Source organism: Vigna angularis, chromosome 2, assembly GCF_016808095.1.
Source record: "Vigna angularis cultivar LongXiaoDou No.4 chromosome 2, ASM1680809v1, whole genome shotgun sequence".
In the NCBI taxonomy this organism is placed as follows: domain Eukaryota; kingdom Viridiplantae; phylum Streptophyta; class Magnoliopsida; order Fabales; family Fabaceae; genus Vigna; species Vigna angularis.
In genome coordinates, this window is record NC_068971.1 from 34,777,375 (window position 1) to 34,848,554 (window position 71,180).

Consider the following 71,180-nt stretch of genomic DNA (forward strand, 5'->3'; position numbering starts at 1 on the left):
ATTGACTATCTTTGTAACAAGCTTGGAACATATGATTTATATGCTCCAGCTTGAGGGGGAGTGTTAGATGTTAAGTTGTGTGTTTCTGTTAATTGGGCTTAGCCCATTCTGTATTTAGGATTTAACCCTTATCTTACATTATAAATAAACACCCTATGTATATGCTAAACACATAAGGGAGATTTCTCCTAATCTTCTTCATTATATTTAACAGTAACAATTAAAAAGAAACGAAAAATTGGATGAGTAATTAGCCACAAAACCAATCAACACATGCAGTTCTATCATCCTTAAAAGAGCAATGTAGACACCAACTTGATATGATATGATTGATAAATAACCTTATTTCTTAAGCATGTAACCAGGTCCTTAGTCTATCCACATAGAAAAGTTTACCATGAGAGTTAAACCCATAAATAGATTTTAGTACCTTAAGGAATTGGTCCTTAATTTCTAGTTGATTGCATGATGTTAGTTATCTTGCCCACAGTTTTACACAATGAATATTTTGATTATTTGAACATGTTGCATTAAATACACCCTAAAATAAGTATTACTTTAATTTAATAAATTCTAACATATAATAAAAAGCTTAGAAAAAACTGATAAAACGAAATACATTGTTGTAACGTCTCTCACTTTCTAGAAGGGAAAAACAAAAAACAAAAGAATATTCCCTTTCCAACTCTTATAAATAAATATTTACAATAAATTTCAGTCTTGCATTCAGAAACTGAGCATGGCTAATGAGGCAGAAGCCAGTGTTGAAAAGCACAAAAGCAAGGTCTCAAAGTGTGTGAGATCACGAGCATCATCTCCTCCATGCGCAGCATGCAAGAAAATGAGAAAAAAATGCAGCAGTGACTGCATCTTTGCACCTTATTTTGGTTCTAGCCAGGGCTCAACGCTGTTTGCAGCAGTGCACAAGGTGTTTGGTGCAAACAATTTGTCAAAACTATTGCTAGAAGTTGAAGAGATTCATCGTAATGAGGCCATAAATTCTTTGTGCTACGAAGCTCAAACAAGGCTAGCCAATCCTGTTCATGGTTGTGTCTCCACCATTTCTGCTTTGCAACGACAGGTTTGTCTTATTATTACAATGTTTAAACTCTTGTTTGTTTATATTTTTACTATGAACTTTGATATTTTATTTATGTTTATAGCTAAAAAAAAGTTATTTTTATTATTTTAGTGTTTTTCTTTATTATTATTTTTGTCGCAATCCCTTTCCTATCCTTTTTAGCTAATTAGGACTATAAATATTTATAACTTAAAAAAATATTTAAAATATTCTTTGAGTTTTCATTCATTGGTTGTCATTTAAAATTATTTTACATGTCATTCTATTTATCATGATTTCTTCAAATTCATCCACCATGATTTTGTAACTAATGGGTATCGAGAAAAAAAAATGATATGTTAATAACTTTTTTAACAATTTTTTGATAATAAACTATGTGTCATTATTTTATTAGTCTGTATATTTGAAACGGATCAACAATAAACTATTACATAAATCGTTGTAAAAATGTTATAAAACAAATTGTTAAAAAAACATTTTCCGATCTTGAAATATTTCAAATTGAGATCTAATTTTCAATTAATGAGACATGTTAGTTCCCAGAGAAAGAAAAAGAGTTGTTAACCACAAACATGGAGGAGGGTTTATGAGGCACACCATCTTGGTTCTAAGAACTTAGTCTTGACAAATTACATTTATGTCTTTATTAAATATAAATAAATAAATCAATTGATCTATACAATAATTCCAAATGACAGGCAATAAATGGAAACAGAGATTTAAATCATGTTTTAAAGAAGGAACACATAAGCAATCACCGTTATTGTTTTATTTTATAATATTGCATTCTATATCTTGGCTCATGTTTTTTCCTTGATAGTATTGATTCTATTTTGTTGATCTAATCCACAAAATCTATTAGGTCCCCAATTTTTAAAAACCAGCAAATAAAACTCTTTCTTTCGTAATTAAAATCTTGGATATGCTTTCAAAACATCTCAACTCCTTTCCCTCGTGGTCTAAAGAAAGGTTGATCATGAATAACTCCAATAAAGGTTTAAAATTATATATTTTAAATTCTTCCACTCTAGTTGTATTTTTTTTTATACATTCTTTTGCTTTCACAATAGACAAATTGAATATGAGATTTATGTTTCTTGAAAATCTCATCATCATCTCTTTATATATTATAAATTAAGTTTATATATAGTTGGTTTGAGATCTTTAATTTATTTGTTGCATATGTGTATTTATAAGGTTTTAGTCTTCTTTTTTTCTTCCAAATTTATTAAACCAACCTTATATATCTCAAATATCAGTTAGACGGAGATTGAATTCATAATCTCTCTTCCAACTATAGTGAGTTAACCTTATATCTTCTAACATTTTAGTCATTGGTCTATAGACATACATAAAACCAAAAGGGATATCAACTTCTTTAATGACAATGTGTTGAAGTGTGATGACACAAAAACACATTCAACTCTTTGTACATTGTTTTTTAGTTTTAAAAAATTGAGGATTAGGTTTATGGATTGTACGACGAGTCTTACATTTAACAATTAACATATAAATCTAATAAATATTTGTAATTCCTTACCAAAACAAGTTATTTAGATAAAACATTGAAAGAGTTGTTTATTTTTATCCCGTTTCACTTGAATTTTTTTCCTATATATCTTCATTTCTATCATCACATTATTTGTCAAGTAATCACTTCTCTCTCTTCCTTTAACTTTTATCTCTTGTCACTTTCTTCCATCAATTATCTTTATATAAAATATTTGTCTTATTAGACTAGTAGCATAATAAAGGTTTGTCTTAAAAAAACATATGAAAAATTCTTATTTTAATTGGAGAACATTGCCAAAAACTTATAAAACAATGTATTTATTTATATTTTTTAATAATATTGAATGAAATGGGATTAATTAATGCATGTATTTTTAATTTTAGTTATTTTTATTAATGTATAAACAAACCGATACACATACAATGCATGTTAAAAAAAACTTGTTTAGAACTATTAATACGAAATGTTGATTAAATGTTGAGTTCTTTAAAAAGATATTGTTAATAATATTATTCGTAAATAAGAAGGTACTGATTTGAAGTTATTCAGGTGGCATCATTGCAAGGAGAGCTTGCTATGGTTCAAAATCAATTGATTAATACACAAAATTTATATGAAAGTCTTCTTGGGAGGACATATCAGCAACAACAGGCAAACATCAACGTAGTTGTGCAACCTTCTGCAAATAATGTGATGAACATGAGCTACTTCAACCCAGGTTTTGATCACCTTTCAATGCAGACAGCACCTTCAACAGACAACATGCAGCCTCTTCCATTTTCTGGGCTTCCCCATTTCAACAATGACATACCGCATTTCTTTCCATAACTTTTACTTTTCAAAATTTATAGTACTATTGTTTCATATCAAATCTTTATATCTACTATGTAATAGGACCTATAATTAATATGTATGTCATCAGAATGTTTTTCTGGCTACATCACTTTGTTATAATACTACTCGGAAAATCTTTCTTTTTGTAATGACAAATTTGGACAACAATCAATTCTATACAAACCGTGACAAATTGTTATGTAATTTTAGTATTTGTGACAAGCGTCGATTAATGCATAATTGTGATAAATTTTGTAGTGATAATAGTATTATGTATCACTATTAAAACGCTATCAGAAAAGTCTTTTATTGAAATTATTTCGCCAAAAACAAAATCAAACCATGATAATTTTGTTTGCGAAATTTTAATTGTTTGCGTAATTTTAATGTTTGTGACAAGTGTAAATTAATACATAATTGTGACAAATTTTTTGATGATGGTATATCGTTGTTAATACTACTCCACCATATACAAAAAGAATTTTAACTATGTCAGTAGTGACAAAAAAATTGTGATGAATACGATATCTTGAACAATATTAGTCACAAAATGTTTTACAAATTATATGAAAACAATCAATTACAATTTTTGTGACAATAGCCACAACTGTAAAAAAAAAATTCTATAAAAAGAATAAGTCACTTAAGTCTCTAAATTTTTGCTTCGAGTGAGCAAGTAAAAATGTTATATGCACTGGTAAAAAAGAAAACAATGATAAGCATTACAAGAAAAAAGTTTATTATCTATAACAAAAATCCATAGGAAAGACAAAAAATTCATAAGCAACACAATGTTATCTATCTACTACCTACGAAAAAAAATTCAAAAATAAAATAATTATAGATAACGTTATCTATAAGGTTTTTCATAAATAATTATCTAAAAAAATTCATAAATAATTACACACAAAAAATCCGTAAATAGTTACATATGAATCATATGTAATTACATACGAATAAATTGTATGTAATTACTTACGAAAATCTGTATATAATTACCTATAGATAAATTTGAATGTAATTATTTACAAATAAATTTGTATGTAATGTGCTTGTCAGCTTTGATGAAACTTGTTTTTTAAAAATTATACAATCATGAACATTGATTAAAGTATACATACTACAACAAAGAATTTATATATGATATTTAAGAAATAGTCATTAAACAAAAATTATCAACATACAATAATATTCATACATAAAAAGTTTATAATCCAAACATTATAAAATACAAATACCTAGTAATGTAGTATGAGTGAAAGATTTTCAAAGGGAGTAATAAATAAAACCTAGAGTTCCCTAATACTAATAGTGCTCCAATGTGTTAGCTCGTTTTTTAACAAGTTACTACATGTTGTTTTGGTTGAGTTTGGGCTGATTTTTCCTTTTCAACACGAGCAGTAACAAATCACAAGATTTGGGATGTCTAATTTTTTGGTTATGTTAAAAACCACTTGAAGAACAAAACAAATCACAAGACTTGAGAAAATTTGTATGTAAATTTCTTCTCATTACCTACTGAATTTTTTATGTAACTCAATTTTTCAATATTCATATATTAAATTTGTATAGAATAGGTCCCTTACTTACGGATCAAGATCCGTGTGTAATAATCTGAATGTAAATCACATTTTTCATGTAGTGGACTTAGTATGACAATTATAACCTACTTGTCATTAATAAGTGGTATGATGAAATTTTTGTAATAAACTTCAACTTTATTATGTCAATTGTAGTTATAACCATCATAATAAGTATGTCTTATGTTTGTTTAATATAGATAAGTCTTAATAAGCTAGACTTAGAAGACAAAGAGGTTAAGGCTAATAGGTAAAGGTCGACATGTTAAGATTAAGAAGTTGCAGTCAACATGTAGATGTTAAGAGGTTGAGGTCGAGATGTTGAGATAGCGAGGTTGAGGTTGATGTGGCAAGGATGAGAACCCAAGGCCTAAATGGTAAGGATGAGAACTTCGAGGATGAAATGGTAAGGATGAGAATTAAAGGTCAAGATAGCAAGGAAGTCCTTTTGCATTGCCATTAGCATGGCCATCTCACTAGAGGGATTTCCAACTTTTCTTGTACTTGTCATCTGACTTCTCGTAAACACCATAAATGTTTCTCTTCATAAAATTTAAGTTGATCTCATGGTAGGTGTTAATTGTTCTTACAAGGCTTAATACACCCTATAAAGACCCTTTGAACTCCTTTTAAAAAAGAAATATTACTCTTACTGTAAAGTTTCAAGACTTGAATGTAGCTTCAAACATAGAAGGGATGTGCTTCCAACTTCATACCCCTGAGATGTTTTAGATCCACATCTCTTCAAGACCAAGAGAAAGTATATTTGCAGTAGATCCTCTCATGTCCAAGTTAGCCAAATCCTTATATAGTAGTCAATGCTATAATAATAAGCGTGATTAATTTACCTTGTATATTATGTTATTTCTACCATGTTTGTGAACTTTTTTACCTGGATTGACTTGATCCATGTAGTCAATCACCTTGACTAGTCTTTAGTTAACCAATTATATTAATGATATCTTAATCTTGATGCTAATATGATCAACACAGTCAACATTTGTCATGTAGATTGCCTTAGTTAATATGTAGTTAATCAAGACATCATGGTATGCCCTTATAAGGACCGAGTATATATGAACACAGATGACTCATATGTACTCAAATACATGTTATACATTTCAAATTATTACTAGTTTATGTAAAATTTGAAATTTTTTAACTTTGAATAATTCAATTTTCAAATTTCAATTTATTTTTTAAATTTCTTATCCAAATAACATATTTTGATATAAAACATTTAAAATTTTATAAAAAAAAACGAATTGCACTATTAAAATTTTCCATCCAAACACAACCTATCTTTTATAGGAGAATTTTTTTCCTACACACAGTCAATTTCAAAAAGCCTGTTCTAGTTTTTTTTTTTCTCAAAGTATTCAATTTAAGAACTTTTAAAATTGTGCAATTTAAATTTAGAACTTGAAGAAATATTCTAGATTACAATCTAAAATATTATGATATTAGAATTAGCCTCTGAATTACATGATCTAGAAATCAATTTTTAACATAAATTAGTATTTAAAATTATATAATTCGAAGTCCAAATCATATTATGAAATACACAGTTCAGAAGTCAACTTTTAGCACCAAATTAGTATTTCTAACTGTAATTTGGAAACAATCCAGAAGTTGCTTTAAATATAAAGAAAACGAAGAAGGAATCAGAGGTCATGGTTCTGCCACTATCAACCAGAGGAATCCTCATTGTGCATCCTATACCTCTTGCGCCAGAGCAGTTGGGCCTCGTTGTCACATTAAGGGGTATTTTTGCAATTTTCTACACTTTATTGATGGAGGTGCAAGACGAAATGTGGGGTGCAGGAGGAAGAAAGACCCTTTTCAAGAGTTCACTCACTACCTTATAGGTTATGTAACATTCTAGCCATTTTATCGATCCATTGTCAGAAACTTCTTCCTGCAGTTCCATAATTTATTCCTGCATCTCCATACACTTAAAATTTTAATTTTACTCTCTTTTTATAATACAAAATCTAGAGACATTGCGGAACACTTAATCCGGAATGCAAATATTGTATTCTAAATTGTATATTTCATAATATAAAGATTGCATTTGTCCAATCTAAAACATAAATTTTAAATTCTGGGTTACACAATTTGGAATGCAAAAAGAAAAAAAATCATCTCAAATTTATATAATCTATAATACAAATTTTGCACTCTAGATTATGCATTCTGAAATGTGTTTGTTATTTTGCCTTTCGAATTGCACAATCCAAAATATCTTTTTGAAGAAAAAGGTGGAGAATGGAAGGAGAGACCAGTGGAGGAAGGTGATGGTGGAGAGCACCGATGGAGGTTGAGGAAAAGGCTTTGGTGGAGGTGAAGACAGAAGAAGCAAAGCCAATGAAAGCGGACGAAGAGTCTCTGGTGGAGTGGACGAAGAAGAAAATAAAAGTGTTCGTTGAAGTGGACGACGAAGAAAGGATGCCAATGGAGGTGGTGGAAGAAGGGAGAGAGATGTGCGCCTGTGGAGGAAAAAGAAGATGAAAGAAGATAAAGGCAAAAATGTTTTTCCACCTCATGCGGAAATGCGGTGAAAAATGTATGGAGGTGCATGAAGAAGTTGCTTCCAGCATCAAGTGGCACTCTTTGGCATTTTCTTTTTTCTATATTGAATTCTTACCGTGATAACTCTAGAAATTTGTATCATTTCCAAAGTTTTAAATTGTCAATAAAGTTTTAAACATAAAAGTATGAAAACACAATTAAAATTAGAGTTTATGATCGTCAGAAAAACACAATAAAATTTCATATTGATTAGAGATAAAATCAATTTAGATTATATATATGGATGCAAACCTCACATTACAAACTAGTTTTGTGGGATTAAGTTAAACTTAAAGTCTACTTCCTAACATGTTATCAGAGCCCTGAGTTTGAGTCTATCCTAATGAAATTCAATGTTTGTTGGGTTTATTGTTCCATTTGCTATCGGACTACTATCAGATCATCCATTAGTGTGTAATCCTACGCTCGAGATATACCTCAACATGAGGAGAATGAGTTGTATATACTTCAATGGAAGGAGAATGTGTTGGAAATCTCATATCAACTAGAGATAAAACCAATTTAGAGTATATACAAGACAAATCTCACTTACAAACTAGTTTTGTGAAGTTGAGTTAGACTTAAATTCATTTCTTAACCATTAACATTTACTTTTGACTATTGTGGACTCAATTTAATCGTGCTACTTATATTTAGCATTTTTATTTTTTAAATAACATTATGTGACAACCATCCACAGTAATATTAATCAAATTTTAATTTGGTTACCTTTAACAGTCTTCAAATAAAATATGCTCAATAATTGAAGTGGCAGGAGAATACTTGTAAATAAATGGGTAGCATGGAACTGATGCATAGCAGTAAAAGCTTTGGCATTCAGAAACACTTTAATCACAGACTAAATATTTATAAATTACAAAATGTCTTATGGCACATCAAATTTCTTATCCAAATAGTATAGCAGATCATTTCTTTATTAAGGAAAAAAATCATGATATGTTAATGGAAACCTGTGCAGGGAAAGATGGACTCCAAAAATCTACCAAGAGCATATACCAGTTTATGCAGATCAGATCAGAAGATAAGTTTGTGACTTCTTGTTTATTATATGTTGCCTTAGAGATATGATATCAGTGCACCGGAAATTACCTACCTAATAGTTATAACTCATTACTACAACAGCTTTGGGGTAAATGTGAAGTTTTCACAACCAAAATCCACTATAACAGAAACAAAAGTCCCGTCAGATGCAAGACTTCATCATTGTAAAAAGATGTGTACAAAAACCTTTTACAGCACTCAAAGATATGTAAAAGATCATACCATATTAATGATAATCACCGAAACTCATTGGGGTTTTCTTTGCTTTGGATGAGAGGAACACCATCTTCCCTCCAAACAACACGCTCTTCACATAAAGCCTCCACCACCTCAACATATAATTGGTGCTCCTAAATTGAAAAAAAAAAAAATAAGTAAACAGTAATCAATTGGTCCAACTTGACCGACAGGAAGCAAATAACTAAACTACTCTACAATCTAGCATTTAAAGCTATAAATAAGATACACATAAACATCGATATTTCTCATTCCTTTTGTAGGTGAGAGGAAGACACTTGTATAACCAAAGAGACACCAACAACTAAACGATGACCCTACAAGTGCATCACCTCATTTTAAGGAATTAAAATATAAATTAAATATTATTTCTAACATTCTAAGACCATCTTATAAAATCTATGAGCCATTTAATTTTCCTTCTTTTGGGCCTTTTACGCCCATCCTATCATTGGCAGTCTGCTAAGTTTCTAGTCTGTCGATTGCATAAATGTCGATGTTCATGAATATTTTAATCTCTTGAAGCAAAAAGAAAAAGAACATAACAGAATTCCTAACAAAGAACAGTACAAAGACACAACAAGAGAGAAAAAGAAGTGTATAACCTTTGCATTGACTATCAGCAAGACTCTTTCAAGAACAAAGGTATACAAATTAGACGCCCAAAAGATGTATCTTCCTTTTAAAAATGGAAAACTAGTATGACAAAAACACTCTGAAAAAAAAAATCCCCCCGACAAGGAAAAAGTCCATGTATAAAAGACTTCCAACAGACTTAACAGAAATAAGAAAAAACTTGACCCAGTCATCTATTATTTATAATTTGGTCCTTTCCTCTATTTTTCTTTCTTCAATAAACCGGTAGAGGTTTTGCTCTAGTTTATATGCTCCGTAGATTCATTCCTTGGCTCCATTTCATTCATCGAGCAGTTCTTCTAGAACTGACCTTGTTTAGAGTTCAATAGTCTATGCAAAAACTCTAACTTCCATCCTTTTTTTAACTGAAATGACAAGGCTAGAATATGGGATATTGCTCTGCATAACGATTCCTGATCCAAAATTCAAGCTATTTCTGTCTTGATTTCATTTCTAAGTAAATGAAGATATCTACAAGGTTTCACATTTACTGGATCTATCCCAACCTTAATTGGAATACGATGATCAACTTCTCTTGCTAGTGGCAACCCTTTTCGTTCACAAAAGGTTTGGAAAATTCTGTTCGTACCTTCTACACTTGCTTTTCTTTGTCACTTGTCAATTCTTTCCTGGTTACATGATCTTTCTCAACCACCCATAGCATAGACAAACTAGGACCTCCTTGGATGACAATGTTTTGATCTTGATGGATAAATGGCATTCTCAATTTCTATCAAAAACACTCTGAAAAAAATCCCCCGAATAGGAAAAAGTCTCGTTTAAAAGACTTCCAACGGACTTAACAGAAATAACTAACAACTTGACCTAGTCAACTATTATTTACAATTTGACCCTTTCCCATATTTTTCTTTCTATGACAATCCTATAGAGTTTTTTCCATTTTAGATGTTCCCTAAATTCATCCCTAACAAATATATTTGTTGAACTCCATTCAGGATTAAAACTGTTCAATAGTTTAAAATACATAGTCTGCCATTACCTCATTGAGAACCCTTGCAGCCAACTCTTCTGCAGTATCATTAGCCAGCACAGGGACCACACGCTGTGCAAGGATACGCCCTGTGTCATAGTGTTCGTCAACAAAATGAATGGTAGGACCTGAAAACCTGACCAACACAGAAAAATGAGCAGAGACATGGTATCAAGAACCAAGTACAATAATGTTTCACTAAGTGTTTGAGATATTTCATGAGAATTATACCTTGCTCCAGAAGCAATTACTGCTTTATGAACCTTCATGCCATAGTAGCCCTTGCCTCCAAAAGCTGGAAGAAGTGATGGATGAATGTTGAATATAGATCTTTCATAAGCTCGGATCAATTCCACAGGTATCAATTTGAGGTATCCAGCTAAAAGAACAAAATCCACCTCAAATTTCCTGATTAAAAATGTATTATATGTTAATAATGTAACCACTCCATGAAGCAGAGTGAAAATCATCCTTTGTCCGTTTTCACGGATTTTCCCATATTTGAGTTATACTGGTTTTCTTATTTGCCTTTCAGCTTTGCAAAGAATCAACACCTCAGATTCATGAAAAGAATAAAGACCCCGAAGTGTAAAGTTAAAAACAATTGCAGGAAATCAATTAAAGAAGTATCAGACCTTAGTGTATCAACAAGGTCACTAGGAGATAATCCTTCGGGTTCATCCTTTGCTATAGGGAACAATATAACTGGGATACCATTATTTCTTGCATACTGTGCACCTCCACACTCTGGTATTACATGAAACAAAAAACAAATTTTAGTAGACCACGGCTCAAAATAAAAGGGAGATAAAAGAATAGTCCAAACAAACATCCCATGCAACACAAGGAAGTTTAGCAGGCATGTAATCCTAATCCAGTTATCCAGTGACTATTATAAGCTAAGATTGAAGGAGATGGATACACTTCTATGATGACACAAAAGGGCAAAAATGAAAGTAAAGGGATATTAAGATAGAGAATTACCTCTTTTATTTGTGACCAATACAGTAACATCTCCATGAAGCGATCCCCTTTTAGAGGCCTCGTGAATTGATCTGAAGTTGGATCCTCCGCCAGACACGAAAACTGCTAGCTTTTTCCTTCTCACTGTAACCTGAGCCCTCAACTTACGGTCCTCCTCTGGTTCTGCGGTACTACTACTACTCTTGCTACACCATATTCTCCAAGAACTAGAATAAACTTCTTTATCCACAACGCTGATAGCATGTAAAGCTCCAGTAGGGGCTCCAAGATTCTGAGACTGGAGAAAAGGGTATGACGATAAAGAGTGTAGATGAGGGAAATTTAAAGAGAAGGGTTGCTTCACCATTGGAATTGATGGAGCTAGTGATGATTTTGGGCAAAATCTGGAAATAATCTGTTGAGCTTCCATGGAAAAATTAATGTAAACAGAAATCTATTATAGTATTTGATGCTGTTGACGAGGTTGAAAAGTTTAAGGTAAGGGATAGGTAAAGCTTATTGAAGGGGCCAAATGAAACAACACAATTACGATCTTCAAGACAGCGCTCTGTGTCAAGAACTTTGTCTAAACTTCCATTGCATAACAAAGAAAGTCACATCAATTAGTAACTATTGGCAATAAGAAAGCCAAGAAAAAACAAAAAGTTATCGTGTGAAAGAACACAAGTAAACCAGACCCAAAATAAGAATCCTTTTTAGAGCAACTCCAATGGGTTTGTTTATACAAACAAGTTCTTCGGAATATATAAAAGATAACAAAGACGAGGAAACCCAGATAACAAAAGCACAATTTTTCAATTGTGGGAAACGAAAATCAGAAGCTTAGTCACAAAATCAATAGCAACATTTGCAGAAAATCAATATCAGAAGCACAAACCCAAAAAATATAAACAGAATCTAAAATCATAAGCACAGTTCCAAATATCAAATGCACCATGCAAAATCAGCAGCAACAACTATGGGCAATCAAAATACCTTTTGGGTCTGTAGAGGAGTGACGCTTGTGCACGCGTTATTAAGCAGGTGACGAAGAAGGAACAGCGATAAAAAGATTCGACAAGGACGAGGTTACGACCCAAAGTTGGTCATTGGTGAGAGCGAAGAAACACTGGCGGCAACTGAATCCTGTCTTATGTTGAAATGTTGAAGTATTTTAAATTGAAATTGTTTTTAACAAAAGTAATCCTAAATAATAATAAACAAATTAATAATAATATTCTAAAGAATTATTATTGTCTTTTATATTAAACTAGGTTTAAACATGTGGCTATGATTACCTAGGTCAGTTTGTTTGTCTGGTTTCTTATGTTGGTGATTAAAAGAGATTTAAAAGACGAGAAAATAAATAATAAATATTTTTAAGTTTATAATTAAGTATTAAATAGAATTATATTCTAAAAAGTTATTTATAAGTTTAGCAAGTTAATATGTATTTAGAAGTATAAAACAATAAACTTTATAAGAAATATAAATGATACATGTGAAAAATATAGTGTAAATTCTTTAAAAGTATAAAGAATAAATTATACATAGGTAAACTCATTAAAAATACAAATTAGGGACAAATTAGTCTGATGTGTATGGTTAGATTCGTCTAGTTGGTGCATCGAAAACTCATCTAATATGTGTTGTTAGATTCGTCTAATTAGTATATAGGCACAATTGTGTAATGTGTATTATTAGACTCGTCTAATCAATGTTTGAACAAACTCGTCTAATATGAATTGCAAGACTTGTATAATTAGATAATGGATACAGTTGTCTGTATATTAATAGACTCGTCTAATAATGTGTATGAACAAACTTATTTAATGTATATTGTTAGACTTATTTAGTCAGTGTATTAACAAACTCATCTAATGCGTGTTGCAAGATTCATTTAGTTAGTCTATGGACAAACTCGTCTAATGTGTATTCTTAGATCATCTAATTAGTATATGGAATGACGTGTCTAATGTTTTTTGGTAAACTTTTCTAATCTGTGTATAGACAAACTTGTATAATATGTGTTGAAAGACTCGTCTAATCAGTAAGTAGACAAACTCATCTAATGTATATTAATATACTCGTCTAATTTATGTATGGATAGACTTGTCTAATGTATATTGCTAGACTCATATAATCAATGTATATAGACTCATTTAGTATTTGTTGTTAAACTCGTTTAATAAGTATATATGTGTTAGTAGACTTGTCCAATATGTGTATGAACATGTATATGGTTATACCCATCTCATCAGAACATGGATAAACTTGTATAGTATTTGTTGCTAGATTCGTTTAATCAGTATATGAATATATTCGTCTAATCAATCTATGAAGTGATCCATGTAATATTTTTTGTTATGCTCTTCTAATGAGTATATGAATAGACTCTTCTAATGTATATTGATAGACTTATTTAATGGTTTTTTTTTTGCTATAATCAGCTAATCAATGTATTCCTAGACTCATCTACTCAGTGTATTTCTAGACTCGTTTAATCAATTTATGAAAAGACTATTCTAATATTTTTTTATATACTCATCTAATTATTGTGTGGAAAGACTCATTTAATTTATATTGTTGAACTAGTATAATTTGTGTTATATTCTTTTAATCAGTGTAGGGACAAACTAGTCTAATGTGTATGCAAGACCCATTTAATGACTTTTGCTATACTCTTGTTAGACTCATATGATCAATTGATGTCCAATGCATATTCCTAAAAGTCATCCAATGAGAATATAAATACATTAGGGTGATATATTTTAAGACAATTAATTAGTTAATTTTTACATTCTATTTTACTAATAAGTTTTTACGAAGTAAAAACTAAGTTCAAAGAATATAAAACAAATCGTATTATATTATGAAATGTTGTTTATTCTTTTGTTACAAACATATATTTAAAATAGTTGAAACGAACTATTAAATAGAGTCTTCTACTTTATTTTGTTATAAATATAATTATTAAAAACCTTATATGGAGTTTTATGCGCGTATGATTATTTTTAATTTTTATTTTATATTATTATAAATATAATTATTAAAAACCTTATATGGAGTTTTATGTACATATGATTATTTTTAATTTTTATTAATTATTATCAATTTAATTTTTATATACTAAAAATATAAAAAATATTTATGTTATAATTTAATATTAAAGTTATAATGTAACTTTTTATTGACAAATTTTTGTAATACAAAAACTATAACGTGTTTTTTTACATGGCAATGTAAACAATTTATATTATCAATAAATATATATTATTCTCCTAATATAATAATATTTTAAAAAATAAAAATAGAATATACTTTTGTAAACAATTAAATGAGTGAATGATTAGAACTCATAAAAGATAGAATTAAAAATAAAAAATGATATAGAAAAAAATAATATTTTATATAAGTCATTGTTTGACATAATAAATATGTTCAAAATAAGTTAAAAATAAACTTTTAATGATGATTAAATTGTGTCTAAACACACACATTAAAAAACTAACTATTTATATATTTTCAAAATTAACTAACTTTTAAATATTTTTTTACGAATGCATATCAAGATTAAAGTATATGTTTTAAAAAAATTGGTGTAAGTGTAATACCCCAAATTTTTTGTTTACTACTACAATCTATAACTAATACAAATTACAAAATCTATAATAAACTTTATTCTTATTTTATTAAAAATCTCAATAAACAAATTGTATATTATTTTACAAACAAACTTTATTCAAAGGGAAAAAAACTTAAGACTAAAAACTCTCACAAAACTATAAAAATTTTAACCTTTTGTTCTTTAATAATAAACAAATATCAGGTTTCCAGCTGCCACCCACGTAACAAACTAATCATTCACTCACCATTAGAGCTAGAACTATTCACTACTCCTAGAGTTTTACGGACAAAGTTCACTTTTCACTGTTATTTCGAAAGACTTACTATCAAAGTTCATCATTTATACCAACATACAAAATTTATCATTCATTCGCTCCTTCGAAGCTAAAATTTCTCTTGCTCATCAAAAGTCTTATAAAGAGAGTTCACTCCTCCTTTCTCTTTCTCTTTCTCTTGAGACGAAATCCTTCTTAAGTTTCACTTCCCGTTACTTTCTCAAAAAAATTCTTAGAATCAAAATCTCCCTACCTTTTATTGAGCCACACACCTTTCCCACTTTTCCAATCAACTCGTTACATTGAAAGAACGTGTAAAGAGGAAAACTATATATATATTACATATCTCACATGTGATATACCCACAAATACACATATAGAAATTGCATTTTTAACAACTAATTTAACCATATCATTTTACTCATAACTACTTTCTCTATCCTCAAAAGCACTGTACGTAATATCCTTGTCATAGATAAATCTTCCATGTTTTCGTACGTATTAGTTATACATCTCAGCTTTATACCATATATGCACATTCACTTAATAAATTATGCTCACTTCAGCTTTATATCATTACGGGGTTGGATGAGCAGTATTTCATGAGGATTTTTTCCAATGGCTTATGGGAAGATATCAGACCAGAACTGAGGTTGTACAAAACTAACAATCTCTCGGAGATCATGAACAAATTTATCACTATTGAAGGGAAGAATATAGCTATAGTAAAGGCAGTAGGGGATTTTGGAGACATAGGAGGGGGTAGGAGTTTTCTTATTCAAAAAGGAAAAAAAGGAATGGAGAACAGCACCTCCAAGATCAATGGTACCAGTGAATTTAGCACATGGACAAAAACCAAATTCTTTTTTCTCAATCAACTAGCATTCAAATATTCTTTTAACAAAGTCACTTCTAATCTAATCAAAATATTCTTTTAACAAGTCACTTAATCTAATCAAATATACCTTTTACAAACCATTTATAATTTAACTGGACATTTTTTTCAACAAATCACTTTTAATTTAACCAAATATTCTTTCTATAAATCATTCTTGATTTAACCAATTATTCTTTCAACCAATATTCTTCCAACAAATATTTATAACTTAATAAATATTCTTTTCCAAATATCTACCATTGGCTAAGATAAATTGATTATATAAATATTGATCAACATGTCACATAAATCCTCGGTAGAGGAAAATATTATCTTTTTGCTTCTAGTTTGCTAAATGAACACTGTCAACATATAAATCTTTTATCCACTCTCTTCTACTTTGCTAAATGAAATCGAACACTTCTACTTTGCTAAATGAAAACGAACAATATTCTTTATAAAGAATATAAGGCTGCATAAAGTTTGGGAACGTTTTTGTACAATGCAACCTAGTCTTTTTTTTCTTTTTTTCAACACTAAGCCAATATATTAATTATTTCATGCATGTCACCTACCATACTAAGCCAACATATGGTCATGTAAAATACTAAAGTTTGATAAGCTTTTGAGGAAGGCTGCTTGAGGTAGATGGTTTACAATGTTAAGCATGGGAAAGTAGTCTCAGATGGAAACTTAGATTTCAAGAAAATATTAAGCATTTATTTTGCCCCTCTTGCAATATAAAACGACCTTGTGCAAAATACAGTTTCCCCCAACAAGCTCATGATAATTTTCAATCTTCTTTTCGAAGAAAAGGTTAATAAAAATGGATTTTCACATTTTTCTATCAAGATTTTTTTTTTGTTTTTAGTCGATAATTTTTGCCCAACAAAGTGAAGGTTTTCTTAGGGGTCGTATATAAACTAGAACTGAATTGAACTTGGCTTTGGTAAATATATATTACCTATATATTTTCACTACTCTTTTAATTAAAAATGGCCTTAGTGTAGCCTAAGCATCAAAATGCAGTTACAAGACCTATACCGAGTTCTTCTGCAAGCTCATCTCCAACAGGAACAAGAGTCAAGACAACAAGAAAAATAGCAACTGCTACAAGTGCCTTTCTCCATGTTCCAGCTTCTGTCACATCATTCAAGCATGGTTTCTCCGGTGCCCTCTGAAAAAAAATTACAAATAAGTAAAAATCAGATATAATTGCAAAAAACAATTAACTACAGTTTCATCATTCCCTTTCATATTCAAGACAAGTATTTGCATACCTGACATAACAAAACATAAAGCCCCCAAGGAAGTGAAAGAGGTCCACCAAGCTGTTAAAGGAGTAAAAGAAAACAAAAGTGCAATTTAACTTTTAATAATGGAAAAAAATTCCTATAATAAATCAAGAAAAATGAGGAACTAAGGACACCGACTGTTTTTAGAGCACATTTGTCCTGTTTCCTTTTGGGGAGTAAGTAAACTAGAAAATGCGGAAAAGGCTGGTAACTACGTGTGCAATCATGTAATTGTTGAACTTTTAACAATTTTATTGAACAGTCATACGTTTGATTTGTTTAGTCTAAAAGAAAGATCAGACTCACCACTCCTAGTCCAAGCAATGTATAAGTGGTTAAACCAAAGCCAACTAGCGCATTTTTTCCAAAGGCACCCTGCAAAAACATGCAGCAGAATTAGCATATGCTTCTTACGATACTAAGAACCTAAATTATAATGCTCACCCCATCACATTAGATGGTTCAGAAAAACTAGAAAATAAAATGTTTTTCATGTGCAAGAAATATTAAGATACCTAATCATATGAATGAGAGGATACTCATGTGTGAATTCACATCTTCCAATAAATATATATATATTTCCATGTTCTAGGTTGTAAATTTTGTCCCTATCCTCAATATAATATATCAAATTTTAACATCAGATCACTATCATAAGTAATCAATATATTTGAAATATAAACTAAAGCTGGTTTGAATTTTGAAGTTACGTGACCCCTGGGAGGACACATATGAGGCAAACCAACAAGTACAAATTCATATCATATCATCAATAAAAGTTATACATGTCCATGTCATGGGTTTTAAAGTTTATACCCAAGGTTAATACATTATCACCTTTTTAACATCAGAGAACTATCATAGGTCATTAAAAATACATACAAATATGAATTTTGAATTTATGCTACCCCTGGGAACAGAGAAGGTAAACCGTCATCAATCATCACTAATAACCAAGGAGCCATGAATCTAACATAGAGTTCAATTTTCCAAAGACTTTACCCTACACCAAAGTACGATAATAATGTTATAAAAGGGTCCGTGGATCCTAGCAAAAAGTATTTGACTAATTATTATGTCATTCTAGTTCCTCACTTCAAATCACTCCTGTTACAGGTATCTCCCCACTTTACTCATTTCCAAAAAAATGGGGAAAGTCATGTCATAACAGTGTCATCCCTTTTAATTCTCAGCATTTTGCCCTAGAAAAATTCCTTATTTCCGACAAATTCCCCACTGTCGGTTACTTACAAAAAAATTAGCTCACCCTAACCCTCAGTACCAAAATGGCCAACAAAAGTTGTGGTTATCATGATGTATATAACTAAAATATTCACTGCATTCCAACCTGTTCCTAAAAGGCCATGACATCAAGAGGCACCGAGAATATGTTGAAGCCTAACTTTGGTTTTTCCTGCCAGTGTCAGAAAAAATGGTCCATCCTCTTATTTTCTGACTCCAGATTTCACTTCCCAGACAAGTTATTCAACGAGCTTCTTCTCCTTAATTCCATCCACCCAACTTAGCAAACTAAGTTGAGTCTCTTAACCCATTGACTGCATTGATAACAGTCAGAAAGTATACAAATTGATAATTAATATTAGAATTAGGATCTGTAATGATATAAAACAAATTATAACTCACGGCAAAATGTCCCTAGTCCCAATTTAAAACAAACAAATCTAGCAAACAAGGTTCTTAGCTAAATAATTATGTGATAGTGTGTTTGATCATATTTCTATTAATTGCTAACAAGAAAGGACGATTCAATGAGCATTAAGCATGGCATCTACTACAAAATTTTAAAATGCTCTCAAAGCAGTACCCTCAATTGAAGCTTAAGGCCCTACATGACCATTGGATTTGTGTTGCTTTACCTATTATCTTAATTGGAATTGATGCTGTGGAGAATATTCTTCATTTTAGTTCAAAACTGAAAATAATCACACAGCATCTTCCCTTACTCAAATATTGTCCCAAATTACTTTTAAAAATTACAGAATGAGCAAGGTATTTTTCACCAGCTAAAGCTTGAAAGGTGAACAAGATACCTGTATTGCTCTTCCACCATCAAGGCACCCCACTGGAAGCATGTTAAAAGCTTGTATGGTTAAGCCACACCTGAAAAATCGTAATAAATAAATAAGCAAGTGTGTTACGGAAAATTAATGATTAAGAGTATGTCTGGAAGCACAAATTTCTCAAATAAATTTCATTTATCAATGAAAGTAAATTAGATTACAGGAGGAAAAGTTGAATACCAGCCAGCAATAACAAGAGGATGAATCGGAACTGTTGCAGCATGCATCGCTCTGCACGTTGACGTTAACAAATAGCAATGTATCACGTTAACTGAGGCCAAAATAAAAAAAATTACCTACATAAGCGTCAATACCAATCTAGATACTAAGATAATGCTTGGCCCAAGTTATGTTGGATTCTCTCTTTAAAAGGAAAAGTTGGGCCAATTTTTAAGAAAAAGTAGCTTCTTTTAATATAGAAAAGTTTGAAAAGAAAAAGAGCTCTCTAAAAAGCTAGTTTTGGAAGATTTTGACTTTTAATCTCATTGGGCCTTTTTGGTTAAAACTCAAGATCCAAGAAGACATACCGAACAAATTTGAACTTAACCTTGTGTTTTAATAGGAAATTAAAATATATTAAATTTAAATTGCTTTCAATCCATTTTTAAATGCTTTGTTTAGATAAAACAATTCAAATTTATTGAATTTCAATTTTATTATTTGGATAGAGTATTTCACTATTATAAAATTTCATTTTATTATTTAAAAATATTTAATTATTAAAAAAATTCGGTCGGTAGTATTAAACAGCTTTTAAGCTCTAAAAAAACCGGCCAAACACTACTTAAAACCATAGGTTGCAATCAAGCCATACACTTAGAAACAACTTAATTTGGAAAATGCCCTGCATGTAACTATCTGTTTTATCCATCCAAATAGTGTATATTAACTAAATTAATGACAAAAAATCACAAGCATTGGACCTATGTTTAGCTAATTATATTCTTAATCCATTAAAAATCATGGAAGGAAGGGGACATACGCATAACCAAGCGTTGCTCTACTGATCAATCCAAGAAGCAAGGAACCTTGAAACAACAAGCTAGGAACTTGCACTAAATCTCCTGTTGTATCTGGGTTTGATGAGAGAAGAAGGCCAACAGCAAACATTGAAAACGACAATACAGCACCAGCAAAGGGACCCGCAAGTGATATGTCTACTTTTGTACTTCTATCAGGAAGGATGGATTTAAACTACAATGGAGTGTAAACAACCATGGATCAGCATTTAAGTGCATATTAAAACTATGAACTTCGGTCTAACTAAAATGTTATATCATGTCATAAAGTTGCAATAGAATAGTTAGAGAGTTAAAAGATGATACAGATGACTATTTGGATGGTCAATAGATGCTTGGTATTATAAAAGTTTAGCCAATGGTCCTAAATTCAATGCAAAAGTGAGTTGGAAGAAAAATTAGATGGTCTCACCTGAGTAATAGCACCAAAGCTGCCAAGTGTGATATTTGGAATGAAAAAAGGAATGCTTAATTTTACTTGTTTAGGAAATGCTGCTAGAAAGTGCCCAACCTCCTGCACATACCCATATCTATCAGGAATACAGAGAACCAAAAAGCAATAAGGGTAATTTAAGCAATTTAGTAACAATATGTAGAAACAAAATTAAACAAAGAAGATAGGAAGTAAGGGTTGGGCCATTGGACATAAGAAATAAATACGATAGAAAGTGACCTTCAACACAGCGCACATGGCAGGTATTCCTATTTATACAATATTTGGCAATAAAAACTATATGTAATAAAGTGGATTATCTGAATCTGCAAACTAACTCAAACATCTGACTGCTGTCATACATTGCCAATAGTGAGCAAATCAATATATTGGCAACAATACTAGATTAGTTGATAGATTTTTATGACAGATTGCAAAACAGTATTGTGGAAATTATAGAGTTAGGTAAAGGAGGAGAAAAGGAGATACTAAGAACTATAGGATGTGTTAGGAAGCTAAAAGTATATAAGAGGAGGAAAGTAAAGGTCGAACGGTATATATATTAATACCGAACGGTGGCTGCAAGAGAGGAGGAAAGTAAGGGCCGAATGGTATATACATTAATACCGAAAGGTGGCTGCAAGGGAGGAGGGAGTGAAAGACTGAACGGTATAAAGTGCTAATACCGAAAGGTAGAGAGTTAATATTAATAGCGGGAAAGTTTGTTAGTTTGTTGGGGGGAGAGAGAGAGAGTATAAATAAAAGCTGAATTGGCTGAGGAGGGGATCAGATAATTTGTTTAGGGTTTAGACTGGACCTCTTGGCCAGTGGAGGAAGGGAGGCTTCCTTGGGGAACATTTACTTGTATTTTCTTCTTTCTTCACACTACAGATTGAATAAAATACTTATACATAAAGTATATGTTGAGTGTGTGAGTGGGAAGAGAGGCTATTGTTTAGGTTTCCTGAATAAAGGAACCTAACAATATGATTTCTTTATAATTCATTATTATAGGCACCATCTTCATCACAGCACCTTGGTCACGTGCATCAAAATAAAGTTTACTTGTTGAAGACAGTAGTCTAAAAAGTACTAAGGTTATTTAGGTCATTCAGATCCCACATTTCTATAATAGAAACTAGGTCTGATAAAAGCAAAAAGACCAATCCCAGACCATAATCTGAATAAAACTCATACCAATTGTATTAAAAAAGATAACTGAAGAGATTTCAATTTTCTTGAAATTGTATTAAAAAAGACCAAAACAAAAATATTAAATGCTTACATGAAAGAGAAGAACCCCCAAGACACCATATGCTAAAGGTAAAGCTGAGTCAACAAATGGAAATAGCAGTTCCATATCTGGAGCTTCAACCACATCTGGATCTGTAAAATATTTCACAACTTCTGGGGGAAGTCTGTTGATCTGGTCCAAAAAGCATGGCATCAACATAGTATCGTGAAGACATCAATGAAACTAATGACATCTCGAGAGAAAGGCTATTGAAACATGGTGTTCACAAAGATTTACCAATCATCACCTGATGTTCAAATATTATCAATAACTAGCCTACCTGAGATGCAATACCTAGCTCCACTGAGGAACCAATAGTTAGGAGAAACAACAACAATGCAATGACATATTGCCAAAGCGTTGTCGGCCCTGGATCAGAAACCTCCTTCCTCAACAAACCAAAGCTAACACGGGGCCCACCACGTGGATCAGGACTCTCTGAATTGGGTTCCTCCACCATAAAAAGGTTGTATTTTTCACCTGTGACCTCAACTAGCTGATTCTGGAGTTTGGCAAAAACATCTTCTCTATTCCCCCTTAAATTCCCAAGGAAAAGAATGCCTTCTCCCAATTCTCCGAAAGGTTCCTCTTTCGTCACCCAAAAAGTTGAATACCCAAAAAGCTTATCCTTAATCAGCTTTACATCAGCAGGATCAACCTTCTCAGGCCCAAGGAGCTCAATAAGTTTGAAAGAATCAACTTGAAAAGTGTTGTATGCTGGTCCAAGCGACGACAAAGATGACTAAACAAGTAAATGATGCAAACAAGAGAATTAGCAATCACAACAGATAATTCACGTGCACTTAATGCAACAGAATATATGTTACTGAAAAAAAAAAAATTAGCACTAAAATTTCTCCATCAACAGGATATATGTTCTCCAATCAGAATTGAAGTTTTACCTCAATAATCTAGGTTAACCTTTAACACAAGCCTTTACTACATGAATTACAAAAGTAAAACTCCATGTTAACCTTTAACACAAACCTTTTTTAAATGGATTACAGAAGTAAAATTCCAATTTAGATTGGAGAAGAAAACCACAAACACCTAAGGAACTACATCTCTAAGTTTAGTCCTCCAACAACTCCACTGAGGTCTTCAATGAAGGACTAATGTTAAGTCTAATTTGAGAACTAAAGTGCCTACTTCTTATTACAAATTTATCTGGGTTTTATCCACATATATATTAGCAAATATCAATCGTTAAACAAACTTTAGGTGTTACACAACACGATTCGACACTAAACTAAATAACTTAAATTGAAGCTACCTAAACACAACATCTTAACAGCTAACTTCAACTAATCTTCGCAACGAATTCATAAATCAAATTATTTGCAAATGAAGGCGCACCCTATGAGAAGTAGAAGGAGGCGTTGATTTCTCTGAACTGAATCCTCTCTCTTCTTCAGGCATCGTCGTTGTAACGTTGGATTTGGATTCATCGCCACCACTCTCTTCTACAGCACCAACGTTGTCCTTGTCACTGTCGCTGTCATTAGTACCAAAACACATACGGATGCCCGAATTGGCGTGCTTCAACTTGCCCCATTTGGGTATTCGCGCGCGTGAGAAGAAGCAAGAGGTGCCCCTCAGGCGCGTGAGTTTGTGGCACTGAATCCTCTCCCTGAAGGCACGGCGAACCGGGTTGGAGCGGAACTCCGAGTTCAGAGGCATGAAACTGCAACTCGTTAGAGTCCCCATTTTGGAACGGAACAACGAAACGAGGGTCGTTTGAAGAAAGAAGCGTTTCAGAATGGCATGGAAAGTATGAGACGCATGAGTGAGCGAGGCTTCCGATGAACACTGTAGTGTTGTTCAAGGATTTTGATTTGGATGTGGTTGCGGGATGCTGCAGCCTTTGAATAAAAATAATATTAATATAAATATCTTTAACATAAAAATTGAGAAAATATATTTTCACTTGTGTTTTTTTTTGCGTAATGAAAATATCTTCCTTTTTCTTTCTTCTTTTATCACACCCATCCATAAACCAACTCTAGCTTTCCCTTACCAATTGCTTCTACTTAAGTACAAAGATATTGTACTACAATATGATGTTGCTTAATCAAGTTTTGAAATCGAAAGTCCGGCCACCAAACGTGGTTGAGCTCTTCAACATTAAGCCTATGTTTTCGATCTTTTACTAGTGCCGAAGACGTATGAAAATTGTTTGTGTCGTGTCACATGTATTGCAAAATTCATACGTATAGTTAAGTATATTTTTTCTTTCAATTATAATTTGTCCTTTGTTCCAAACTTTATTTTTGTATGGTTTTCTAATTTTAGAAATAATTAGATATAGTCTCTCTTAATGTGTTAAATTTTCTAATATGTGTCAAATGGTGTTCTAATGTGGTTTTTGTAATACTTACACGTTATTGCCATAGACTTCTTCCTTTATTTGAATTCTTTATCTTCTTCCTCTTATGTGAGACTCTTTTTTCCTTCCATGGCCATTGAAGTTTCTTCTTCATGACCAAACAATCATGCTTATTAAATTTGTGAATAAGGGAGTCTTCATTTAGTAATCTCATAGTTGGATCACGCCACTGTAAAGACTCACAAGGATTCAGGATCTCTTGCAGTGAAAATTGAGTTCTTTCACTCTATTATTTTTAGTCTCGAACTTGGTAAGCATCTTCCCTCGATCAGTAGCATTGTCTCTACACGATCCAATCAGTTTGATAAAAACTCTCGTTTCCAATGTCTCAGTAAGAACTCGAAACCCCAACCCCCTTATACACGATGTTAGTAGTGAGCTAGTTAATTCTAATAGTTTTACCAAGTTAGTTAATTGTCTAATAACTCTTAAAGGAAAGATAAAAATAATACAATGAAATATGAGATTTTGATAAGGTTTTTTCTCTTAGAGAATATAGCTTCAGACATTAAATGAACAGAGTAACAACAAGCTTGTATGAACTTTCAAAAGTTGTCTTTTTTATTTTTTTTTTGTCTTTTTTTCAAACTTTCGTCTATTTATAGTTTTTCTTAATAAATGACGGTTAGACAGAAATGTTGACTTCATGTAAAGTTGATACCATTTTAGGTGAGAATTCAGACTTGGATCTACTTTGTAGAGGTAAAGCATTTTGTCATAGCCTTTATCACTAGTACAACAAAAGGGTTTGGATGTTTGTTATTTTCGACCTTTAACATCTACAAAGAACACTAACATTATAGTGGAAGACATTGATTGATGTTGGAAGCAAAAAAAACATTAATTGACATAAAAAATAGTCATTTTTTGACGTCCCTCCTCTTTTGTGGTTTTTAATAAATAATGGTCCATTTTTATAGTTTTACCAAAATTGAAAAGTAAAAAATCAGCAAAAGTAGCCCAATTTTGGCATTTCATATTTCTAGAACTTATTTTCAAATTTTTATGAACTATAAACTAAAGTATCATAAGGAATTGGTAGTATATATTAACTATTTATTTATGATTTTTGAATTTGATAGCTATAGTTATTATTTTTGGTTAAAAAAATTTACCACTCCTTGAAACCCCTGTTTAAGAAAAATAAAGTAAGAGTCCTTACTTCTGAAGTTTAAAAATTATTTAGATTGCCAATTGTTATGGATTTTTAAACAATCATAATTTTTGCTCTAGTTAACAGATTTGACATTATTATATAACGATTTGGGGTAGAAAAAAATTTTCAAGTGTAATGAGCATAACCGGTTGTTCCTCCTAGATTTTCAAAAAAAGACTGTTTTCTATTTTTCGTCAATTTATTTTGTTTTTTTTCAAACTTTGCAAAAATATTTTACATACTTAGAATTTGAATTTTGATATATTTTTTTTGTAGGGGCTTCTCATGATTTTTTGGTGCTTTGAACAAATTTTCTGGTCATTTGGAGTTTTTTTTAATATACTCTAAGTTTTACCCTAAGTTTGGATGTATACGATGTATGAACAACAAACAAGTTCAAAAATACCAACAAGTTCAACCGATTTATAGCCCATAAAGTACGAAAACAAAAATGAAACTAACCTTCTTGAAGGTGGATTCGCCTCTAGAATAGTATTGCCTATGAGGAAGAAAGAAGAATGTGTCTATGCTCCAAAGAATACCTATGCACAAAACTAATCGGTCAAAACGAAAGAACATATACCTAAAGTAGTTAATCAATGTGAATTTGTGTAAAGTAAAATAAATATTACATGTGTTGGTCGCTGAAAGCTTCTTTTGAAAACAGTTTGAGCATAAAAGAAGGTTTCGCACAAAGATAAAGTGAATAAATTTGCACCCTCATGTCCAAATTTTTAATGAATTCACTAACATATAACGTTTGAAAAGTGATATTTTGATGTGTTATAGCTCTTTGACGTCTGAAATTAGGGCATTCGATATCATTGTCATCTTCATACCAAACATTTTCATGAAATTTACCCAATATGATGTCGAAAATTGAGAATTTCAATGTCTAATGAGCATATGACGTTAGAAATGTATAAATTCTAACGTTTAAATTGAACATTTATTTACAAAAATACTACCAGTTATTTTTAAAGTTGGCTTTTCGTATTCTTATGTTGAACGCGAGACTTTGAAGTTCTTTTTTGTACCAGTGTATCAAAACGTAGCCTGTACGATGTTCCCATAATGTTCTTCATATATCTGAATGTCTTTTATCTTATGTGCAATGTTTCTGATCAAGTCTTTGTACTTTTTGTTATCTGCACAAATATCAAGAATAAGGTATACAATAATCAAAACACTTTATCATACATGCATTAAATATTATAAACGTTAAGTTGTATTGCGTGTTCAAAATATTTTATCATTTGTCAACTCATTAATAAATGCATCATTTAGTAAAACATTAAACATATAATCATCAAAAGGTGTAAAACATTAGATGTGTTTTAAAAAACTCTATGAGATACACAACGTTTAGTGGACCTTTGTTAGACTATACATTTCATAAAACACTTGCTTGAATAACACTGTTTGGATAAAACATATTTTAAGCTTCAATGTTAGCATTGAGATAAACATTTTTGTTTGTAAGACACTTCCTTGTAAAATGATGTCTATTTAGACGTTTAGACATTGTTTGTGAAACACTATTTGTAACACACATCGTCTAATAAATGATTCTTCAATAAAGACATTTCCTTTCATTAGACGTTGTTTATGAAACTTTGTCTATCTAGAAAATGTTATTGCAAGTTTGTTTTCATCAATAAAAGATGTTCCAAAATATTTTTCACTTAGACGATTTTCTCTAAAACGATATTTCATTCAAAGCAATATTTTCGTTTAATGCTTTTTGTTAAACTTCAAAACCTGAGTTACTAGACGGTCTAGTTTCTAGATGATCTTGTCTTAACAATAAAGAGTATCTTGGTACTTCCTATAATAGAAGTTCCTCCCTTGTACAATTTACACTTGAATATTGAATGCAAATTTTCTTTATAATAATACTTTGAGTGTGTGAAACTTATAATGGTATTATATTAAAAAGTTTCTTTAAGTGGTGAATTCTCCTTGCACCCATTGAAAATTTCTTCAAAAGTGGGTATTATTAATCCTTTTATGGTCTCGATCCATTTCCTATTTCCATTTGTAATGTCTTGTTTTTCTACTTGGAATCATGGATTTTCTTCAATTACTCCCTCTTCTTTTTATGAGTTTTGGTTCCTTTGACACATTTTTAAATGATAAATCTATCCACCTTTCCAAAAACACATGAGAAGGTGCAAGGGCGCAAGATGGAATTGGTTGTGGTGGTAAGGATGGTGAAAAGGGTAAAAGTGGTAATGGTGAAGCTGGCTGAATATTCATGAAGGCTAGTGTGTTTTAACACATCTTCTCAATCAAAAGTTGTCATTTGCTCCATTTGTATAAGATGACGAACTTCATATTCATTAAACATGAATTACGTTGTGTCAATGGTAGCATGAATGGAGCTTTGTACGAGAGAATCAAAAGGAAAAAAAAAAATAGTTGCGTTATAAAGAACATATCATATTTCATTTATTGATTATGTTGATCAAGGTCAAGATCAGGATATCTGAAGAGTCATCATCTGAAGACATTTTGATGATGAGAAAATTAACTTGCATGGTAAATTTTAAAATATTTTTAAAAGGACTTGAGAACATTTTAATCTATTATCTCTTATAATAAATAATTATCATAAGTGGATAATAAATTATGATTTGCATGGGTATTTTCTAAAACTTTGCTTTCATCGAAAATCAATTATAAATATTAATTTTAATAAAAATATCGTTATAACATTAAAGAAAAGAGAAAAAATATTTAAATTAAATAAAGAAAATAAAATAAAATAAAATTAAAATAACAAATTTAAGAATCAGATTAAGATTCACACTTCATACTGAGACTGATTTGATATATGTGATAATTTTTTTTTGAAAAAAGTAAAAGTAAAAAAATAAAAGTTGAAAAGACTTTTATAAATAAAAATAGAAAAATAGAAAAATTTGTGAGTTCACACGTGTCACATGTTTAATACTTATTGTTATGTATTTTCAAAAATAGAGATTTAATTAAGATAAATTAAAATATAATGATCTATTCGAAGAAATATAATTATCAATAATATTTTAACCTAATTTTAATTTTATTATTGACGTTTTTACTAAAAGGTTACATTGTAAAAGAATTTTCTTTTTTCTTTAATTGTTTAAAAAATTTTAAATTTTTATATTTATTCAGTATAATAAAAATTATATACTGAGATTAATTTTTCTTAAATTAAATATATATATATATATATATATATATATATATATATATATATATATATATATATATAAAGTACTCGGTTTATAATAATAAAAATATAAAATTAATCTAAAATACAAATAAAAAATTATATTAAACTAACTAAAAATAAAAAAATAAACATAAAATATTTATCTAAAATATCTAATATATCTGACAATATCATTTTATTTTAAGTTATTATGCATATTTTTTATCCAATCTTCAATATTTTATATGATGTAAATAAATTTAAAATATAAATAAAAAATAATAATAAACTAAATAAAATAAATAATAAATATAAAATATTTATTTAAGATATCTTATATCTCTAACAATTATCTCTGCTTTTTATCCCATCTCCAATCTATACATTCATCTTTGCAAATTTTGAAAGGAGCAAGGCCTGTGTTTGAAGCGGTATAGTACCTTAACGTTACGTATTCTCTACGCATTTCCAAACTCAGTTCCCCGCGTAAGCGAAAACCATTGTCGCCTCAAAACAACGCAACGCTGATAAAATAAATTTCTCTGGTTAGTATATATATATATATATATATATATATATATATATATATATATATATATATATATATATATATATATATATTTATTCACAGGTGATAATAAAAGTAATTAATTCAATTGATTTCAGTATTTTTAAAAAATAATATTTTTAGTTTAAAAAATTTATTTTCATCACTTCTGAAATTGTCTACCTATTTAATAATAAAAACTCACATATTCATAATACTTAATATTTAATAAAAATTATAAATCACTTTATAGAAATAACCATCAATTTTGTCTCACAAGATACTAATTATATATAAACAGAATGAACTAGACCCAAATCTATGAAATCTGTCTTCTGACTAACAGCAGAGGAAGCAAGAATCGAATAGCAAAGAGCGCGGTGTGGAGCGTCTCGCTTCAGAGGCTCCAATCACATATCTATGGGATCGTTCTTCTCTTCCCTCCTTTTTCTCCTTTTCTTTTTCTTCTTCTCTTCTTCACTCTCCAATCCCCAGAATGACCCTCTCACACTCAAAGGTCAGAACCACCCTCTCTCGAACACCTTTTTCAGAAACACATAGTGATACTTCTTAGGGTTTCTTCTGCCCCTTTCAAATTCCACTGCAAAACCTTCGTTTTATGAATTCTTAGCTTCATTTTCCAAATGCCGGTTCTTACCGGTTGTCATTACTGCAGGCGTGGATGTTGAAAAGCCGGTTTTGGAGTTTTCGCCTTCCGTGCTTTCGGGTTCTCGAGGTGCTAAAGACGCTTTGCGATGCGAGCGTGTACGAGTTTCCGGCATCTCCAGAGTGAAACTTGGGAGCTTTGCTAATTCTTTCCATGTTACTTTGGCTCCCTCCGCTTCGATCCCGGAGAAGTTGCATGGCAAAATTCAGGTTTGTTTTCACAGGTAAGAACAAAATTTGGGATCGAGGATTTTTTGTTTATTTATTGGCTGCTTGATTGCATTTTCTATCCTATACTTCGTCCATTTTGCCAATTTCGTCCCTCATTTGATTCCGTTACTTTAATCTGGTGCACAATATCTTTGTCGTGACAGTGCAAATTAATGTCGTGTCATGTGTCAATATTTCTTTAATTATGGGATGTCGTGTTATAGGTCAATCACAATTGTCTGATTAGAATACTTGGAGGATTAAGTACACAAAAAATGGGGAGACGGAATTCATGAAACCGTGAATGGGGGAGGAAAATGCAATTATACCTTGGTTTTTTTGTTGTCGCTGTATCTACTTCGCTCAAGTGTGCTCAAGTGCACGTACGCACACTTTTGCTATTGTTGTTTCAGCTAATCTAAGAAGGTTCCCATTTCTAATTTACTAACTATGTTCAGGAATAATACGCTTGGGTGGTGTCAATGTGAGAAAGATGAGTGGAGGAGTGTACAGAAAGGGGTCTGGAATGCTGTTATGTCACCTTTTGAAACTAGATATGTTGACGTGAAGATCAATGGAGAAATATTGGATTCGGTTACCGTTGCTCTTGAAGAAGGTTAGTTTGTTCCACCTTAACTTTGGCAGGAGGGGTTAAGGGGATTGTTCTTTTGTTGTGTCTTCTCTTTGTGTTTTTTTGTTATACTTTTGGTGCTAAATTTTGTATGTTTCTAAAATATGTTGCAGATTTTCAGCAATGGCGCCTGGTTTGTCTTGCAGTGGGATTGATACTGCTGTTGTTGGCTCCAATTGTTAGCAGTTGGGTTCCGTTTTATTATAGCACTTCGATGGCTATAGGGATCTTTCTTGTCATTATTATCCTTCTTTTTCAGGTATGTAATATAAATTACTCTCATATCATATTTGAATTCCATTTTATGCTTCCAAATTTTCCTCGATTGTTTGACATGTTTTTAACTAATATCTTATTATAATAATGTAGGGCATGAAATTAATGCCGACTGGAAGGAAAAATATCTTTTACCTTACCATCTATGGATCAGTGGTGAGTTTGATTTAATTTCTGGCCATTGTTCACTTGCAGATTTTCATGTTTCATGGCAAGATTATTGGTCTTGACATTATTGCCTGTGTTTTTTCAGGTTGGAGCTGGATCATTCCTTTTGCACCAATTCTCTTTGATCTTAAATTCTATTTTTCAGAGTCTTGGAATGAGTGAAGAGATGTACAATCCAGTAAGTATATTGTCCATTTCTACTTTATATAGATCGGTGCATTAGACAACATATCTTGAAAACTAACCACTACTTTGTAGTCTTTATTTCTGATCCTTTTTGTTAGATTTATTTTGAGACCTACACGTATATTTCTAAGGAATAAGCTAACATTTTGGAACTCATTTGAAACATTTTGTTTTCACTTTGAATGAATTATTTTTTTAAATTGTTCCAGACATTGATTATGATCTTTACAATACGTTGTGCTATCTTTTTTGTCCATTAGAATAACTTTTGGTACATATTTATTTCTCTTTCGCTTAGCTAAAAAAGCTTTGGTCAACAGAAAATAGCTACTAAAGAGGTGGAAATGTCTTTGTCTTTGAGACCTACACGTATATTTCTAAGGAATGATAAGCTAACATTTTGGAACTCATTTGAAACATTTTGTTTTCACTTTGAATGAATTATTCTTTTAAATTGTTCCAGACATTGATTATGATCTTTACAATACGTTGTGCATTAGAATAACTTTTGGTACATATTTATTTCTCTTTCGCTTAGCTAAAAAAGCTTTGGTCAACAGAAAATAGCTACTAAAGAGGTGGAAATGGCTTTGTCTTTTCCAGTATAATAATTTAGTTTTCTGGGACTGTATAATCATTTTTATATATCCTTGTTACCCTGGTGTGCGAACCATCAATCACCAAACACTAATGGTTAGTCCCTGATCTATAGTTACTCACTTCCGCTTTACCTATCCCTTTTCACACACTCTCTTTCCCTTTTTGGCGGCATACTTTTTAATGATTTATGGAATGCTAGCCAGCTTTGCTTGTCTGTTGGGCATACATTATCAAATGTTGGCCATCTTTTTAATGATTGCCTGTTTATCAGACATCTTCAATTTTCTCATTAACTAATTTTCTTTGATGCTTTTCAGGTTGCTATTTTTGTAATCCTGGGCATCATCTTAGCTGGAGCTGCTTTAGGCTACTGGATTGTTAGGAGGTTTGTAATTTCAAAAGAAGATGGTAGTGTGGATGCTGGGGTTGCTCAGTTTGTGAAATGGGCAATGCGCATTATTGGAACCACTTTCATTTTACAGGTCTGCATCAAGTATTCTAATTTTTTTTTAAAGGAGTCATATTTTGGTATACTTCAAATTTATAGCATAAATTAAGCTTGACAAATCAATAAGAGATACAATATTTGGCTTCTGGAATAATTTTATATGTTAATTCAGGTAGAATACAAGTTTTGCATAAAGTATTCTAATTTCTGCAATTTATCTTTGAAAATAGCTTTTAAAGGAGTCATAGTTTGGTATACTTTAAATTTACAACATAAATTAAGCTTAACAAATCAATTAAAGATACAATATTTGACTTTTGGAATAATTTTATATGTTCATTCAGGTAGAATACAGTTAAAGTTACAAAATATTTTAAGTAAAAACACAAAATATAAAAAATTGAATATATAATATAAACTGCAAAATGGTCTGTTTCTTTTGATTTAGAAGTAAATGAGTATTTTGGCAACCAAATGGTGAAAATAAGTTACACATAATACATACGCACACTCACAAATATATATATATATATATATATATATATATATATATATATATATATATATATATATATAAAGAGAGAGAGAGAGAATAGTTATTAATTTTAAAATTTCTCCAGTGATAAGTTTTAAAATAAAAATAGTGTAGACTATATATAGATTGTTAAATTTTGTGATAGTGGCATATTTTGGAAACAATGCCACTGCTTTCACCTGATTTGCATACTAAATTCTGTTGAATCCATGACTACAGATTGCGATGAGATGGTTATATTTATCTGTGTTGAAATTTAACTTATTGATAATTAAAACCCTCTTGTAGTGATATTTGACCATTTTGGTTGGGCACATACACTGATGGATAATGTTCATTTCCCTGTTTATTCTGATTTTCATTTCTCTTTCAGAGCTCTCTTGATCCTCTTCTAGCTATTGGAGCTTTGCTCTCTTGCGGAATTGTTTGCAAACTTTTTTCTGCCACAAAATGGCTTCATGGATGGTAAGTATGACTTCTCTTGCTGCTTTATTTTTTTTATTGGTGTAGAATATTGTCTGCTGGACATGTTGGCCATATTTGCATGATTCGTCTTTCACTTTTAAAGCAAGGATAGTTTTTGTATGTTCTGCTTTTGATTGGTCATGGTAGTTTTGTCCGAGGAACATTAGATTGGAGAATTTTCACAATGCTGCCCATTTGTTAATAAGCATTTTGGATGTTTTCATGCATTTTTTTATATTTTTTTTTGAAGAATTTAATAAAATTTAATCATATTGTTGGAAATGATCACTGATTTAGAAGGTTGAACATTGTAGAGGTCTTAGATTCAAGATTCATTACTGTCTATTGAACCAAAAAAGGAACTAGGAGAAAGTGGGATCTATTAACATATGCTGGACTTATTTTACTTGCATCTTTTTTTCCTGTCATTGCCTGTCATTGATGACAAGTTGAAAGCTATTCACTTCTATGTATGCTCTTACGATTTCATGTAGGTATGAAACTTCAGGATATGATGACTATTCCTTGCAATGGGTGAAAGGAAGACGAGGTCGTGCAGAATTCCTTAGCAAGTCAACCCCTAAAGGAAAACATTGGAGTAGCCCTAAAAGAAAAATGTGGGGTAGCCCTAGAAGTTTGGCACGGACTGACTCTCCCGTGAGAGGTATTGTTTCTTGTTGCAGTCTTCTTATATGTGTGATTGCTACATATTGTCCAATCTTCTGATTTTTGTTTTCTACTTCCGAATATTTTGGAAATTTCTTGCACTTAGTTGTTTGTGAAGATGATCTTTAAGTCATGTTGGAAATTTCCTTTTTCTTTCACCTTCAGTGATTTCTTTTTTGGAATGAATTAAACAAATACCACAAAATAAGTCACTGCTGGATTTTTTATTTTCATTTTCAGCACTGAGTTGTGTTTTCAAATTGGCCCTCAGTCTAAATTCCAAAAGAATGAACATACTTTGCTTGCTTATCATTTTTGTGTACTTGTTTTTGGCACAATTCTTATTATGAATTTTGGTTTCAACAAAATTGCTATGAATATGTTTGATTCATTTCTTCTCTATTGCAGGCGTTGTAACACCATCTTCTGGGATTTCATCACAATCTCCTGGGACTCATATGGGGAAGGATTATTATTCAACCTTTCACAAGACCCGGAACAGAAAGAAGTTCACAAAGGAAGAGTGGGATGAGTTCACAAGAGAATCCACTAAGCAGGCTCTAGCAGGATGGGCTGCTTCTCCCGAAGTCGTTGATTGGATGGTTGAACATGCAGACCGGATCAAAGTCCTTCCAAGTGAGAGCTCAGACGAGGAAATGGGAAGTGAATCGGATTCAACGGATGTAGGAAGTGGAAGTGGATTTCCGTTTTATAATTGGAAGTGACTGGAGAATGGATTATAATGTACTAACCAGCAGAAATAGTGAGTTAAGGAGCAATGACAATAGTGATCTAGGTAGGAATTTAGGATCCTTTGCTGACCAGCGCAACACCGTAGATAGTTTTATTAGTTTGCCTGGATTTTTCAAACTGCAAAGCCTGGGCAATCTTGCTAAATTTACTGCCATTGCTTATTTTCTTTTTGCCATTATTTTATTGTTTTTCTTGTGTTATTTTTGTTATAATGTTTTCTTTTTGTTTTTATATATACATATTCTTAGTTCATTGTAACGTGCTTTTCATTCTGAGTTTGTAGTAGTGTGCACTGCCTGTTACACTTTTTCTTTATTAGCTGGATTTTAATTGCTTTTATCAAATGTCTTCGGGAAGAAGTGTAGGCATGTGTAATGTGTTGAAGGACTTAAACGCATTTTATATTTTCCTCCTCCTATTTATAGGAAACGTCACAATCAAAAAGTCATAAGCAAATTCTTATTTTATAAAGAAATTAAATCTATGCTTTAGTGAATTGTATTAGTAAATGAATTCTTGGACATTTTTAAACTTTTAATAGACTGGTATTGACGTGTTATAATGTTCATAATTTTTTTCACTAATTTTATTTCACACTAATAATTATATACTTTGAATATTTATAATAGAACAGTTACGAAGTAGTTGGAGTGTATTTAATTTACTAATCGCAGTAAATATTACGCAATTTCACATTAAATTTATGTAAATTTAAATAGCATAAAAATACATATATATAACTTTCAAGGAATGTGGAACGTATGTATTAAGACTAAAAGGATGAAAACAATTATTATTGGATATATTTAGTTTTATGTAGACTTTTTTTTGTTATTGTTTATATTGATATATATGGTTGATATTATTTTTAACAACATCTTTTATTTATTATATATATGTTTGCTTGTTATATATATTTTATCATTTTTATTAAAAATATATTATCTTATGTATGTTTTAAACACAATGGAAAAATAATCTTATATTTAGTTTTATTATATTTAATATGGTATCTTGAACTTAAAGTTTTTATAGTTGATATTTAAATTTTGAATTTATTGAGGTATATTATCTTAGTTCTTATCATTGATATTTTTGTAGTAAATCTTCATTAACTCATTGATATGTTAGATTTTAAAATCTCAATCTGTTTTAATTTTGCATTATTTTTTTATTTTCTTTGTTTATGTTATTGGAGGAATCAAATTCAAAAATAAATGTATTTTTTTCTCGATCTTTTCTAGATAGGATTATATCATTAGGCAATAATTAACTACGTTGAAGTTGCATTTTTTCTCTTATTTGAGAATATGTGATTTGTTGTCTTGATTGAAAAATCTTGGGTTTTTAGGGTTATTCTAATTATACGACTTCTTCTGCTGCTTTTTCTAATAACACATGCCAATTTTCTCTTTTCAATGAATTTCTCAAATGCTATAAGATCATCAAAACTTTAGTTCCATTGATTCTATTGCATACACAAGTTTATCTTTTGTTGTCCTAACTCAACCTTCTTCTCTTGGATCTTGTGTTCTTGACTCAAGTGCTACATATCATATTAATGGTAACAAATATTTATTTTCTTCTTTATCCTCTTCGGATAATTTTCCTACGGTTACAATGATTGATGGGTCTAGGGTTTTATCTCATGGCATTAGTACTGTTAATCTTTTTCACCCTTTAACCATTAATAATGTTCTTGGGGTCCCATTTAACTTATTATCCATTAGTAGTCAAACTCGTTTTCTTTATTGTGTTATTTCTTTTACCAAAAATTCTCTTTGTTTACCAAACCAGGGTTCAAGACAAATAATTGGCACCAAATGTGAGTCTCATGACCTTTATCATCTTTGCCCTTCGACACATGTTGACACAGTTATGGAGTTTCCATCTCTTCTTCATGCTCAGCTAGGTCATCCTAGTCTTGTCAAATTGTAGCCGTTTGTTCCCAGTTTGTATAATTTATCTAATTTGTTGTGTGAGTCATGTCAATTAGAGAAATATAGTCGTAGTTCCTTTCATTGAGTTTCTCACAACATGTTGGGTCACCTTTTGCATTAGTTCATTTTAACATTTGGGGACTTAGTCGTGTCAAGTCTAATTAGGTTTTCAGTATTTTGTTACTTATTAATGATTATTCTAGATGCACTTGGTTGCTTTTAATGACAAATTAATCTGAGTTATTTTCAATATTTCAACTATGTATGAGATTAATCTCCTTTGTTTTAAATATACACATAAGGTCCTCTATTTATAATAGAAAAAATATGGACTAACCCCAAAATACAAATAAGAAACAATAACAAACTAACTAAAGATAAAAGATAAAGATGATATATCTAACATTCTCCCTCAAGCTAGTGTATACAAAACATATGTAACAAGCTTGTTATTAATATAATCAATAAAGACTTATAGAAAATATCTGTTTCTACATTCGAGTGAAACCAAATTGTTAATGATTTGTGAAGATGACATAGAAGACGAAATATCAACTGAAAAGACTATTCTCCTTAAGCAACAAATCTAGAAGGTTGCTCCATATTAACATTTTCTGACAAATTGTTGTTGAGGAATGCATTCTTGACATCTAGTGGATAAATATGTCATTGTTGAAGAGCCACCACAACTATAAATAAACTAACAAAAACCATTTATGCCATGGGAAAAAAACATATATGGGTCAAACACAATGGTGATAGGAGGGAGGTCAGAAGAGACACCAGCAGAAGAAGTCATTGATGAGTAGGAGAAAGAAAACCTAAAAGTCCAAGATTCTCCAATCAAGGAACCTGAAAAGGAAAAAGAGCAACCTCGATGCTCTGAATAACTGTTTAAGAGGAGATGAGACGTACAAACACGCACAACGAACCTGAAAGAGTAAAAAAGCGACATCGACGCTCTAAATCGTTGCCTAAGAAGCGACAAGATGTGTCACATGCACGACGAAAAAGGAAACAGATCCACAACTTAAAAAGGTGTTGAAAGTGTGTAGGAGCTTCAATGAAGGCGTCGTTGATATCATAATGGTCACATGGCTGAGACGATCAAATTGTGTGATCGTCGGTCGAAACTAAAACTCTGGTAATGACAGCAGTAGACGACAACGATAGATGGTGGTGTCACCGACAACGATAAATGTAGTGGCAGAGGCAACATACATTTTTTTCCTCAAAAGAACCTTAGGCTCTAGATACTATGTTGAATATAGTGAAAAACTATTTATGAGATTAATCTTTCTTGTCTTGAATATAGACATAAGGTCTTCTATTTATAATAGAAAAAATATAAATTAAGCCCAAAACACAACCCTTTTATAATGAAATTAAAACTCAGTTTGAGATTTCTATTTGAACTTTAGGAAGCGATAATGGTCGTGAATACCTTTTCTATTATTTTAAACATTTTATGACTTCTCATGACATTCTTCACCATATTTCATGTGCTTATACACCTAAGAAAATGGGGTGACTGACGCAAGAATAAATATCTTGTTGAAATAACTCATACACTTTAAATTCACAATGAGGTTCCTCAACATTTTTGGGGTGATGCTATTCTTACTGCATGTTATCTTATTAACTGCATGTCATCTTCGATTTTAAATAAAAAAATTTCTCAGTCTATTTTATTTCCTCATGAACCTTTTAATCCCTTACCTATTAATGTTTTTGGGTTTACATGTTTTGTTCATAATTTTAGTCCTATTCTTGATAAGTTATCTCCTAGATCACACAACTGTGTTTTTTAGGATTTACTCAATCACAAAAAGGATATAAGTGTTTCTTTCCTTTTCTTAATCATTATTTTATTTCCACATATGTCACCTTTAATAAATTTTTCTTTTATTTTAAGGATCCTTCTTCTTCTTCTGATGTGTATCCGTCTACTATAGTTAATATTCCTGTTGTCTGTGATCCTCCAACCGTGGCTAGTCCACTGTCAGATTCTCCTCTCCCACCTCTACTTTAGGTTTATAATCAGAGACATTGTTTCCAACAACCACTAAGTGACTTACTTTAAGTGCCAACTATTTTGTCTCCTTCGACTCTGACAACACCTTCTGAATGCCTATATTTCTTCAGTGGAAACGATGACTTTTGTTAGTTTATTTCTGGCATGATTGCTCTTCAAGAATGGTCTCTTTATCAACTCGATATAAAAATGCTTTTCTCAATAAAGATTTGTAGGAAGAAATTTATATGGAGCAACCTCCCAGATTTGTTGCTCAAGGGGTGTCTTTTGGATTTGTATGTCATCTTTGCAAATCTTCATATGGCCTGAAACAATGTCCTATGACCTAGTTTTGAAAATTTAGCAGTGTGTTTCACCAATTTGGTATGTTAAAGTACACCATTGCCACCATTTCCAAACTAAAGATCTTGACAAACTGAGACACTTCTTGAGTATTGAAGTAGCATAATCCAACAATGATATTGTTATATCTCAAAGGAAGTATGCATTGAATATTCTAAAGGAAACTAAGTTGATGAATTCAAAACCTATTGACACACCCATGGATCTTAATACCAAACTCCTACCAAATTAGGGGAGCCTATTTCAGATCTTGAGCAATATAGAAGATTGATTGAGAAATTAAATTATCTTACAGTTACTTGTCCTAACATTTCTTTGACAATCAATGTAGTGAGCTAATTTCTCAATTTCCCATGTGAATATTACTGGAATGTAGTCGTCCATATATTAAATTACATTAAAGGATCTCTTAAAAAATGTTTGTTATATGATTCCAATACCCATACAAAAGTTGTTTGCTATTCAAATGCTAATGGACAAGATCTCTTTCTGATAGAAAATCTACTTCCGAGTAGTGTGTTTTCATTAGTGGTAACTTGATTTCTTGGAAGAGCAAGAAATAAAGTGTTGTGGCAAAATCTAGTGTAGAAACAAAATATAGAGCTATAGTTTCAACTACTAGTGAGCTTGTTTGACTTAATCAATTGTTTAGAGAGTTACAATTTAGAGATATCACTCAAATGACATTTGTATGTGACAATCAAGCGACTCTTCATATTACTTATGGTTCTGTCTTTCATGAAATGACCAAACATATTAAGATTGATTGTCATTTCATTCGTGAAAAAATTGTATCTAGAGACATCAAGATTGGGTTTGTTAACTCAAATTATCAGTTAACCGATGTTTTCACTAAGTCTTTAAAAAGACCGTAAGTTGATTATATTTATAACAAGCTTGATATATACTATTTACTAACTTGAGAGAAAATGTTCGATATATTACATTTTATGATAATTAGGAAAACATAAACTTTTTCTATTTATCATATTTATGTTTGATTGCTACATATATATATACTTTATTATTTTTCACTATAAATATATTATTATATGTGTTTTTAGATAAGAAGAAATTAATTCTATACTTAGTTTTATTATATTTAATAATTATAGTGAAAATGAACGTACTTGATTTACATAAATTTAGGTCTAAAACTGGAAAATAAAAAAATTTCATGGATTGTTATTTACAAAAAAGTAAATTATAAGTTTTACTTTTGAATTTGAAGTTGTGCATTCATATTTTATGCATGGTGAAAAGTTGTATGAATGCAAAGCTAAATGCACTTTTTAAACTTGTTTTCACGAAGATACATTTAATAAAAACTATTTTATAACAGTAACCATTATTTTTTAAAAGTTAACATATTTTTTAATAAATTGTAAGACTATAAACTCTTGCTTTCATGTTAGAGATTAAATCTGACATAATTCAAACTTCAGGATGCTAATTTTCATTTTCTGAGATTCATTTTGAAAACAAAATAATCTTATGATGCTAGTCCTCCAAGTAACCAAATCTAATCTATTATTTCTTTTTTCTTTCGGAGTAAATAAACGGTCATTAATTAAGTTTGATCTATATTATGTTTTACAAGTATGTTTATAAGAAAAAAATGGTTAGTATTTAATTCGAGATCACGTGTATCTCACGTGAGAATCACCACATTTGGTTCAGATGCTAGCCAGTGAGTGAATCGCCAAGAGAGGCTCTGCAGCCACTTAGCGTCACAACTGAAAACAAAACCCTTCTAAACCCTTTATTCCTTCACTCCAAACTATGTATCTATCCCGCCACATCTTCACCAAACTCTCTCCGCACCGCCGCCACTTCTCCCAATCCGCGGCCGCTGCCGTCCTTCACCCGCCGGAGCCGGAGCCGGAGCCGCTCACCTACCTCGACGGCTTTCCTCGCCCGGATCCCAAGCACGATGAGACGATCTTCGCTGTTCCCCGCGCGGACTCCGGCAAGAACATTTCCGCGAAGGAGCGACGCGTCGGGCGCTTGCCGAGCATCATCTTCGAACAGGAAGATGGCCAGCATGGCGGAAACAAACGCCTCATCTCCGTCCGCACCGACCAGATCAGAAAACTCGTCAACCACCTCGGCCGGTCCTTCTTCCTCTCCCGCCTCTTTCACCTAGAAGTCCGCGCGCAGTTCGACTCTGATGACGTCGTTGAGAGCGTTCGCGTCTTGCCTCGCAATGTTCTCTCTCTCTCTCTCTCTCTCTCTCTCTCTCTCTCTTGTTGTATTATATTCACCGTTTTTATTTGATAACTGATCCTGTGCTTCTGAATTTGTGATTGTGAATTTCCTCATGCAATGAGAGCGTTAAAATTGATTATGATTTGTATTGAACATTTGAGAATTTCGCAGATTCATTTGGAAGCTGGCACAGACGCGCCGTTGACTGTGACCTTTATAAGGGCTCCGTCGCGCGCCTTGTTGAAAGTTAATGTTCCTCTCGTCTTCAGAGGAGATGATGTATCACCTGGACTCAAGAAAGGTTAGCTCTATTGTTGTCGCACTTAATTTTCTTACAGAGTAAGGTCTGTGTGGATAATTTTTTCTGTGGTAGTAATTAGAAATCTAAAATTAATTTAGATTCTCCTATTAGTTTAACCCAGCTCATGTGAAGCTTTTTCCATCTAACATAAGTTGGTGAAAAACTTGAATTTATTTTATCTTACTTTTGTATTTTTATAACTGTTTATGGAGACCTTTACCAAAATATGGAAAACTTTATGATTTTCACATACAGTTTGAATCACCCCTTAATAAGTTTTATCAACATTTTTGTTGTATTTGTAAATTACTCTGTTGAATTGTCTAACTGTATCATAATTTTTTTAGGCCAGGAGAGAAGCTTGAGTTGAGGTTACAGTTTCATAGTTTATTTGTACACCTAATTATCATGACCAAACTCTATCTATTTGGCTAGTAAAATCTATGGCATTGGATATTTTGAATTTATTTGTAGTACGCTTCATGCTAAGTGGTGAATGTGATGGACTTTTTTCGTTATAATTTTGAGTTCTGATGTCTCTTCATATGGCATGTATACCAAAGTGTGGCTAAGTGCTGTGTAACATGGATAATCTTTTTACTTATGGTAGTTGGTATTGGTAGATAAATATGTCTTAAGGCTTAGTTTTATTATGGTCATGTGTAAGAGGCTCCCACGATTGTAAGGCGGAGTTGAGGGGCTGTTTTTGTTATTGTAACCATTAAAGCAACGACTACTAGTTCATTAGCTATCAAGTAACCCTACTTTTATTGATGTAATGCTCTTTATGAAGAATAACCTCCTATTAACAAGTCAGTTTTTGAAGCTTTTCCTTTATAATGTCTGTGTAGGGTAAAATGGATGCTTTTTACATAATTTTATTCTTTGTAGTGCGTACTATTTAAATCTGACTGATAGTTGCTTGTAGTAAAAATATGGGCATTTGGTATTTCATCATGTATTGTTTTATAGTCCGAGTGATCTTGAACGCCAGCTCTCGTTTTTCTATCTTGAATTCATCTTGAGCAAGTTTATGATCACACTACTAGATCTTCTATTTATGCGTCTGTGTTTTTTTCCCCTGTTCTTCTTCTCCTTTATTATAATTCAATTGAGTTGTTTTCTTAATAAATCTTCTGTTACTGTCTTGTAAGTTGTAGTCAACTGTTGTATACTTGTATAAATGTTTACTGACTCAGATTAAGAACAATTTGGATCCTCCGGGAAATTGTAATTTATGAGTATTTATTGAATTTTTTTGAAGAACCACCGGAATGACTGGCTGAGAATATGATTTTGAGACTCACGGGATACTTGTTTAATTTGTAAATTTATAAAAATGAGCAATTGACTTAGTCTATTGTCTTATTAAAGTGCATGATGTGATAGTTATTATTTCATGGACAGTGATTTGGCAACTCTATATTTCGAAAACTTGTAGATTTAACCAACTAGTTAGTGTATTATTGCCTTACTGAAGTGCGTGATGTGATAGTTATTATCAGAATGGTAGAACATCAGTCCAGTCAAATGATTCAAATGTAAGATTAGTTTATGCAAAGCGAATGGTTCTTAATTCATTATTCAACATTTTTTGCTTATTGCTTGAGACCTACTTCTCATAACATTTTGTGTGGTTCGTTGTTGTGTTGTGTGTATGATGTTTGTTGAATATTATTAATCACTTTACAAATTTGGCAGGTGCTTCTTTGAATACCATCAAAAGGACTGTTAAGTTCTTGTGCCCTGCTGACATTATTCCCCCATATATTGACGTCGATTTAAGTGAGTTGGATGTGGGCCAGAAAATAGTAATGGGAGATCTCAAAGTTCACCCTGCTTTAAAACTTCTTCAGTCAAAAGATGAAGCTGTTTGTAAAATAATGGGCCAAAGAGTTTCTGAAATACAAAAGAAATCTAAGTAACTGCCTTTTGTATCTTTGGGGCTAACGCTGCTGCACTGAAGCATTTTATAGCTAGCATGTATGATTCATTATGTTTTTATTAGTTGATTCTTGGCAGCAGTGGGGGACACGGATGTAGAATTCCAACGTTAGCCTTTTGTTAGCTTCCTTTTCTTACAGTTTTCTTCCCATCTTTCAAATCTTTGTTTCTGCCGTTTCTTTTGGCAAAAATGAAATACCTAGGGGATGAGAATAGCAAGTGATGAGTTTATGGGTTCCTACACTGATGTCCTCGTGTCCTTGATAATACTTCACACCGCCTGTGTAGAACTCCAATTTGACTTTTAAGATATCTGACAGGTAATAAATTTATTTACATTTAGTTAATGTTTGCCACAGTATTTGTTTATATTTTAGTCCATGTTCTAAATATAGAGCTTCTATATTAATGTTCCTAATGATTTGAAATTCGACAGCTGCAAAATGTCTTGTAGTTTACAAAATCAGTTGTAAACTCGTATTCAAAGGTCTAACAGTAAGACTCTTGTGAAAGTACTTTTCTATGGTAACTCTAGTTGGTGCAAAAATCTTTAGATGTCTAGTAGAAACATATCAGCCTATATGTAATACTTTATGTTTTTCATGATGAAGTTATTTAGTGTCGTAACACATAATGTGAGCAGAAGCAAATGTGTCCTAGCATTATTTCAGTTAATATCGACAACAATTAATTATTATACATATTAACAACAATGTTTTAAATGTAGTTATGAGCGATGTGAATGTGGTTGATATTAATTGAAATAATTTTAGTTGACGTTGATAATGTTTTTTATCAGTATTAGCTGAATTCCTTTTGAATATTTAATTAGAAAATAATTTTATCATTATGATCCTCTAATGGCCCAACTCTCTCTCTCCTACATATATCACAACTATTCTTGCCTAACACTCAGTTTGTAACTATTGGCATGGTTCAAGCTACGTTTAATTAATATTATTTTCCAATTAAACTACGTTATACGCGTAATGTTTTATGCTTTTACTAGAGATTTGGCGTGGGCTTTTGCATTAACTTTCACTGACATTAACCTCCACTTGAAGGTGAACATTTTCTTCTACTTAATTTTCTCTTGAAGTTAAGGTACGCATGCTGATTGAGGTGTTTACTAAATAATAGAAGTAACTTATACACAAATTTAAAGGATCATGATATTTTAAGGTGTTTTGATTGACAATGTTCATATTAATGACAAATGATACTATAATATTATTGAAATGAATCAAGTTGGCACACTCTTGTATGTACAACTCACGATTGCCACTTTTCCAAAGAGTAAGCACAAATTAGAAAGTCCTATATATACACTAAAGCTATAAAAATTAGACGTCAAAATAAATTTGACTTTCTACTTGCTGTTTCTAAATGTAGTAGCAAGAGTTTCACTCATGTGCATGATTCTGGCTCATCAGATTGAACTAAGATAGATTATTGTATGTAGTTAGAGATCATTCAATGCCAAAATATAGCGAGGATGTTGTGATTACATATAATGTGACAAACAGTCAATGAATGTTGAATTTTTATTGCTTTTTGTTTTAAGTGTGCTTTCACAATTTATAAATGCCTTCCACCTTGGTTTATCTTGTGGTGTCATTTGTTTGTTTTAGGTAAGACATGTTATGATTGATTAATTGTATTTTTTTCTCTTTAGATATTTAACCTTTTTATTTCATCTAAATTAACAAGATTGTATTTTTATTCCATGTCATAAATGCGTGAAGATGATTTTTCAATCTCAACCATTTGAGCATGTAATTTCTACTCCACCAACTGTCACCAACTTTACAAATGTGAGACCAAGAGATGGAAAAATTTATCAAAATTTTGGAATCATTTTATTCTAATAGAACTTAAATAAGATAAGAGGACTCAATACAATATTGTGATACCCTTATTCGATACGAGAAAAGAACAACTTAATGCATAATCATGTGTTTGAGATGTCCAAATAACCCAAATAAAGAAGAAAAGAAGAGACAAAAAGTATGTGCATCTTCAACAATTGGTGGGAATATTAACTTTCGTTCCTATGATATATTTGACCAATAACTTTATCAGGAAAGACTAGTAAAAATGTATGTGAAATTTGAAGTCTCTTTTCGGTTTGTAGAGCATCCTCATTGTAGGAGCTATTCAAATGCTTTGCAAACAAAATTTAAGATCTCATCAAGCCATACCTTATCATGAAATATTGTAACATCATGTAATGCAAAGAAGGTATATTTGAAGAAGTTTTTTTCTCAATATTGTCAAAGAGTTTGTCTCACCATCGATACACGGACTTCACCCCAAAATCAAAGTTACAATGTGTTTGATAATCCACTTCGTCAACAATGATAGGAATTTGCACAATAAGATTTTGAATTTTCGTCAAGTAATATGTCGTATAGGAGAGACCATGGCTAAATTTGTTGAGTTATTGGAGTTCAACACTTGAAGAAAAGACTATTGTCTTGGAATAACTTGGTTTTGAAAGATGACTATATTCATTTATGTTTTTGAACACATATTCTGATCTTAATTGTGAGTAATAAGGCTAACAGAGACTGCCAATTTTGTTTTAAGAATTTGTGTTGTAGTGAAATATATTAGATCACCTCCTTTAAAATTTATGAAATTCAAATAGTGTGTTAAAAACAAAATAAAGGGTCATATATACTTGGATGCTGAAACAAGGTGGATTTCAACGTATTTGATGTTAAATGTTGCTTTCAAGACGTTTAATGAGCTTGAGTTTCACTACATAAATATTAATGAGATAGAAAAAGGGATTGGCTTTCCTTCTTATGAAGATTAATAATATGTTGAGCCTATTCTACACTTTTTATAGTATTTTTCTGAACTTACTATGCACATCTCTAGTACCTTTTAGTTAATATAGTTTTATTAGTTTTGAGTTTAGTAATATTTGATTTGATTTTGATAGAGATAAAATAAATATAGGTAGTTTTGATTTTCTTTTTATTTAGGAGAATATTATTTTATTTTATTGATACAAGATAGAGATAGATTAAGTAGATTTTATTTTAAGTTAGTTGATATTCTATTGTTAGTTTTTATTATTTGTATTTGGTCCAAGGCCCTATTTGCACCTATTTAAAGGTTGCCAATGTTCAATGAAAAGTAACTCTAGTGAATTGAAGAGTATTATTATTTGTGAGTCACGTTTTTCCCAGCAGTGGTATTAGAGCTTTATGCTGAGTACTGAGAGAGAGAAAAAAAGGAGATAGGGAAGAGTCAAACACCGTGAGAGAAAAAGTGAGTGCTTGATTTCTTTTTGGAGAGAGATGACAAAGGTTGTCAATGGTATGAGTGTGCCACAATTGACGAGAAAAACCAATTATGATAATTGGTGCCTACAGATGAAGGCGTTATTGAGATCCCAAGACGTTTAGGATATGGTGGAAGACGAGTATGTTGAACCTGATGAGGATGAACATCAGACGGTGGCACATATGACAACATTGAAGAAAACTCGTGCAAGAGATGGGTCAGCATTGTATTTTATCTACAATGCAGTAGATGAGTCGGGATTCGAAAAGATAGCGAATGCCAAATCAGCAAAAGAAGTCTAGGAGATATTGGAGGTTGCGTATAAAGGTGACAACCGCGTTAGACAAGTCCGAATACAAGCTCTCAGAGGAGAGTTTGAACAGTTGAAGATGGAGCCCAAAGAGCATATAACCGAGTACATAACTCGGGTGGAGAAGGTGGCCAACCAACTCAGTAGGAATGGAGAACAAATTCCATCTAGCCGGGTTGTGGGAAAATTTTTGAGATCTCTTACAAAAGATTTCGAATGTATCGTGTGCGCCATCGAAGAATCGAAGGACTTGTCGATTCTCACAGTGGATGAACTTGCTGGGTCATTAGAAGCCCACGAACAAAGGAGAAGGAGTTTGGATGATTAGGTTGAACACGACGACCAAGCACTACAGGTACAGTTTGACTCGAATAAATCTCGGATTACTCAGAGCTGAGGTCCTAGAGGTAAAGGGCAAGGAAGCCGAGGACGAGGTAGACATGGCCAAGGTAATTTTGAGAATGATGAAGAGAAAACCGGTCAGAAGAATTGGCATGACCGAGGACAAAGGAAAGGCCGAGGAGATCGGTTAAGAGTTGAGTGTGACAAGTACGGTCATTATGCAAATGAATGCAGATCAAGCAAGTGCTACAATTGTGGCAAGGCTGGCCATATTGCAAAGTATTGCAAGACCGAGACAAAGGGGGAGATGAATCTCGTTACTGAAGATGCAGAAGAAGATGCAGAAGAACTGTTGCTGGCAAAGAACAAACCGGTCAGCAGAATTGGCATGACCGAGGACAAAGGAAAGGCCGAGGAGATCGGTCAAGAGTTGAGTGTTTTAAGTGTGACAAGTACGGTCACTATGCAAATGAGTGAAGATCAAGCAAGTGCTACAATTGTGGCAAGGCTGGCCATATTGCAAAGTATTGCAAGACCGAGACAAAGGGGGAGACGAATCTCGTTACTGAAGATGCAGAAGAAGATGTAGAAGAAGATGCAGAAGAACTGTTGCTGGCAAAGAGCTCGGATACAGTGGACATGGAAAATTCGGTCTCAATAATGGATGAAGTGATCTCGGTAAAAGGTGCGACAAATGTGAAAAAGGAACTCAAACAAAAAGATGAGAAGATTCAGCGGATAGGGAGGCTTTTGGATGAAGCTAATGAAATTATGAATAAACAGAGGGTTGAGCTTAAGGAGTTGAAGAAGACGGCTCCTGAAAAGGAAGAGAAAACATCTATCGTTATTGAACCAGATAAAAATAGGGAAGAAGATGAAGAAGAGATGAAGGCTGATGATATTTCTATCAACTCGGTATGGTATCTAGATACTGGAGCAAGCAATCATATGTGTGGGAACCAGAACTTTTTTTTATGAACTCACCAAGGTGGAGGCCAAATTTGTGTCTTTTGGAGATGACTCCAAGGTAGCCGTGAAAGGGCGTGGAACAATTCGACATATTCAGAATAATGGACGAGTTGGAGAGATTAGGGATGTTTATTATGTTCCGGAGTTGAAGAGCAATATTTTAAGCATGAGTCAGATAATTGAAAAAGGTAATTCAATTTTTATGAAAAATCAGGTACTGTATTTAAAGGATAAGCATGGTCGTCTAACAACCAAGGTAAAAGCAAAGAAGAACCGGTTGTATGAACTAGAGCTAAAAATCTTGGAGAGAAGATGCAAGACTGGTGTGGGATGATGCACACGGAAAGCCTACTGAAGGAAGGAAGAATTTAAGTTTATGGGGGAGTTTGTTGGGATAAACTTAAATTTTAGAGATTCATTAAAATCTTATTTTATTAGTTTTGAGTTTAGTAATATTTTTTGATTTGATTTTGATAGAGATAAAATAGATATAAGTAGTTTTGATTTTCTTTTTATTTAGAAGAATATTATTTTATTTTATTGATATAAGATAGAGATAGATTGATATAAGATAGAGATAAATTAAGTAGATTTTATTTCAAGTTAGTTGATATTCTATTGTTAGTTTTTATTATTTGTATTTGGCCAAAGGCCCTATTTGTATCTATTTAAAGATTGTCAAGGTTCAATGAAAAGTAACTCCAATGAATTGAAGAATATTATTATTTTTGAGTGACGTTTTTTCCCAACACATCTCTAGTACCTTTTAGTTACTATAGTAATATGTACATGTCACATATGGTAATAAGACTTTGAAATGGGATAAAAAAACATTTGTTTAATATCAATAATACAAGCAGTGCTACATATAGATAACCAAAAATATGAAAAAAAAGAGAAATATTAGGGTGAACCTAAAAAGTTAATATGTTGTTGTTAATTGTTGTTGTCATAGATCCTATATACAAAATGAGATATATGAATTGAATGATTGATAAACTTTTTGGTCCCGAAAGATGTGTGTTAAAGTCAAGGTTGATATTTCTTTGAACCTATTGTTCGGTGAATATAAAAGTAAAAAAAAGGAAAGCTAAAATGACACAATAAATAGATGGATATACGTAGTTATAAGAAAGATACATATGGTTGAATAAATTTTTGTAAACAACAGGTTTAACCTCTTCAAACAAATTTGAGATTCAAAATTATTTAGAATAAGATTGTTTATACTAATGGGAATTCGAATATTCTTGATAGGTGAAAAATTAATTCATGTAGATTTTCAATCCCTTAAAACATAACACAAAAGTTATTAGTCTTATCTGTCTCTACAATACTATATGAGTATGTGTTTAACATACGAGGAAGAGTGCTTGATCCATATCATACACTACAAGAAAAAGCTAAATTATTAATGTAAAAAAATTCATTGGTAAAACACAATCTATTGAAAGATTTTAGAAAACGATAAATCCATTGATGAATTAAAATTTTATTACTGATAGACATACAAATGATTAGTTAGTAAAATCAATAGCATTTTATAATTTTTATTATTGATGCATATTTTAATTGGTAAATTTCTTTCATGAGTGTCAAATATTCCTTTTTGGACTTTGACCATTTTGTGATATAATCTACTAGTAACTCATAATTGATTTTTTAGAATATATCACTATTGAATTTTCTTTAAATCAAATAGTAAATTGCTCGTAATTGAATTCTTTAAAAATTTATTGATAATTAATTTTTTTGAAAATGTATTGAAAAATTTGTTGATAATTGAATTGTTTTAAGAATTTATTGGTAATTTTGTTAGTAAATCTGTCGATAAAATCAATGTCAATTTTTCCATCAAAGCTTACAAAGTATTTGTTATAAATTAATTGAAGGTAGGTGAGAAGAATAATATGAGAGGAAGAAGAGAAAAAAAGAAGGAGAATGAGATAGATGAGGAGGAGGCGATGACAATAGTGACAACCACAACAACAACGAAGCAAGATGAGGAGGAGAAATCGAAGGCAATAATGATGTAGAAGGACGCACATGACACATGCTTAGGAAGAATAAACATATTTTAAAAAAGGTTTCTTCATATTCTTTTAGTTTGATTTTATGTTGACTTTTCTTAAGTTGATCTATGTTAACTTTACTTTGGTTGACTTCTTGACCTTAGCTGACTTGACTTAAGTTGACATGTTGACTCTTTTATTTGTTTGTTTTGTAGGATAAGCTTGTGCCAACTTGAAGGTGTGTAACATTACTTGTAGTGGAGAAGAGCCTCACCTTGGAGCCAAACAATGGGACACATTTTGAAGAGGCTTAGAAGGAAAGGTTGACCTTCTCTTCTAGAAGGTCAAAGGTGCCACATATGAAAGCTTGGAGGCCAAGTTATGATACTCTTCTTTTTCAAGATACCTTCTTTTTAACCTAGCTTCTAAAAACTAGGTTTTGTATTATTTCACCTTTAGTCTTTACTTTGTATTTTTGTAAGGAGACTCTTTTTCACACTTATAAAATAGGTTCTCCTAGACTATTGTAAGAATTGAATATTTTGGAGATTAATACATATATTTGACCACCTTTGTGAGCGTGATTTCCTTGTGAGTGTGATTTTCTTGTGAGTGTCTTCCTCTCTAGTCTTATCTTGAGAGTAGAGCTCAAGTGGCGGTATCCCCACTTATATTTGGTTGGTGAACTTTAGTGCCCCCTAAGTGGCGTGCTACCCTTACATCCCCATCCCCTCTCTTCCATCTGTGTTCATCCTTTCTTATAATTTTATACACTTGCTTTTGCATAAGATACTAAGTTGTTGTACAAATTGGTCAATCAAAAAACAAACATTTCCAGAATGTTTTTATAGCTCTTAACGTTGTTCTGAATCAACGCAAAAATAAAGTATATTGTCCTTAAATGATCTGTATAGATAAAAAAAAAACTATACAATAGATAAAAAGTACTATTTATACATTACTTTTAAAATGTTAAACATTTATCATAACGTTTAACGTTTAGCGTAGTCCAGTTTAATATAACGTTTATGCTAATCTATTCTCTTTAGCATTTATAATAGGTATTAAGTTTAAAATATTGTATAAACATATATTGCATTAATTAGTGTGACATCCTAGATATTGATAAATATTATTTCATTAAATATTTTTGTTAAATTTTAAAATAAAAATTTTCTAAACGATCTTATCTTAACATTTCATCATAAAATATTTAAAAGTAAATTATGCTTTAAACATTTTTCATCCGAACACAATATCAACCTTTGGCATCCAATATCAAACTTTCACATCCTAGGACTAATTTTTCTGAGTTTGTTGTATTACATTGATGTGCCCTTAATGATCTTCATCTGGAGACTGGGTCTTCAAAGATTCATATTTTGGTTTTCCAATAAATGGTTCCTTGCATTCTACCCAAGTTTTGAGCAGTTCAACTTGCAACAGTGGATTCTTTTGAGTAAGATATTTGAAACAGTCAGATTGCATGACAGCTGCAACAGCCATAATAATGAAAAAACCATATGACCATCAATTGTTATACAAATGCTGTCAAATCCACTGACAAAAAATGATTAAAATATAGCACAACCTAAAAAACTTGTTTATGAACTCTATAATGTAGAGTTGAGTAGGAAAACTCACCATTAAGGTTTTGAACAGCAAATTTTAGACAGGCGAACTTCAATTCAGTTGCATGATTACGATCAGCAAGAAGTAAAATGTTGACAACAGAATCTGTAGATATATCATTGCACAGTACAGATTCACACATCAGCTTAAGTCTTGATAAATCAAACTTTTCTGCAGCTGCTAATAACTTTGCAGGAAATGTTTCAGATACCGAAGAATACAGTGATGAACGTGACTTATAAAGCTCTCTATCGTGTATTAGAGAGTCTCTATAAATAAAATGAAGCAAAGCCTGTTCAACAATATGTCACAAGAAACATTAGATAACCAAGCAAATGATACTGTAAATTGGTTATATCTAACTTGGACTCTTCAATAAAAATTAATATAAAAATTATGGTAATGTAGATTAATAATTTTATTTCATTTTTTAATGTTTTAAGCTGGAAAATTATTTACTAGAGTTTTATAATTGAACAATTCAAATTAATATTTTACTCTGGATAGACAATATTGGTTAACTCATCCCATACATATTTAGATATGATTTAAATAATTTTAGTTTTGAAAAACTTCTTCCAACTATAAATGATTTATGTATTTGGAAAAAATATAATCTTTATATGTAGTTTAATATATTTTTAAAGGTGTGCTAGTGTTGTTTATTAGTAAAAGTGAATAATTGATCTAAAAGTGAACAATAAGAGTCTTATAAAATATTAACTCTAGGTTGAAAATGAATATTTTTCTTCCAACAATTTTTGTCAATAGAATTATTAAAACATTAGACCTTCTATATATGTTTTTGAAACCTTAAGTCCTGGCTGCATGACACATTGAAAGTAACCTAGCTAATAGGAAAACAAAAAAAAACTGCAAAAAGATAAAGAAAAAGTGGCCATTTTAAAGAATATGTTGTTACCTTGAAAACCCTAGGTTCAATGTCATTAACAAGTATGTGACCATCTTCATCCTTCTCCCTCCCATTAACAAACTCAGTTAGAAACAGTTTTGAGCGAGTAGCCAATACAAGCTTATGAGCATGAAACTTTTGTCCTCTAACTGAGAAAGTAATATCAGAAAATGCCCCAGAATCTAACAGCATCCCGAACTGTTCCCTCATATCAGACTCAGGAACGTGTATTTTGTTTAACTTGGAAGAATCACTGCACGATGTCACCACAACACCAATAGTGCACTCAATCTTCAAGCAGTCATCCTTGAGAAAACCTGAAGCCTCAAGATCTTTCCGATTGCAGAACCGGTTATAACCCCTAACACACAAAACAAAACCACTGCATCATTATTCATCAATCCAAAATGCACTCCTTCGTAAACAGATAACACAGCTAACTCCAGATCCCATTAAAAAAATCACAGGATCTTATTAACACGTATTAGAAAATGGTTTTTAAGTCTAACTCAGCCTTAAAAAACCATGGTGAAGTTTGCACTCCACTTATATATTATAATTTGGCCTTATTTTTAATAGTGAAACTTTCAATACACCTCTTCACGTTTAGATATAGACATCTCTGAGAGTGGAATTAATGGGTGATTTGATAGTTACCCGACAACATATAGAACATAATGTCCACATAGATCTCGCTAGAAAATGTTTCAACCATAACTCTGATACCATATTAGAAAATGTTTCACCCACGAACTTACATGAAGGACTTCCAACGACATGCTAATTTTTTGTCTCAGATCTTAACTTGTATCTCTCTAAAGTTTGATATATGTTTAGTTGCTACGAATAACATGGTTTTGAAAAGAAACCACATTGGAATGAAAGAGAAAGAAGAGAGAAACAAACCACATGCTGCCACGGGTTTTGAAAACGCAGGGTCCACATTCGAAGGAGTGATCGTAGTGAGTACCAGCATGGCGTTTTCGTTTTGGTGTCTGATCGAGCATGTTGATATGATAAAAGGTGGGAACATCGGTGGCGTTGGAATAGAGTGTGATGAAGAGAGAAACGTAAGAGGAGTTATCTTTGGAGTATTTGCCATCTGGGTAGAACTGTATGCCCCACTCGTACCCTCCAACGCTGAACTTCTTGCTCCCAATGCATTTTCCAATGCCCATTCCCTTTGTCAAAGAGTACCCTTTTATTTCAAACATGTGAGACCCTAACACTGTCTCTGTCACCGATTCAGAACTGCTCCAAGAATTCACACTTCTCCTACGCCCTCCCGTCATCATCTTCCTATTTTTCCACCTCACTCTGCAAGATCTCTCACGCTCTTCTCATTCTCTTCGCTTCAAATAAGTAATACCCACAAAATGTTAAGAGGGAGGAGATAATTAATGATTTTAAGATCAAATTTAATGATTTAATAGGAAACTTTAATGTTTTCTGTTCATTTGTATTCATTTTCAAAGAGATATTAATACGTATTAATCACCTTATTTATTAATTCATTTAATACTTTTTTTTCTTCATCTTGTCCTTATTTGCTTGATTAATCTAGACCGTTCAATTTATATTTTATTCTTATTTTTATAAAAAATATAATACATTAAAAAAACAAATTTCAATAAAATAGATTTAAACTCGTAACTATACTAAGGTAAGAAGTAAAAAATTTCTAATTCAAATCTAAATAAAAGGAAATTGTATTAAATTTAATTTATCATCAATTAAATATAAAATTTCATTCACACAAAGATATCACAAAATTTCTTCAATAAAATTTTTAATGGTTTCACAACGATTCAAATTTGTTTCTTCAAAAAAATTAAGTTACAAAATATAGATTTGTGGATTTTTTATGTTGTCTACTTATTCTATACAAAAATAATTTCACGTAATATGTTTTAATATTTTGTAAAATGATTAACTTAACAAAAAGTACATGCTAGAAAAATTAGGTGGGTTGGTGAACTAACTTGACTCACCACGGATTCAACATGAATAAAATGGGTTTTGAGTGAGCTGAGTTCAAAATTGGTCCGTATCAAAATTTTAATTTTTTAACCTAACCCGATCTGAGCCCACAGTAGACTAAGTTGACTCACGAATTTCAACTCATTTTCACAACACTACTTTACCCCATCACTATTAAAATATCCTTCTTGAAACTAAAAATTTTGAGAGTGTGTGAACTCAATGTCATAATTTGTAGTTCTCTTGAAATATCTCACACTCCGTTTGACAGCTTTAAATTGGACCTCACTATCACAGTGCATAAAATTTTGAAAAAAAATGCTTAGTTAAAATATTATATTGATCAATTGTACTTCTATAATAATATTCATCGACCTTATTGGCTTCATAGTCTTTGCTGAATTTTTCTTTATGTTTATTGGTGTACCAATGCTTTTGCAATTCTCCGTGCATAACTTCTTTAGTATTTCTTTTGCATGTTTTTCTTTTTTGACATAAAAATACCTTATTCTACACATCACTTATAATGAATAAGAGATGTTATTATGTTATTTAGAATGGTCAAAACCGGTCCGACTCGACCCATTATGAATTAGCCACTTAATGAATCACTCCAACTTGACTCACTTATTAGTGAACCAAAAAAAATTGAATTCGGTCCGATCCACCACAGATTAGTGAGTTAAACGGATTAGTTCACCAACTCCTTTAATCACACGTTTGTCTTTTTATATTAAAAAAATAACAAAAATTTTCTAATTCAAATCCAAATAAAGTGAAAGAGTCTTAAATTAGATTTATGATCAAACAAACATATATAGGATTCATTCACACAAAGTTATCACAATATCTCATCAATAAAATTTGTAATGACTTCATAGTGATTCAAATTTGTTTATGCATAAAAACTGAGTTACTAAGTATAGATTTGTAAATTTTTCTTGTCTAATTATTTTATACAAAAATAATTTCGCATGAGTCTCCGTTTCAATATTTTATAAAATGATTAACCCAATAAAAAGTACTTATTAAAACATTACCACCAGTTTAAAATTGATCTGTATTATAATTTAATTTTTTTAATTCAACCTAACTCATACCCGTAGTGAGCCAAGTTAATTTATAGACTCTAACCTATTTTGACAATCTTAATGTTATTATTTATATAATAATTTTCGGTTATTGAACATGTTTCCATAAAAAAAATAAAAGTTATTTGTAATTTTCATTAATTATAAAATCTCACATTGCACCGTTGAGGAAAATGATTGAATAAGACAACAACCACATTATTTATTTAACTGAAAAATTAAAGGATAGAGGCTCAGTTGAAAAATAGAAAAGATTAAGTATTTAATAAAGAAGAAAATTAATAAAAATGTAATTAAAAATACTTAAATTTATGAATTATTTAATACTCAATTAAGCAATTAATTATTAATCTCATTTTTCGTATTTATTACGGTTAAAGAGAGATACACTTCTCAAAAAGTATACAAAACCACTTTTTCGCCTTCTATAGATTAGAAATTTGCTTGTTACATTATAATTTAGATAAAATGGACATGAAATAAGAAAAAAAAAATCTAATCTATTTGTATAAGAAAAACACTAAAATGAGACAGAAAAATGATTGATTACTTTGTTGAGCTTTGAATTGCTTGGATTCCCTCAGAGGTTAGAGTTGCCACACTTCCAAATAGTTCCTAGTTGACCAATTAGTGATAAAAGGATAAATCTATCAAAAGGTTGAGTAAAAGTAAAATTAATTATTGCCACCAATTGTTAGCATGTATTTTAAACTTTTGTGTTATGTTCATACATAATAAACTCCCACATTTTCAAATAATTCTTATTCTTATTAACAAACTTTAAGTTATGACTCTTCTTTTAATGGACATATTTTATTACCATTGTTGTAAAGTTTCATGTTAGTTTGACTAGTGCAACGATTTCATCATGAATTTAGCTTATTAAAAGTAATATCAATTAATTATGTATTATGAATTTGAATTTTGAGCAAACTTATATAACTTAATCGTGTAATTTACTTTGTTATTAATTTTCATGGCTATTTTAATACTTAGCAAATACAGGAGTGTTAATATACTATTTTTAAAAATGAATTTTAAAATGATAAAAGTTAGAAGAAACACTTAAAATACTACTTTTAAAAAATATGTGTGGTCATGAAATACTACTTAAAATACTACTTAATCTTCATTTTTATTTTTCTTGGGTATGAAATTTATGATTTATTATATATATATAATATGTTTTTAGACCTGCATAATATTTTAAATTCTTAATAAATATACATATTCAGTAAAGTAATTTTATAAAATTTAATTTTTATACATTTTTACATTTTTTGACAATCAACTAACTAGAAATCATAATAGATTAAATAATGAGAAAAGAGGGTGAAAAATAAAAATAAAAGTTAAACTTAATGTTCTTTAAATATAATTCTCTTCTATGAAAAACTGACATTGAACAATAACATCTATTAATTCCTATTGTGCCACATAGAATAAACGTTTGCCTAAATTTCAAAATCATTCATAACATGAAATGAATTTAATTATTAGTAATTGTTTAAATCATAAATGGCATTTATTATTAAGAATTAAATCTAGCATAACGTATCTAATGCATTTAGTTATTTATTGATTGTATTAACTGAAACGGGTGAGTTATATAGTCTTTCATACAATGTATTCTTCACAAATCAAAATTTGTTTATTTATACAATTAAGTAAGACAGTTATGTATTATACTTTATTTCAGTTTTATAACTCTTATGTATATTTATGAATTATTGTATTTATCTATGGTTAAATATGTTTTAGTTTCTAAATTTTAATATAAATTTTTTTCAAATTTTGATATAATTTTTTTTATTTTTAAAATTGAATAAATATAATTATTTTAAACTAATTGTTTTATATATTTTTACATGTTAAATAATGTTTCAGATTATCATTTGATTTATTTATACTATTTCAGTTCAAATATTAGTTAAAATATTATTTAACACATAAAACAACTAGTCTATCTTCAGATTAAATAAATTATATTTCTTCATTTTAAAAGTTTGGAAATTAAGTTTAGAAGGAATTCTTATCCAAGTTTAAGAACAACAAACATATTTAAAATTTTTTTCTATTATATTACTACTAACTTTTCCTTTTCTTTATTCTAATTAAATTTAAAAGTATGATAGAAAAAATATTATCTTAAAATTTTTAAAATGAAAAAAATAACATTCTTTAAAGAACTGGCAATTATTTACTTAATAATAAATTATACCAAATTTTAGGAAATTTGAACACAAATATTTTTATTAACTGCGAAATTTATTTTGAAAATAAAAACGAGATTAGTCTCACACCAAAAAATAAAAATAACCTAAACTATTGAAACACAGAATGTTATAACAAATATTAATTAGTAATAATGACAAAATAAATTTTAACATATCCCACAAGCGGGTTGGGACGAACATATCTTCCAACAGACAAAGAAAAATCCTAACACCCCATGTGAAAATAGGACTAGGTTGCGACGCATACATACATATATATATATATATATATATATATATATATATATATATATATATATATATATATATATATATATATATATATATATATATATGTATATATATATATATATATAATGTTTTTTTAAACTATAATTAATTAATCATGCAAATATTTAATAAGTTTTAATAATATATTTAATTAAATAAATTGAATTAATTATTGTTTTACCTATTAAATAAATTAATAATTAAAATTTAGTTTATAAATATTTATATTTAAAATATATCACTTACATAACACAATAATATAATTTATTTTATTTTCATTTTAATAAATTAATAGACTGTAGGACTGCTTATTTTGTTTTTCTATTAAATTATATATTAGTAAATTATATATTAATTATATATTAATTATATATTAGAATAATCAAATGAAATAACATTGATAATTGTGCTGCTTGTGTTAGTTGTGTTGGTTGAACCGAGTTGGCTGAGTTATGTTTTTGTCTGAGTTAGTCGAGTTAACTTGTATACAAGGCAACTAAAAACCATGGACGAGCTGTAGAAGAAAGAAGTTGAGTTTATGCATATAGAAGAGATGTGCACCTCTCGAAAAAGGCAGTAGGAGGACGTTGCAGCCTCATTTTGTTGGAGAAGTGACAAAGGAGAGGATCGAAACCAAAGGATCTTGCTCAGGCGCCCAAATTCAACCAATACACGCCTTTGAACGCTCAAAGAGCTAGAATTATAGAAGAAGCGTTAAGCACTGACCTCCTTCCCCCTCTCAAGAAGAAGCCAACCCTTACAATAAGAAACATTATTTGTATCATCATAACCTCAAGCACACAATTGAGGAATGCTCCACACTTTGAGACAAGATAGAAGAGCTCATCCAGGAAGGGCACCTGCAGAAGTATGTTAAGTCAGAACGTGTTGGAAGAAGCCCTCCGAAGAGAAGAAGCCTCGATCGAATCCCAAGGTGCGATGAACATCAATCGGTGTCGGAGTGGTTAACGTTGCAATGGTGAATTATAGCATCTGAGTTGAAGTATTTGTCGGAGTACGTTCTGCGTTTTTCTTTGGCCAACCCTACATTTGTGTTCTGTGTCTTGTGCTTTGAGGTTGTGGCGGTTGAACGAGAAAGCTGAAAGGCATTGGTGCAGTAGATGAGTTTAGGTTTGAGGGAGAGTGAAAGGAGGAATGAGGATGATACCTTCCAAAGTTTGATATTAAAAATTGTCAGAAAAATAATAGTAAAAATAAAAATATTCTTTTTCTCTCTAAGTCGAAGAGAGAGAAAGAGTTGGGTTTGCGTCGTGTATAGAGGAGAGAAAAGAAAATGCATACTATGTTGCCACATCTCCACATGGTTAACTCTTCATGAGAAGATCTGTAATCGAAGCATTTGTACATTCAGAGATATTGTAGCACATAGAGAAGCAGACTCACAGGACAAAAGAGAGATAAGACAAGAAAACACCGAAAGAAAAGAAAAGTATATTTCACTTATGTGTTTGTGTATCGTACCAGTACAAAAGGGGATATGAGTATTTATATATAAGACGAGAGAACCTAACTAAATAGAAGTAACCAAAGGAACTAAAAGAACTAAAAGCAGTTATACATTTATTGTATTATGACAACTCCCCTCAAGCTTCACATAGATGTTGATGGTGCTAAGCTTGGAGTTGATGTTGTGAAAGGTGGAAGGAGGAAGAGGCTTGGTCAGGATATCAGCAAGTTGTAGTGTAGTGTGTATAGGAAGGAGCTTGATAGTGCCTTCTTGAACCTTTTCCCGAATGAGATGGCAGTCAATTTTGATATTCTTCGTACGTTCGTGAAAAACTTGGTTGGTGGCAATTTTAATGGTAGACATGTTATCATAGTAGATAGTGGTAGGTTGGGAGGGCAAGTCCAATGGTTGATTTGCAGGAATTAGAGCATCCATCCCAGTCTGAATCATGGTAAGCTTTCAAAGTAAGATTGTTAGTTGTAGTTAGAAGTATACCTTAACCAAGAGTTTGCTTTATATAATGCAGGATTCTGAAAGCAGCTTGATGGTGGAGATTGGTGGGGACAACGACGTATTGGCTTAGACGATGGACAACATAGGTTATATCCGGGCGAGTGTTGGTGAGGTAAATAAGTCTTCCGATCATGCGTCTAAACGCAGTGGGATCTTCAAGAGGATCGCCTTCAGAAGATATTTTGGAAGAGAAATGGAGTGCTGACAGGTGTTGCATCAAGCATCCCAGTTTCGGTGAGAAGGACCAAGGCATATTTTTGTTGTTATAGAAGGATGCCTTCTTTGCTTCTAGCAAACTCGAAACCTAGAAAGTAAGACATATTACCAATTCTTTATTTTAAATTTATCATTGAGCATGGTAGTAATTGTATCAATATCATGAATGTTGTTGCCAATAAGTATGATATCATCAACATAAACAAGCATTATAGTGATATTATCCCCATTATGTTTGGTAAAGAGAGAGTGGTCACCAGATGTTTGTGAAAAATTGTGAGAGAGAAGAAAAAAGGATAACTTGGCAATACCACTACCTGCTAGCATGTTTCAATCTATAGAGGGATTTGTGAAGAAGACAACCCTGGTTTTTACCTGGGGCAGTGATCCCTGGTGGCAGCTGCATATAAACTTCTTCACTTAAATCACCATGCAAGAAGGCATTGTTGACATCCAATTATCGTAGATGCCACTTTTGAGTCGATGTTAAAGATAGAATAAAACGAACACTAGTTAGTTTAACTATATGGGGAAAGTGTCAGAGTAATTACCCTCCATTTAAGTGTAACCCTTGGCAACTAAGTAAGCTTTGAATTTGTCTATGGTCCAACCAAATTTTTGCTTTGTTTTGTACATCCATTTGCATCATATGGCCTTCTTGTTGGGGGAAGGTTGGTGATGGTCCTGGTGTGGTTGTGTTCAAGAGTAGTAATTTCTTCCTGCATAGCTTGTCGCCAATGAGCATGTTGTAGGGCCTCTTGTAATCTTGGGGATCAACAAGACTCTCTAGAGAAAAAAATGAAGGATTTATATGCAGGTGATAATTTTTCAAAAGTAAAAACACTATCAATAGGGTATTTAGTGTTAGTGGTGCTATAAGAAGATATCTGAAAATCTTTTAAGTAGGCAGGGTGTTTTCTAAATCTAGTGGTTCGTCTAATAGTGTGATATTCATTTTTTGCATTATCCTAGACATGGTCATCAAGAATGGGCAAATTATAAGCTAGAACAATAAGGTGAATGTGATCATCATCTTCATAAACAAATTGAGTATTGTGTATAGGCAGAGAAAAGGGGAGGTCAGTAGCATCATTATGAGTGGTATCAGAAAATTCAGATTCAATAAAAATAACATTGCGAGAAATTTGAATATCATGGGTAGTGAGATCATAAGTAATGTACCCTTTTGTAGTGGGATGTATATCAAGAAATAGGCTAGGCTTGGATGGGGGATCAAGTTTCTTCCTATTGGCTTGAAGGGTGCTAACATAGCAAAGACAACCACAAACTTTTAATCTAGAAAAGTCAAAATCTTTCTGATATAACATGTCATGTGGTGAGCTATTATTGAGAAAAGGGGTAGGCATAAAGTTAATAAGTAGAGTAACATAGTTAAGGGCATAGGTCCAGAAAAGAATGGGGTTTTGGAACAAAAAAGCAAAGCTCTAGTTACATTTAAAAGATGTTGATGTTTCCTCTCAACTATACCATTTTGTTGAGGAGTTTCAATTCAAGATGTTTGATGAATAATTGCTTCTGAATTGAATAAATCTGTCATAGCAAAGTCACTACCATTATCAGACCTAATGGTCTTGATGCTGACTTTGAATTGGTTTTTAACATATGAAATGAAATGAACAATATGTTGGCGAGTTTCATATTTGCTTTTCATTAAGTGAATCCAAGTGTATCTAGTATAATCATCCACTATGGTTAGAAAATATCTCTAAGAATGCAGTGAAGGATTGGAACAAGGTCCCCAAATATCAATGTGAATAAGATCAAAAGCATTTAAGGTATGAGAGGTACTATGAGGAAAGGGTAGCCTTTTCTGTTTAGCAGTATGACATGCATTACAATTATTAGTTCTTGAGTCTATGTAGCTGTACTTCTGTCTTAAAATTTCTAATATGCTATCAGATAAATGGCCTAGGCGATTGTGCCAAATATTTTTACATGTCGATCTAGATATATGATGCTTTTATGCAGAATGAGCAAATCTTTATGTGGTTTGGATAGGGCCGCGAAAGATGTACAGTCCTCCATGTATCTCAACTGAATCAATCTTGTTGTTTGTTGTCAAATCCTAAAAGAAACATGTTGAGTTAGTGAGTATAATACGTAAATGATTGTGTGCAACCAACTTGGATATAGAAATGATGTTATAACAGAAATCTGGAATAAAAATAACATCTTTGAGAAGAATTTGTTCACTGATTTTAACAATTTCTTTATGAGTGGTTGTGGTTTTCATGCCATTAAGAAGGTTAATAGTTACAGGAGTGATCATTTCATGAGAATACAAGTGGGTAAGAGAGGAGGCAACATGATCTGTTACACCAGAATCCAAGATCCAAGAGATAATAACTTGGTCTTCATGTGAATTAAGGTTAAAAGTAGATGTACCTGAATTAATAGAGTTAGAGATCATGGAACTGATTTTGCTAGTTGGTATTGCTCCTGTATCATTAGGATGTTTGATAAGGGCCATGAGGGTTCGGTATTGTTGTTGTATCAAATGAACTTCTGGATTAAGGGCCTCCCCAGGGTCATCATTTTTTGGTCAGAAGGGTCTTGCCATTATGAAATTTATGGCCAAGAAGAAACCCATGTTTCTTGCAGCAGACGTTGATGGTGTGACAAGTTTTACCAGAATAGGATCAAGTCTTTCTTCCAGTAGAATTCTTGTTAGTGGGGAAGTCATGTTTCTTGAAGCAAACTAAATATGTGTGGCCATTCTTGCCACAATAAGAACAAAGAGAGTTACTTATAGTGACAACGCTTTTTATTTCTAATCCAATGAGAAAGGTATTATTCATGACCTGCCTTTCTTGTTGCATGACATATGAAAAAAATTTCGAAATAGGAGGCATAGGGTCCATTAACACAACATGGGACTGGATATTACCATATTGTTTGTGCAAACCACAGAGGAACTGTAAGACCCGATCCTCTTGCTTTTTTTGTGCGAGAATGGAAACCAATTTGCAGGAGCATCTAACCTCACAAGAGCAAATTGGTTCAGGACGAAAGCTCTCAAGCTCATCCCATATAACTCGAAGCTTGGTGAAAAACGCGTAAGACCCCTTGAAAGAATCTTGATTTCAGATCATTCTAAATGGCTTGGGTATTATCCATCCAAAGAATGCTATGGCAGATGTCTGGAGAAACAGAATGAACCAATCATGAGATCACTATATTATTGCATCTTTTCCAGGCACCGTAAATGTTATCTTCCTTTTGCGGCTGTACAACGGTTCCATCAACAAACTGAACTTTGTTCTTGGCGCTTAAGGCAATGAACATAGATTTGCTCCAGGCATGATATTTGGTAGATTCAAGGAGAGAGGAAACAAGTGGGACAACAGAGCTTTCGCTGGGATGGAGGTAGAGAAAGCTAGAGTATTGGGCATGGTCGTCGGTCATTGTGCAAGAAACATGTGAAAGAGTGAACAAAGAAGGCAGAAAGAAGATCAAGAAAAAGAAAGAAAAGAAGGGAAAGAAAGGGTCAGAGTGGCGCAACAGAGCTTTTCGTTTCAAACGAAGAGCTCTTATACCATCATGAGAAGATTTGCAATCGGAGCATCTATATATTCATAGATATTGTAGCACATAGAGTAGTAGACTCACAGGGCAAAAGAGAGAGAAGAAAGAGAAACCACCTTGAGAAAAGAAAAGTAAATTTCACTTATATGTATGTGTATCGTATCAGTACAAAAGGGGAGAGGAGTATTTATATAGAAGAGGAAAGAACAAAACTAAAGAAGAGTAACCAAAGGAACTAAAGGCAGTTATACATTTATTGTATTCTGACAACTTTGTTTCTATAAAATTAACGGAATGAACTTGATTGATGCACATTATACAATCTGGGAACGGATTGGACACTTTTTTAAGAGTGAGGACGAAGTTGACACACACCAATAAAAATGGGACAAACTAAGCAATTAGACCATTTTAATGATTATTAGTTTAATCTTTGTTTTTTGTGTGATTTCATCCAAGTGGTGCATTATAATTTTTATTAGTATATAAAAACAAATATTTTATTAGAATTTAAATAATGAGAGTAAAGAGACATTTAAAATATTTTTAAATTTGATTATTTGTTATCTTTTTGTAATTTTTTAAAAATACTTTTAAATTTTATGAACTTTGTTTCATTAACTTTGTAAATTTAATAAATATTTTGGTTTCATATATACAATTTTATTTGGTACTATAATTTGAAATGTGTACAATTATAATTTATTTCTAAATATTTGATAGATATTGAAGAAACGAAAATACATTCTTTTGATATTGAATATTTGATAAAATACTTTTCATTTACAAGAATTTTTTAACAATTTATAAAAATTAATTAATTGATATTAAAATTGTTGAATATAGTGAAATTGTTGAATATAATGAAAATTATGTATAAAATTAATCTCTCTTGTGTTGAATATGCATATAGGGTACTCTATTTATAATAGGAGAAATATGGGCTAAAACCAAAATTCAAATGAGGAATGATAACAAACTAGTCGAAGATAAAAGATAAAGATAAAATAATGATAATATATCTAGCACTTCCCATCAAGTTTGTCCATACAAATCGTATGTAATTACTAATATAATCAATAAAAACTTAGTGAAAATATTTGTTTTTACACTCTAGTGATACCAAATTGTTAATGATTTACGAAGACAATATAGAAGACAAAATATCAACCTAGTAGACTCCCCCTAAGAAACAAATATGGGAGGTTGCTCCATGTAAATTTCTTCTTGCAAATCATTGTTGAGGGATGCATTGTTGACATCCAGTGGATAAAGAGATTATTGTTGAAGAGCCACCACAACTATAAATAAACTAACAAAAGCCATATTTGCCAAAGGAAAAAAAACATATATGGACGATTCAAACACAATTGTGACAAAATGGAAGTCAAAAGAGACAACAACGGAAGAAGCTATGGATGAACAAGAGAGAGAAACCTTAAAAATCCAAGATCTTCCAATCAAGGCAACTGAAAAAGGAAAAGGAGCGACCTTGACGCTTAGAATAGTTACCTGAGAGGAGATGAAACGTATGATCACGCACGAGGAACCTGAAAGAGGAAAAAGAGTGAAATTGACACTATGAATCACTACCTAAGAGGAGACGAGATATGTCACCACACACAACGAAAAATGGAGTAGGTCTACAACTTCAAAAGACACTGAAAGCGCATAGGAGCTCCAATAAAAACTGTTTGATGATCGGTCGAAATTGAAACTTCGATCGTGACAATGGTAGACAATGGCGATAGGCGAGCCGACAACAATAGATAGTGTTACCACAAGTAGCGACGAGTGTAGTTGCAGAAGCAACAAAAATAAATTTCTCAAAAAAACCTTAAGCTCTATATACTATGTTGAATATAGTGAAAATTATGTATAAAATTAATCTCTCTTATGTTGAATATACATAAGTACTCTATTTAGAATAAAAAAAATATAAATTAAATCTAAAATATAAATAAAAATAATAAAAAACTAGCTAAAAATAAAAAATAAATATAAGATAAAAATAATATAACTAACAAAAATAATAAAAAATATGAATGTAAATATGAGTGTATATCGTTACTTTAAAAGAAAAGAAATAAGAAAAACAAATTCATATCCATTAGATTTAAGTATAGGAATAAAATGAATTTTTTTTTAGAAACATACATAAGATAGAGAAACACGTCTCTCGTCCTCTTGTTACCACTACTCATAACTAATTTGTACTTTCATTTTCAACAAATTTACAAATATCTTTTATGAACAACTGATAATCAAATATATATAACCTTCAATTTTCGAAGAACTTATAGCTACATATAAACAATTTAAAATACAAGAATCTGGAAAAAAGAAAGTTTCTCTTAAATAACTAAGACTAAAACTCTTTTGGATATAATGATAGACCGTGAATTGAATGAAAAAAAAAATACAAGTTTAAACTATTAAATCCGTTCATAAAGTGAGAAATTAATATATAACAGTCAGAAGACTTAAATCTTTTACTTCTTTATCAAATTCTATTGCATAAATCCCAATAGAAATGTATAAATAAAAATCATTAACCTTCCATTTCCAACTAAGTGCCTCTGATCTAAACAACCGACTTCATTTAAGCCCTAGAAGGGATATACTATATATTATTTATTATTATTATTTTCTTTAAATAGATTTTATAAATAGTGCTAATCTAAATTAAGAACTTTATAGCTATTTAGTGTTATTTAACAATTTATTTAAAATAATAGTTATGGAAATACATTAATCAGTGTGTGTGTATATATATATATATTGTCTGAAATAATGTTTTGTAAACTATTTTCTTAAAAAGAATAACCAAATAGTTATATTTTCTGAACTGAAAATTACAAGAATATAGGTCTTACTTTTTCCAATTTAAATACAAGAAGATAAAAAGACATAAAATAAGACATAATGACATTAAAATTATAAAAGTAAACAAATTGAACATTACAACATTGCAGAATGACAAACATTACTGTCTTTTAGTTTTGTTTGTACTACCAACCCAGATGGTTTTCCTCATCGCTGGAAGGATAATAACTTGTGCTCTCAGCTTCTATTTCATTTGGCTCAGGTGTGGTTGCATCACTGTCAACACTGACACACCCAATTCCTGCTGCCACAGTCTCTAGCAGTTCAAATGGAAGAAGTGGACACTTTTCCTTAAGATGCTTGAAACCATCAGATTTCAGCACAGCTACAATCAGAGAAATCACATCACAATCAAATGATTTTGTCAAACAACAACCAACTAAGCAAGAACACTCACCATTAAGGTTTTCTGCTGAAAATTGCAGACATATGAACTTCAATTCAGTGGCATCATAACAATCAGAAATAACCAGAATTTGAGCAACAGAATCTATAGATATATGTTTGCAAAGTACAGATTCACACATCAACTTTAGCCTTGGTAAATCGTACTTGTGTGCAGCAGCCAGCAACTTCGATACATACCATTCTGAGATAGAAGCCAAGGATGAAGACATTGACAAATGGAGTTCTTCATCTTCTATAAGAGTATCTTTATAAATAAAGTGCAGTAATGCCTTGACACAAGAGTAAAATTAGATAACCAAACCAAACCAAACCAATGATATATATGATATGATATGCAACACACTGAATAAAACATCACTCTATTGCATCATGGAAAATACAAAATGAATAACATGGTACCTTGAAAACCTTAGGCTCCATCTCATTGACAAGTATCTCTCTATCAACCTTGTCAGTTCCACAGAAAAACTGAGATTTAAACACACTTGACCGAGTCGCCAATACAATCTTATGCGCATAAAACTTGTTTCCTCCGACACAAAACGTAACATCAGATGATTGCTCATCTTCAAACAGCATCCCAAAACTTGTTGAAATGGTAGATTCGGGAACTTCTATAGTCATGGAATTATCTCGGGTGGTAGGCAAAACCCCAACAGTGCAATTTACTTGTAGACAGTCATCTATGAGATACATTGAGTGTTCAAGGTGAAAGCGTTTGTAAAAACGTTTAATCCCCCTAAAACACACAACAAACACAACATCATAATACAACATCATAAGAAAAAACAGATAAATGAAAACTGTTAAAACAGCAATAGATGAAACAAACCACATTTCCCCCTTGGATAAAGTGTGAGGCTCAGTCCCTAGAGTGTCATTAAAGTGACCAAGGACAAAGTGTTCCCCTTGCCCTCTTTGGTCATGCATGGCGAATTCAAACATCGCTCGAACATCATTAGCATTGGAAACGAGCACAACGAAAACCGAGACATAAACTGTGGCGTGTTCTCGGGTGTCTACACCGTCAGGGTAGAAGTATATAGCCCACTCATACCCTCCAACATTGAACGTCTCACTTGCAATAAATTTTCCCACTCCGATTCCCTTCACCAGTGAATAACCTTTCACCTTGAACTCATGTGAACCCTTTACCATTACTGTAACTGATTCTGAACTTGTGGAGTTTTTCTTCTTAGGAGTCATTTTCTAGCTTTAGGTAGCTGGATCTGTGTTTCTGCTATAATGGAGATTATAATTTTGGATTTTTGCTCACCTTCCTTTACAAGCTTCGCATAAATACTCTTTCAGTTCCATTTCTATTTTTTATTTAATTATCATCTTCCAAATTCAAGAAAACATTAATTACTTGTTGTCATTATACTTTATCATTCATTTAATATTTAATTAGTTAATGTATATATATTTATTGTGATGGAGAAACCAAACACAAAACATGGGAAACTTAATAAATATTTTACTAAAATCAAAAAAATAATTTATTATTACAATTCTTGAACTCTGCACCAGAACACCTATAAGAAACGGATAGTCTATCAATAACTAGTAACGTTCTCAGAAAAATAATTAATAAATAAAAGAAATTAATATTTTCCATGTAAAAAATTAATTAATTTAACGTTTCTTTTTTCTTTTCTTTTTTTTTAAATTTATATGATAGCTGTTTTTGTCATATTATATTCATTCACGTTGTCCCAGTTTATATGCATTAATATTTTACAACTTATTTATATTTAACATTTTACTATTTGTTTTCTAATTATAACGACATTTTAAAAATATCATTCACTGATTCATTGGAAAAATGTATTTTCAGTTGCTCTCTTTCTTGAGTACGTCAAGTTCAAGAAAGTTCAAATCTAATTAACACCTTAAAAAGAAAAACAATGACTGAAAAAATAAATTTTATTGAAAATATAAATTTTAGGTTAGAATTATTTTTCATTGCAAATAAAAAGATTAAGAAAATTCTTAAAAAACTGTTGATGTTTAATTAATAATAATAAATAAGTTTATTAACATTTTATATTTAGTAGTAGAAAAATTGCATAATTTTTTTTACTTATTAATAAATGCATTAAGCATGTAATTATATGAGGATAATAAGAGTGAAAACCAACTATTCAAATTAAAAATTTAGAAAATAAATGTAAAATTTAATTTCTTTTACCCAAATCAATAAATTTGTTTTTGAACTCATTATATTTTTTACCTTAATTTTGGTTCTTTTTATTTCAAAGCTGAGTGTAAGCTCCACAATCATAATAAAATTAGTATTTTATCATATTCAGGACGAAATTATACAATGTGACAGGAAAATTTATTTATTCTTTATTTATTTACTGTATTTAAAATTTTAGTACTTTTTTATCTATATATAAAAAACTCATGTAAGAATTGTGATATTAAAGTCTAGTATATTGAGTTTTTTTTTTTCAAAATGAGAGTTATAATTATTATTATTATAATATTAATAATCTAGATTAAATTAAATTAAATAATTTGTAGAGATAATATAAAATGTATATAATACTGATTATAACGTGTAATTGACTATAACGCAAGTAGATAAATTAATTGTAATTTCAATGCACAAGAACGTTACAATGTTTTACGCGTTTATCTGGTTAGTTCTCTTATATGTCTTTCCATGTTTGAATTGAAAAAAAAAAGTGAAAAGAAAATAGTGTTTACATTAAATAAATAAATGGTGAAAATTTCATTTATAAAATAATATAAAAATATATGGCAATTTTTAAGATTTATAAAATAATTAAATTATTTTTATATGAAAATGTGTATTTAATTGAATATTAAGAAATATGTTTAGACATTTACATTGCAAAAAGTTATTATCAGAGTTTTTTTTTAAATAATTCATCTACTAGAGTCTGAATAAATTTTGAAATTAAAATAAAAATATTATAAAATTTGTAAAACAATAATGGCTGGCAAAAACTTTAACATGTTGTGCATGCAGGAATACAATCCAATTTAATATAAATGGTGTGAACGCTTTGTTTAGAGACTCATGGCAA

At 31.2% G+C, this 71,180-nt stretch overlaps 7 protein-coding genes across 12 annotated transcripts; 3 read left to right on the top strand and 4 right to left on the bottom strand.

The window, feature by feature from the left end:
- Positions 1-739: 739 nt before the first annotated feature.
- On the top strand, positions 740-3,552 carry LOC108327521 (LOB domain-containing protein 20). Its single transcript, XM_017561215.1, has 2 exons — positions 740-1,081; positions 3,144-3,552. Exons 1-2 carry the CDS (start codon positions 740-742, stop codon positions 3,420-3,422), a joined length of 621 nt encoding a protein of 206 aa, XP_017416704.1. The 3' UTR covers positions 3,423-3,552.
- A 2,957-nt stretch (positions 3,553-6,509) lies between these two features.
- On the bottom strand, positions 6,510-12,639 carry LOC108327057 (phosphoribosylglycinamide formyltransferase, chloroplastic). 5 transcript variants are annotated; one of them, XM_017560746.2, is made up of 7 exons: positions 12,465-12,625; positions 11,490-12,054; positions 11,141-11,252; positions 10,737-10,913; positions 10,515-10,641; positions 8,864-8,991; positions 6,510-6,947 (listed from the first exon to the last, which is right to left on the bottom strand). In XM_017560746.2, exons 2-6 carry the CDS (start codon positions 11,896-11,898, stop codon positions 8,878-8,880), a joined length of 939 nt encoding a protein of 312 aa, XP_017416235.1. In that variant the 5' UTR covers positions 11,899-12,054; positions 12,465-12,625; the 3' UTR covers positions 6,510-6,947; positions 8,864-8,877. The 5 variants fall into 5 exon arrangements, with proteins under 5 accessions (XP_017416235.1, XP_017416238.1, XP_017416236.1 ...); XM_017560749.2 differs by lacking the exon at positions 6,510-6,947 and adding an exon at positions 7,176-7,497; XM_017560747.2 differs by lacking the exon at positions 6,510-6,947 and adding an exon at positions 8,673-8,760.
- A 4,528-nt stretch (positions 12,640-17,167) lies between these two features.
- LOC108326809 (probable zinc metalloprotease EGY1, chloroplastic) lies at positions 17,168-24,244 on the bottom strand. Of its 2 annotated transcripts, none has more exons than XM_017560375.2 (10): positions 23,726-24,242; positions 22,650-23,111; positions 22,361-22,501; positions 21,055-21,156; positions 20,606-20,817; positions 19,804-19,854; positions 19,594-19,663; positions 17,849-17,917; positions 17,528-17,578; positions 17,168-17,424 (listed from the first exon to the last, which is right to left on the bottom strand). In XM_017560375.2, the coding sequence occupies exons 1-10, from the start codon at positions 24,074-24,076 to the stop codon at positions 17,266-17,268; spliced, it is 1,668 nt and encodes a 555-aa protein (XP_017415864.1). In that variant the 5' UTR covers positions 24,077-24,242; the 3' UTR covers positions 17,168-17,265. The 2 variants fall into 2 exon arrangements, 1 of the variants encoding a protein (XP_017415864.1); XR_001832011.2 differs by lacking the exon at positions 17,168-17,424 and adding an exon at positions 18,891-19,098 and having other exon boundaries at positions 23,726-24,244.
- A 5,726-nt stretch (positions 24,245-29,970) lies between these two features.
- Positions 29,971-35,539, top strand: LOC108329766 (uncharacterized). Its single transcript, XM_017564131.2, has 10 exons — positions 29,971-30,174; positions 30,334-30,547; positions 30,992-31,149; positions 31,278-31,423; positions 31,534-31,596; positions 31,694-31,786; positions 32,712-32,876; positions 33,751-33,842; positions 34,337-34,506; positions 34,917-35,539. The coding sequence occupies exons 1-10, from the start codon at positions 30,078-30,080 to the stop codon at positions 35,231-35,233; spliced, it is 1,515 nt and encodes a 504-aa protein (XP_017419620.1). The 5' UTR covers positions 29,971-30,077; the 3' UTR covers positions 35,234-35,539.
- A 5,717-nt stretch (positions 35,540-41,256) lies between these two features.
- LOC108327801 (uncharacterized) lies at positions 41,257-44,375 on the top strand. Its single transcript, XM_017561509.2, has 3 exons — positions 41,257-41,786; positions 41,958-42,087; positions 43,789-44,375. The coding sequence occupies exons 1-3, from the start codon at positions 41,361-41,363 to the stop codon at positions 44,010-44,012; spliced, it is 780 nt and encodes a 259-aa protein (XP_017416998.1). The 5' UTR covers positions 41,257-41,360; the 3' UTR covers positions 44,013-44,375.
- Positions 44,376-52,150: 7,775 nt separating this feature from the next.
- On the bottom strand, positions 52,151-54,842 carry LOC108328476 (BTB/POZ and MATH domain-containing protein 4). The gene is made up of 4 exons (XM_017562345.1): positions 54,413-54,842; positions 53,516-53,867; positions 52,606-52,885; positions 52,151-52,454 (listed from the first exon to the last, which is right to left on the bottom strand). Exons 1-4 carry the CDS (start codon positions 54,799-54,801, stop codon positions 52,300-52,302), a joined length of 1,176 nt encoding a protein of 391 aa, XP_017417834.1. The 5' UTR covers positions 54,802-54,842; the 3' UTR covers positions 52,151-52,299.
- A 12,995-nt stretch (positions 54,843-67,837) lies between these two features.
- LOC108327522 (BTB/POZ and MATH domain-containing protein 4) lies at positions 67,838-69,356 on the bottom strand. Its single transcript, XM_052872605.1, has 4 exons — positions 68,954-69,356; positions 68,521-68,860; positions 68,111-68,390; positions 67,838-68,038 (listed from the first exon to the last, which is right to left on the bottom strand). Exons 1-4 carry the CDS (start codon positions 69,325-69,327, stop codon positions 67,839-67,841), a joined length of 1,194 nt encoding a protein of 397 aa, XP_052728565.1. The 5' UTR covers positions 69,328-69,356; the 3' UTR covers position 67,838.
- Between the last annotated feature and the right edge of the window lie 1,824 nt (positions 69,357-71,180).

What these genes read in the sequence shown, in the direction of transcription:
- LOC108327521 (XM_017561215.1), top strand. Translation starts at nt 740, where the DNA reads ATGGCTAATGAGGCAGAAGCCAGTGTTGAAAAGCACAAAAGCAAGGTC. An exon ending in TTTCTGCTTTGCAACGACAG is followed by an intron (nt 1,082 to 3,143) that starts GTTTGTCTTATT and finishes GAAGTTATTCAG; the next exon opens with GTGGCATCATTGCAAGGAGA.
- LOC108327057 (XM_017560746.2), bottom strand. Translation starts at nt 11,898, where the DNA reads ATGGAAGCTCAACAGATTATTTCCAGATTTTGCCCAAAATCATCACTA. An exon ending in GACCTTGTTGATACACTAAG is followed by an intron (nt 10,914 to 11,140) that starts GTCTGATACTTC and finishes ATTTTTAATCAG; the next exon opens with GAAATTTGAGGTGGATTTTG. An exon ending in GTAATTGCTTCTGGAGCAAG is followed by an intron (nt 10,642 to 10,736) that starts GTATAATTCTCA and finishes TGTGTTGGTCAG; the next exon opens with GTTTTCAGGTCCTACCATTC.
- LOC108326809 (XM_017560375.2), bottom strand. Translation starts at nt 24,076, where the DNA reads ATGGGGACTCTAACGAGTTGCAGTTTCATGCCTCTGAACTCGGAGTTC. An exon ending in AGAGCAACGCTTGGTTATGC is followed by an intron (nt 19,855 to 20,605) that starts GTATGTCCCCTT and finishes GTCAACGTGCAG; the next exon opens with AGCGATGCATGCTGCAACAG. An exon ending in TTTATGTTTTGTTATGTCAG is followed by an intron (nt 17,425 to 17,527) that starts GTATGCAAATAC and finishes ATTTTTTTTCAG; the next exon opens with AGGGCACCGGAGAAACCATG.
- LOC108329766 (XM_017564131.2), top strand. Translation starts at nt 30,078, where the DNA reads ATGGGATCGTTCTTCTCTTCCCTCCTTTTTCTCCTTTTCTTTTTCTTC. An exon ending in TGACCCTCTCACACTCAAAG is followed by an intron (nt 30,175 to 30,333) that starts GTCAGAACCACC and finishes TCATTACTGCAG; the next exon opens with GCGTGGATGTTGAAAAGCCG. An exon ending in ACAAAATGGCTTCATGGATG is followed by an intron (nt 33,843 to 34,336) that starts GTAAGTATGACT and finishes GATTTCATGTAG; the next exon opens with GTATGAAACTTCAGGATATG.
- LOC108327801 (XM_017561509.2), top strand. Translation starts at nt 41,361, where the DNA reads ATGTATCTATCCCGCCACATCTTCACCAAACTCTCTCCGCACCGCCGC. An exon ending in TTCGCGTCTTGCCTCGCAAT is followed by an intron (nt 41,787 to 41,957) that starts GTTCTCTCTCTC and finishes AGAATTTCGCAG; the next exon opens with ATTCATTTGGAAGCTGGCAC. An exon ending in ATCACCTGGACTCAAGAAAG is followed by an intron (nt 42,088 to 43,788) that starts GTTAGCTCTATT and finishes CAAATTTGGCAG; the next exon opens with GTGCTTCTTTGAATACCATC.
- LOC108328476 (XM_017562345.1), bottom strand. Translation starts at nt 54,801, where the DNA reads ATGATGACGGGAGGGCGTAGGAGAAGTGTGAATTCTTGGAGCAGTTCT. An exon ending in TTGAACCTAGGGTTTTCAAG is followed by an intron (nt 52,886 to 53,515) that starts GTAACAACATAT and finishes ATTGTTGAACAG; the next exon opens with GCTTTGCTTCATTTTATTTA. An exon ending in TGCTGTTCAAAACCTTAATG is followed by an intron (nt 52,455 to 52,605) that starts GTGAGTTTTCCT and finishes TGGCTGTTGCAG; the next exon opens with CTGTCATGCAATCTGACTGT.
- LOC108327522 (XM_052872605.1), bottom strand. Translation starts at nt 69,327, where the DNA reads ATGACTCCTAAGAAGAAAAACTCCACAAGTTCAGAATCAGTTACAGTA. An exon ending in TTATCCAAGGGGGAAATGTG is followed by an intron (nt 68,861 to 68,953) that starts GTTTGTTTCATC and finishes TGTGTGTTTTAG; the next exon opens with GGGGATTAAACGTTTTTACA. An exon ending in TTCAGCAGAAAACCTTAATG is followed by an intron (nt 68,039 to 68,110) that starts GTGAGTGTTCTT and finishes CTCTGATTGTAG; the next exon opens with CTGTGCTGAAATCTGATGGT.